Source organism: Struthio camelus, chromosome 19, assembly GCF_040807025.1.
Source record: "Struthio camelus isolate bStrCam1 chromosome 19, bStrCam1.hap1, whole genome shotgun sequence".
In the NCBI taxonomy this organism is placed as follows: domain Eukaryota; kingdom Metazoa; phylum Chordata; class Aves; order Struthioniformes; family Struthionidae; genus Struthio; species Struthio camelus.
Genome location: NC_090960.1, coordinates 15,470,017 through 15,539,017, shown reverse-complemented (window position 1 = coordinate 15,539,017; position 69,001 = coordinate 15,470,017). Strand labels below are relative to the sequence as shown.

At 53.9% G+C, this 69,001-nt stretch overlaps 2 non-coding genes across 2 annotated transcripts; both read right to left on the bottom strand.

Moving 5' to 3' along the window:
• Nucleotides 1–28,197: 28,197 nt before the first annotated feature.
• TRNAS-GCU (transfer RNA serine (anticodon GCU)) lies at nucleotides 28,198–28,279 on the bottom strand. Its single transcript has one exon. It is a non-coding gene; the product is annotated as a tRNA-Ser (tRNA).
• Nucleotides 28,280–33,453: 5,174 nt separating this feature from the next.
• On the bottom strand, nucleotides 33,454–33,535 carry TRNAS-GCU (transfer RNA serine (anticodon GCU)). Its single transcript has one exon. It is a non-coding gene; the product is annotated as a tRNA-Ser (tRNA).
• Nucleotides 33,536–69,001: the final 35,466 nt, after the last annotated feature.

Sequence of the window (69,001 nt, the reverse complement as noted above, 5' to 3'; positions counted from 1 at the left end):
CATGTCAGGGCCAAAAGGTTTGACGCCATGGTGCTCCCCGTGTGGCCCTGCACATGTTAGGCAGGCATTGGAGGAGAGTTGCTGCTCCAGTCAGAAAGTGTGAGGAGGGCTGTCCTAGGCTGTAGGAGGTGAGGGAAAGGAAGACGGGAGTGCTTGTGGGAGAGCCGTGTGGATGTCAGGGCCAAAAGGGTGGAGGCAATGGTGCTCCCCGTGTGTGCCTGTGCATGCTAGGCACGCGTTGGAGGAGATTGGCTGCTCTAATGGGAAAGTGTGAGGAGGGCAGTGGTAAGTTGTAGGAGGTGAGGGAAAGGAGGACGTGAGTGCTTGTGGGAGAGCCGTGTGGATGTCAGGGCCAAAAGGGTGGAGGCAATGGTGCTCCCCGTGTGGGCCTGTGCATGTTAGGCAGGCTTTGGAGGAGAGTGGCTGCTCTAATGGGAAAGTGTGAGGAGGGCAGTGGTAAGTTGTAGGAGGTGAGGGAAAGGAAGACGTGAGTGCTTGTGGGAGAACCGTGTGCATGTCAGGGCTAATAGGGTGGAGGCAATGGTGCTCCCCGTGCGGGCCTGTACATGTTAGGCAGGCTTTGGAGGAGAGTGGCTGCTCCAGTCTGAAAGTGTGAGGAGGGCAGTGGTAAGTTTGAGGAGGGTAGGGAAAGGAGGGCAGGAGTGCTTGTAGGAGTGCCGTAGGCATGTCAGGGCCAAAAGGGTGGAGGCAATGGTGCTCCCCGTGTGGGCCTCTGCATGCTAGACAGGCGTTGGAGGAGAGTGGCTGCTCCAGGCAGAAAGTGTGAGGAGGGCTGTCGTAGGTTGTAGGAGGGGAGGGAAAGGAAGATTGGAGTACTTGTGGGAGAGCCGTAGGCATGTCGGGGCTAAAAGGGTGGAGGCAATGGTGCTCCCCGTGTGGGCCTGCATATTTTAGGCAGGCGTTGGAGGAGAGTGGCTGCTCCAGTCTGAAAGTGTGAGGAGGGCAGTCGTAAGTTGGAGGAGGGTAGGTAAAGGAGGGCGGGAGTGCTTGTGGGAGTGCCGTAGGCATGTGAGGGCCAAAAGGGTGGAGGCAATGGTGCTCCCCGTGTGGGCCTGCGCATGCTAGGCACGCGACGGAGGAGATTGGCTGCTCCAGTCAGAAAGTGTGAGGAGGGCAGTGGTAAGTTGTAGGAGGTGAGGAAAAGGAAGACGGGAGTGCTTGTGGGAGAGCCGTGTGGATGTCAGGGCCATAAGGGTGGAGGCCATGGTTCTACCCGTGTGGGCCTGCACATGTTAGGCAGGCTTTGGAGGAGAGTGGCTGCTCCAGTCAGGAAGTGTGAGGAGGGCAGTCGTAAGTTTGAGGAGGGTAGGGAAAGGAAGACGTGAGTGCTTGTGGGAGAGCCGTAGGCATGTCAGGGCTAATAGGGTGGAGGCAATGGTGCTCCCCGGGTGGGCCTGTACATGTCAGGCAGGCGTTGGAGGAGAGTGGCTGCTCCAGTCCGAAAGTGTGAGGAGGGCAGTGGTAAGTTGGAGTAGGGTAGGGAAAGGAAGACGGGAGTGCTTGTGGGAGAGCCGTAGGCGTGTCAGGGCTAAAAGGGTGGAGGCAATGGTGCTCCCCGTGTGGGCCTGGGCATGCTAGGCACGCGATGGAGGAGATTAGCTGCTGTAATGGGAAATTTTGAGGAGGGCTGTCCTAGGTTGTAGGAGGTGAGGGAAAGGAGGATGGGAGTGCTTGTGGGAGAGCCGTGTGGATGTCAGGGCCAAAAGGGTGGAGGCAATGGTGCTCCCCGTGTGCGCCTGCACATGTTAGGCAGGCGTTGGAGGAGAGTGGCTGCTCAAGTCCGCAAGTGTGAGGAGGGCTGTCCTAGGTTGTAGGAGGTGAGGGGAAGGAGGATTGGAGTGCTAGTAGGAGTGCCGTAGGCATGTCAGGGCCAAAAGGTTTGACGCCATGGTGCTCCCCGTGTGGCCCTGCACATGTTAGGCAGGCATTGGAGGAGAGTGGCGGCTCCAGTCCGAAAGTGTGAGGAGGGCTGTCCTAGGCTGTAGGAGGTGAGGGAAAGGAAGACGGGAGTGCTTGTGGGAGAGCCGTGTGGATGTCAGGGCCAAAAGGGTGGAGGCAATGGTGCTCCTGGTGTGGGCCTGTGCATGCTAGGCATGCGTTGGAGGAGATTGGCTGCTCTAATGGGAAAGTGTGAGGAGGGCAGTGGTAAGTTGTAGGAGGTGAGGGAAAGGAGGACGGGAGTGCTTGTGGGAGAGCCGTGTGGATGTCAGGGCCAAAAGGGTGGAGGCAATGGTGCTCCCCGTGTGGGCCTGTACATGCTAGGCAGGCTTTGGAGGAGAGTGGCTGCTCTAATGGGAAAGTGTGAGGAGGGCAGTGGTAAGTTGTAGGAGGGTAGGTAAAGGAGGGCGGGAGTGCTTGTGGGAGTGCCGTAGGCATGTCAGGGCCAAAAAGGTGGAGGCAATGGTGCTCCCCGTGTGGGCCTGTACATGTTAGGCAGGCTTTGGAGGAGAGTGGCTGCTCCAGGCAGAAAGTGTGAGGAGGGCAGTGGTAAGTTGTAGGAGGTGAGGGAAAGGAGGATGGGAGTGCTTGTGGGAGTGCCGTAGGCATGTGAGGGCCAAAAAGGGTGGAGGCAATGGTGCTCCCCGTGTGGGCCTGTGCATGCTCGGCATGCGATGGAGGAGAGTGGCTGCTCCAGTCCGAAAGTGTGAGGAGGGCTGTCCTAGGTTGTGGGAGGTGAGGGGAAGGAGGATGGGAGTGCTTGTGGGAGAGCCGTAGGCATGTGAGGGCCAAAAGGGTGGAGGCAATGGTGCTCCCCGTGTGGGCCTGCACATGTTAGGCAGGCATTGGAGTAGAGTGGCTGCTCCAGTCCGAAAGTGTGAGGAGGGCAGTGGTAAGTTGGAGGAGGGGAGGGAAAGGAGGAGCTGAGTGTTTGTTGGAGAGCCGTGTGGATGTCAGGACCGAAAGGGTGGAGGCCATGGTGCTCCCCTTGTGGGCCTGCACATGTTAGGCAGGCGTTGGAGGAGAGTGGCTGCTCTAATGGGAAAGTGTGAGGAGGGCTGTCGTAGGTTGGAGTAGGGTAGGGAAAGGAGGGTTGAAGTGCTTGTGGGAGAGCCGTAGGCATGTCAGGGCCAAAAGAGTGGACGCCCTGGTGCTCCCCGTGTGGACCTGTTGTTGGTAGGCGGGGGTTGGAGGAGAGTGGCTGCTCCAGGCAGAAAGTGTGAGGTGGGTAGTCATAAGTTGGAGAAAGGGAGGAAAACGAGCTAGGCATATGTTGTGAGTGTGGCAAGACATGTGAAGGTGCCACGATTTGAGGCATTGCGCGGCCTGGTGGCTGTTTTGAGGGGTGCAGAAGGGGTTGGAGGAGGGTGGCACTGGTGGTGGGCAAATGTGAGGAGGGCAGTGGTAATTTGGAGCAGGTGAGGGAAAGGAAGAGGGGAGTGCTTGTGGGAGAGCCGTAGGCATGTCAGGGCTAATAGGGTGGAGGCAATGGTGCTCCCCGTGTGGGCCTGGGCATGCTAGGCACGCGATGGAGGAGATTAGCTGCTCTAATGGGAAATTGTGAGGAGGGCTGTCCTCGGTTGTAGGAGGTGAGGGAAAGGAGGATTGGAGTGCTTGTGGGAGAGCCGTGTGGATGTCAGGGCCAAAAGGGTGGAGGCAATGGTGCTCCCCGTGTGGGCCTGCACATGTTCGGCAGGCGTTGGAGGAGAGTGGCTGCTCAAGTCCGCAAGTGTGAGGAGGGCTGTCCTAGGTTGTAGGAGGTGAGGGGAAGGAGGATTGGAGTGCTAGTAGGAGTGCCGTAGGCATGTCAGGGCCAAAAGGTTTGACGCCATGGTGCTCCCCGTGTGGCCCTGCACATGTTAGGCAGGCATTGGAGGAGAGTTGCTGCTCCAGTCAGAAAGTGTGAGGAGGGCTGTCCTAGGCTGTAGGAGGTGAGGGAAAGGAAGACGGGAGTGCTTGTGGGAGAGCCGTGTGGATGTCAGGGCCAAAAGGGTGGAGGCAATGGTGCTCCCCGTGTGGGCCTGTGCATGCTAGGCACGCGTTGGAGGAGATTGGCTGCTCTAATGGGAAAGTGTGAGGAGGGCAGTGGTAAGTTGTAGGGGGTGAGGGAAAGGAGGACGTGAGTGCTTGTGGGAGAGCCGTGTGGATGTCAGGGCCAAAAGGGTGGAGGCAATGGTGCTCCCCGTGTGGGCCTGTACATGCTAGGCAGGCTTTGGAGGAGAGTGGCTGCTCTAATGGGAAAGTGTGAGGAGGGCAGTTGTAAGTTGGAGGAGGGGAGGGAAAGGAGGGCGGGAGTGCTTGTGGGAGTGCCGTAGGCATGTCAGGGCCAAAAAGGTGGAGGCAATGGTGCTCCCCGTGTGGGCCTGCACATGTTAGGCAGGCTTTGGAGGATAGTAGCTGCTCTAATGGGAAAGTGTGAGGAGGGCAGTGGTAAGTTGTAGGAGGTGAGGGAAAGGAGGACGTGAGTGCTTGTGGGAGATCTGTAGGCATGTGAGGGCCAAAAGGGTGGAGGCAATGGTGCTCCCCGTGTGGGCCTGTACATGTTAGGCAGGCGTTGGAGGAGAGTGGCTGCTCCAGTCCGAAAGTGTGAGGAGGGCAGTGGTAAGTTGGAGGAGGGTAGGTAAAGGAGGGCGGGAGTGCTTGTGGGAGTGCCGTAGGCATGTGAGGGCCAAAAGGGTGGAGGCAATGGTGCTCCCCGTGTGGGCCTGTGCATGCTCGGCATGCGATGGAGGAGATTGGCTGCTCCAGTCCGAAAGTGTGAGGAGGGCTGTCCTAGGTTGTGGGAGGTGAGGGTAAGGAGGATGGGAGTGCTTGTGGGAGAGCCGTGTGGATGTCAGGGCCAAGAGGGTGGAGGCAATGGTGCTCCCCGTGTGGGCCTGCACATGTTAGGCAGGCATTGGAGTAGAGTGGCTGCTCCAGTCCGAAAGTGTGAGGAGGGCAGTGGTAAGTTGGAGGAGGGTAGGGAAAGGAGGACCTGAGTGTTTGTTGGAGAGCTGTGTGGATGTCAGGACCGAAAGGGTGGAGGCAATGGTGCTCCCCTTGTGGGCCTGCACATGTTAGGCAGGCGTTGGAGGAGAGTGGCTGCTCTAATGGGAAAGTGTGAGGAGGGCTGTCGTAGGTTGGAGTAGGGTAGGGAAAGGAGGGTTGAAGTGCTTGTGGGAGAGCCGTAGGCATGTCAGGGCTAAAAGGTTTGACGCCATGGTGCTTCCCGTGTGGACCTGTTGTTGGTAGGCGGGGGTTGGAGGAGAGTGGCTGCTCCAGGCAGAAAGTGTGAGGTGGGTAGTCATAAGTTGGAGGAAGGGAGGAAAACGAGCTAGGCATATGTTGTGAGTGTGGCAAGACATGTGAAGGTGCCACGATTTGAGGCATTGCGCGGCCTGGTGGCTGTTTTGAGGGGTGCAGAAGGGGTTGGAGGAGGGTGGCACTGGTGGTGGGCAAATGTGAGGAGGGCAGTGGTAATTTGGAGCAGGTGAGGGAAAGGAAGAGGGGAGTGCTTGTGGGAGAGCCGTAGGCATGTCAGGGCTAATAGGGTGGAGGCAATGGTGCTCCCCGTGTGGGCCTGGGCATGCTAGGCACGCGATGGAGGAGATTAGCTGCTCTAATGGGAAATTGTGAGGAGGGCTGTCCTCGGTTGTAGGAGGTGAGGGAAAGGAGGATTGGAGTGCTTGTGGGAGAGCCGTGTGGATGTCAGGGCCAAAAGGGTGGAGGCAATGGTGCTCCCCGTGTGGGCCTGCACATGTTCGGCAGGCGTTGGAGGAGAGTGGCTGCTCAAGTCCGCAAGTGTGAGGAGGGCTGTCCTAGGTTGTAGGAGGTGAGGGGAAGGAGGATTGGAGTGCTAGTAGGAGTGCCGTAGGCATGTCAGGGCCAAAAGGTTTGACGCCATGGTGCTCCCCTTGTGGCCCTGCACATGTTAGGCAGGCATTGGAGGAGAGTTGCTGCTCCAGTCAGAAAGTGTGAGGAGGGCTGTCCTAGGCTGTAGGAAGTGAGGGAAAGGAAGACGGGAGTGCTTGTGGGAGAGCCGTGTGGATGTCAGGGCCAAAAGGGTGGAGGCAATGGTGCTCCCCGTGCGGGCCTGTACATGTTAGGCAGGCTTTGGAGGAGAGTGGCTGCTCCAGTCCGAAAGTGTGAGGAGGGCAGTGGTAAGTTTGAGGAGGGTAGGGAATGGAGGGCAGGAGTGCTTGTAGGAGTGCCGTAGGCATGTCAGGGCCAAAAGGGTGGAGGCAATGGTGCTCCCCGTGTGGGCCTGTGCATGCTAGGCAGGCCTTGGAGGAGAGTGGCTGCTCTAATGGAAAAGTGTGAGGAGGGCAGTGGTAAGTTGGAGGAGGGGAGGGAAAGGAGGGCGGGAGTGCTTGTGGGAGTGCCGTAGGCATGTCAGGGCCAAAAAGGTGGAGGCAATGGTGCTCCCCGTGTGGGCCTGCACATGTTAGGCAGGCTTTGGAGGATAGTAGCTGCTCTAATGGGAAAGTGTGAGGAGGGCAGTGGTAAGTTGGAGGAGGGGAGGGAAAGGAGGACGTGAGTGCTTGTGGGAGATCTGTAGGCATGTGAGTGCCAAAAGGGTGGAGGCAATGGTGCTCCCCGTGTGGGCCTGGGCATGCTCGGCATGCGATGGAGGAGATTGGCTGCTCCAGTCCGAAAGTGTGAGGAGGGCAGTCGTAAGTTTGAGGAGGGTAGGGAAAGGAAGACGTGAGTGCTTGTGGGAGAGCCGTGTGCATGTCAGGGCTAATAGGGTGGAGGCAATGGTGCTCCCCGGGTGGGCCTGCACATGTCAGGCAGGCGTTGGAGGAGAGTGGCTGCTCCAGTCCGAAAGTGTGAGGAGGGCAGTGGTAAGTTGGAGGAGGGGAGGGAAAGGAGGAGCTGAGTGTTTGTTGGAGAGCCGTGTGGATGTCAGGACCGAAAGGGTGGAGGCCATGGTGCTCCCCTTGTGGGCCTGCACATGTTAGGCAGGCGTTGGAGGAGAGTGGCTGCTCTAATGGGAAAGTGTGAGGAGGGCTGTCGTAGGTTGGAGTAGGGTAGGGAAAGGAGGGTTGAAGTGCTTGTGGGAGAGCCGTAGGCATGTCAGGGCTAAAAGGTTTGACGCCATGGTGCTTCCCGTGTGGACCTGTTGTTGGTAGGCGGGGGTTGGAGGAGAGTGGCTGCTCCAGGCAGAAAGTGTGAGGTGGGTAGTCATAAGTTGGAGGAAGCGAGGAAAACGAGCTAGGCACATGTTGTGAGTGTGGGCAAGGGATGTGAAGGTGCCACGATTTGAGGCATTGCGTGGCCTGGTGGCTGTTTTGAGGGGTGCAGAAGGGGTTGGAGGAGGGTGGCACTGGTGGTGGGCAAATATGAGGAGGGCAGTGGTAATTTGGAGCAGGTGAGGGAAAGGAAGACGGGAGTGCTTGTGGGAGTGCCGTAGGCATGTCAGGGCCAAAAAGGTGGAGGCAATGATACTCCCCGTGTGGGCCTGTACATGTTAGGCATGCGTTGGAGGAGAGTGGCTGCTCCAGTCCGAAAGTGTGAGGAGGGCAGTGGTAAGTTGGAGTAGGGTAGGGAAAGGAGGGCGTGAGTGCTTGTGGGAGAGCCGTGTGGATGTCAGGGCCAAAAGGGTTGACGCCATGGTGCTCCCCGTGTGGGCCTGCACATGTCAGGCAGGCGTTGGAGGAGAGTGGCTGCTCCAGGCAGAAAGTGTGAGGAGGGCTGTCGTAGGTTGTAGGAGGTGAGGGGAAGGAGGGTGTGAGCGCTTGTGGGAGAGCCGTGTGGATGTCAGGGCCAAAAGGGTGGACGCCATGGTGCTCCCCGTGTGGGCCTGCACATGCTAGGCAGGTGTTGGAGGAGAGTGGCTGCTCCAGGCAGAAAGTGTGAGGAGGGCTGTCCTAGGTTGTAGGAAGTGAGGGAAAGGAAGACGTGAGTGCTTGAGGGAGAGCCGTAGGCATGTCAGGGCCAAAAGGGTGGACGCCATGGTGCTCCCCGTGTTGGCCTGCACATGCTAGGCAGGCTTTGGAGGAGAGTGGCTGCTCAAGTCCGAAAGTGTGAGGAGGGCAGTCGTAAGTTGTAGGAGGTGAGGGAAAGGAAGACGGGAGTGCTTGTAGGAGTGCCGTAGGCATGTCAGGGCTAATAGGGTGGAGGCAATGGTGCTCCCCGTGTGGCCCTGCACATGCTAGGAAGGCATTGGAGGAGAGCGGCTGCTCCCGGCAGAAAGTGTGAGGAGGGCTGTTGTAGGTTGTAGGAGGTGAGGGGAAGGGGAATGGGAGTGCTTGTGGGAGAGCCGTAGGCATGTCAGAGCCAAAAGGGTGGAGGCAATGGTGCTCCCCGTGTGGGCCTGGGCATGCTAGGCACGCGATGGAGGAGATTGGCTGCTCTAATGGGAAAGTGTGAGGAGGGCAGTCCTAGGTTGTAGGAGGTGAGGGGAAGGAGGGCGGGAGTGGTTGTGGGAGAGCCGTAGGAATGTGAGGGCCAAAAGGGTGGAGGGAATGGTGCTCCCCGTGTGGGCCTGCACATGTTAGGCAGGCTTTGGAGGAGAGTGGCTGCTCCAGTCAGGAAGTGTGAGGAGGGCAGTCGTAAGTTGGAGTAGGGTAGGGAAAGGAGGGCGTTAGTGCTTGTAGGAGTGCCGTGTGGATGTCAGGGCTAAAAGGTTTGACGCCATGGTGCTCCCCGTGTGGCCCTGCACATGTTAGGCAGGCATTGGAGGAGAGTGGCTGCTCCAGTCTGAAAGTGTGAGGAGGGCTGTCCTAGGCTGTAGGAGGTGAGGGAAAGGAAGACGGGAGTGCTTGTGGGAGAGCCGTGTGGATGTCAGGGCCAAAAAGGGTGGAGGCAATGGTGCTCCCCGTGTGGGCCTGCACATGTTAGGCAGGCGTTGGAGGAGAGTGGCTGCTCCAGTCCGAAAGTGTGAGGAGTGCTGTCGTAAGTTGGAGTAGGGTAGGGAAGGGAGGGTGGTAGTGGTTGTGGCAGAGCCGTAGGCATGTGAGGGCCAAAAGGGTGGAGGCAATGGTGCTCCCCGTGTGGGTCTGGGAATGCTAGGCATGCGTTGGAGGAGATTGGCTGCTCTAATGGGAAAGTGTGAGGAGGGCAGTGGTAAGTTGTAGGAGGTGAGGGAAAGGAGGACGTGAGTGCTTGTGGGAGAGCCGTAGGCATGTCAGAGCCAAAAGGGTGGAGGCAATGGTGCTCCCCGTGTGGGCCTGTACATGCTAGGCAGGCTTTGGAGGAGAGTGGCTGCTCTAACGGGAAAGTGTGAGGAGGGCAGTGGTAAGTTGGAGGAGGGTAGGTAAAGGAGGGCGGGAGTGCTTGTGGGAGTGCCGTAGGCATGTCAGGGCCAAAAAGGTGGAGGCAATGGTGCTCCCCGTGTGGGCCTGTACATGCTAGGCAGGCTTTGGAGGAGAGTGGCTGCTCTAATGGGAAAGTGTGAGGAGGGCAGTGGTAAGTTGTAGGAGGTGAGGGAAAGGAGGGCGTGAGTGCTTGTGGGAGATCTGTAGGCATGTGAGGGCCAAAAGGGTGGAGGCAATGGTGCTCCCCGTGCGGGCCTGTACATGTTAGGCAGGCGTTGGAGGAGAGTGGCTGCTCCAGTCCGAAAGTGTGAGGAGGGCAGTCGTAGGTTGGAGGAGGGTAGGTAAAGGAGGGCAGGAGTGCTTGTGGGAGATCTGTAGGCATGTCAGGGCCAAAAGGGTGGAGGCAATGGTGCTCCCCGTGTGGGCCTGTGCATGCTAGGCACGCGATGGAGGAGATTGGCTGCTCCAGTCAGAAAGTGTGAGGAGGGCTGTCGTAGGTTGTAGGAGGTGAGGAAAAGGAAGACGGGAGTGCTTGTGGGAGAGCCGTAGGCATGTCAGGGCCAAAAGGGTGGAGGCAATGGTGCTCCCCGTGTGGGCCTGCACATGTTAGGCAGGCTTTGGAGGAGAGTGGCTGCTCTAATGGGAAATTGTGAGGAGGGCTGTGCTATGTTGTAGGAGGTGAGGGAAAGGAGGGCGTGAGTGCTTATGGGAGAGCCGTAGGCATTTCAGGGCCAAAAGGGTGGAGGCAATGGTGCTCCCCATGTGGGCCTGCACATGTTAGGCAGTCTTTGGAGGAGATTGGCTGCTCTAATCGGAAAGTGTGAGGAGGGCAGTCCTAGGTTGTAGGAGGTGAGGGGAAGGAGGGCGGGAGTGCTTGTGGGAGAGCCGTAGGCATTTCAGGGCCAAAAGGGTGGAGGCAATGGTGCTCCCCGTGTGGGCCTGTACATGTTAGGCATGCGTTGGAGGAGAGTGGCTGCTCCAGTCCGAAAGTGTGAGGAGGGCAGTCGTAAGTTGGAGAAGGGTAGGGAATGGAGGGCGTGAGTGCTTGTGGGAGAGCCGTAGGCATGTCAGGGCCAAAAGGGTTGATGCCATGCTGCTCCCCGTGTGGGCCTGTACATGTTAGGCAGGCGTTGGAGGAGAGTGGCTGCTCCAGTCCGAAAGTGTGAGGAGGGCAGTCGTAAGTTGGAGAAGGGTAGGGAATGGAGGGCGTGAGTGCTTGTGGGAGAGCCGTAGGCATGTCAGGGCCAAAAGGGTTGATGCCATGCTGCTCCCCGTGTGGGCCTGTACATGTTAGGCAGGCGTTGGAGGAGAGTGGCTGCTCCAGGCAGAAAGTGTGAGGAGGGCAGTGGTAAGTTGTAGGAGGTGAGGGAAAGGAAGACCGTAGTGCTTGTGGGAGAGCCGTGTGGATGTCAGGGCCAAAAGGGTGGAGGCAATGGTGCTCCCCGTACAGGCCTGTACATGCAAGGCAGGCTTTGGAGGAGAGTGGCTGCTCCAGTCCGAAAGTGTGAGGAGGGCAGTGGTGAGTTGTAGGAGGTGAGGGAAAGGAGGGCGGGAGTGGTTGTGGGAGAGCCGTAGGCATGTGAGGGCCAAAAGGGTGGAGGCAATGGTGCTCCTCGTGTGGGCCTGTGCATGTTCGGCAGGTGTTGGAGGAGAGTGTCTGCTCCGGTCAGATACTGTGAGGAGGGCAGTGGTAAGTGTGAGGAGGTTAGGGAAAGGAGGAGGGGTGTGGTTGTGGGGGAGCCTTGTGCATGGCAGAGTCAAAAGGGTGTGCCTAATGGTGCTCCCCGTGTGGGCCTGTGCATGGTCGGCAAGGTCATGGGAGAGTGGCTGCTCTAGTGGGAAAGTGTGAGGAGGGCAGGCGTAGCTTTTAGGAGTTGAGGGAAAGGAGGATGGGAGTGGCTCTGGGAGAGCCGTGTGGATGTCAGGGCCAAAAGGGTGGATGCAATGGTGCTCTGCTTGTGGGCCTGTGCATGGTCTGCAGGTGTTGGAGGAGAGTGGCTGCTCTAGTGCGAAAGAATGAGGAGGGCAGTCGTAGATTGGAGGAGGGGAGGAAAGCGAGCTAGGCAGTGGTTGTGAGTGTGGCCTAAGCATGTGAAGGTGCCAGGGTTTTAGGCATTGCGCCACCTGGTGTCAATTTTGAGTGGTGCAGAAGGGTTTGGAGGAGGGTGGCAATGGTGGTGGGCAAGTGTGAGGAGGGCAGTGGTAGGTTGGAGTAGGTGATGGAAAGGAGGATGGGCGTGGTTGTGGGAGAGTCGTAGGCATGTCAGGGCCTACAGGGAACCCGCAATGGAGCTCCCCGTGTGGGCCTGTGCATGGTCGGTAGGTGTTGGAGGAGAGTTTCTGCTCTGGTCAGAAACTGTGAGGAGGGCAGTGGTAAGTGTGAGGAGGTTTGGGAAAGGAGGAGGGGAGTGGTTGTGGGGGAGCCGTGTGCATGGCAGGTTCAAAAGGGTGTGCGTAATGGTGCTCCCCGTGTGGGCCTGTGCATGGTCGGCAGGTTTCGGAGGAGAGTGGCTGCTCTAGTGGGAAAGTGTGAGGAGGGCAGGCATAAGTGGGAGGAGGTGAGGGAAAGGAGGAGGGGAGTACTTGTGGGATATCCGCAGGTGTGGCCGGGCCAAAAGGGTTGATGCAATGGAGCTCTGCGTGTGCGCCTGTGCATGGTCGGCAGTGTTGGAGGAGAGTGGCTGCTGGAGTGGGCAAGTGTGAGGAGGGCAGTGGTAGGTTGGAGGAGGGGAGGAAAGCGAGCTAGGCACTTGTGAGTGTGGCCTAAGCATGTGAGGGTCCTATGGGTTGAGGCATTGCGCCGCCTGCTGGCCATGTGGGATGTTTAGGTAGGGGTTGGAGGAGGGTGGCAATGCTGGTGGGGAAGTGTGAAGAGGGCAGGCATACGTGGGAGGAGGGTAGGGAGAGGAGGACGGGAGTGCTTGTGGGAGAGCTGTACGTGTGACAGGGCCAAAAGGGTGGGCGCCTTGCTGCTACTTGTGTGGGCCTGTGCATGGTAGGCATGTGTTGGAGGAGAGTGGCTGCTCGAGAGCGGAAGTGTAAGGCAGTCGGAAGTTGGAGCAAAGCAAGCTAGGCACTTTTTGTGAGTGTGGCCTAAGCCTGTGAGAGTGCCATGGGTTGAGGCATTGCGCCGCCTGGTGGCCTTTTTCGAGTGGTGAGGAAGTGGTTGGAGGAGGGTGGCAATGCTGGTGGGGAAGCCTGAGGTGAGCAGTCAGAGGAGGTGGCAGGCGTAAGTTGGAGGAGGGAAGGGAGAGAAGGACGGGATGCTTGTGGGAGAGCCGTGTGCATGTCAGGGCCAAAAGTGTGGGCGCCTTGCTGCTCTTTGTGTGGGCCTGAGCATGGTAGGCAGGTGTTGGAGGAGAGTGGCTGCTATAGCCAGAAAGTGTGGAGAAGGCAGTCTTAAGTTGGAGGAGGGGAGGAAAAGGAGCTCAGCAGTTGCGGTGAGTACAGCCTAAGCATGTGAAGGTACCATGTGTTGAGGAATGGTGCCACCCGGGGGTCGTTCTGAGTGGTGCGGAAGAGGTTGGTTGAGAGTGGCAAGGCTGGTGGGCAATTGTGAGGAGGGCAGGCCTAAGTGGGAGGAGGTGAGGGAAAGGAGGATGGGAGTGCTTGTGGGAGAGCTGTAGGTGTGGCAGGGCCAAAAATGTGGGCGCCTTGCTGCTACTTGTTTTTTCCTGTGCATGTTCGGCAGGAGTTGGAGGAGAGTGGCTGCTGGAGTGGGCAAGTGTGAGGAGGGCAGTGGTAGGTTGGAGGAGGGGAGGAAAATGAGCTATGCACTTGTTGTGAGTGTGGCCTAAGTATGTGAGGGTCCCATGGGTTGAGGCATTGCGCCGCTTGGTGGCCTTTTTGAGTGGTGAGGAAGGGGTTGGAGGAGGGTGGCAATGCTGGTGGGGAAGCGTGAGGTGAGCAGGCAGAGGATGTGGCAGGCGTAAGTTTGAGGAGGGAAGGGAGAGAAGGACGGGAGTGCTTGTGGGAGAGCCGTGTGGATGTCAGGGCCAAAAGGGTGGATGCAATGGTGCTCTGCTTGTGGGCCTGTGCATGGTCTGCAGGTGTTGGAGGAGAGTGGCTGCTCTAGTGCGAAAGAATGAGGATGGCAGTCGTAGATTGGAGGAGGGGAGGAAAGCGAGCTAGGCAGTGGTTGTGAGTGTGGCCTAAGCATGTGAAGGTGCCAGGGTTTTAGGCATTGCGCCACCTGGTGTCAATTTTGAGTGGTGCAGAAGGGTTTGGAGGAGGGTGGCAATGGTGGTGGGCAAGTGTGAGGAGGGCAGTGGTAGGTTGGAGTAGGTGATGGAAAGGAGGATGGGCGTGGTTGTGGGAGAGTCGTAGGCATGTCAGGGCCTACAGGGAACCCGCAATGGAGCTCCCCGTGTGGGCCTGTGCATGGTCGGCAGGTGTTGGAGGAGAGTGTCTGCTCTAGTGGGAAAGTGTGAGGAGAGCAGTGGTAAGTGTGAGGAGGTTAGGGAAAGGAGGACGGGAGTGCTTGTGGGAGTGGCATACGCATGGCAAGGTAAAAAGGGTGGGTGCATTGGTGCCCGTTGTGGTGGTTGTTCTTGGTAGGCAGGTGTTGGAGGAAGGTGGTTGTTCTCTTCTGAAAGTATGAGAATGGCAGTCGTAAGTTCGAGGAGGGGGGGAAAGTGTGCTAGGCACTTGTTGTGAGTGTGACCTAAGCATGTTATGGTGCCAGGGGTTGAGGCATTGCGCCGCCTGGTGGCCGTTTTGAGTAGTGCAGAAGGGCTTGGTGGAGGCCATCTATGCTGGTGGGAATGTGTGAGTCGGGCTGTGGTAAGTTGGAGGAGGGTAGGGAAAGGAGGAGGGCAGTGCTTGTGGGAGAGCTGTAGGCATGGCAAGGCCCAAAGGGTGGGTGCACTGGTGCTCTTAGTGGTGCCTTTTCTTGGTAGGCAGGTGTTGGAGGAGAGTGGCTGCTCTAGTGGGAAAGTGTGAGGAGGGCTGTGGTAAGATGGAGGAGGGGAGGGAAAGGAGGACGGAAGTGCTTGTGGGAGAGCCATATGCATGCCAGGGTGAAAAAGGTTGGGTGCATTGGTGGTTGTTTTGGTGGTTGTTCTTGGTAGGGAGGTGTTGGAGGAATGTGGTTGTTCTATTGAGAAAGTGTGAGGAGGGCAGTGGTAAGTTGGAGGAGGGGAGGAAAAGGAGGAGGGAAGTGCTTGTGGGAGAGGCATACAGATGTGACTGCATAAAAGGGTGGTTGCATTCGTCCTCATTGTAGTGCCTGTCCTTGGTAGGCAGGTGTTGGAGGATAGTGGCTGTTCTAGTGGGAAAGTGTGAGGAAGGCTTTTGTAAGTTTGAGGAGGTGGGGAATAGCAGCATGGAAGTGCTTGTGGGAGAGCTGTATGCATGCGAGGGCCAAAAGCGTGGATGCATTGCTGCTCGCTATGGTGCTTGGTATTGGTAGGGAAGGGGTTGAAGAAGGGTGGCTGTTCCAGTCAAAAAATGTTTTTAGGGCTGTGGTAAGTAGGTGGAGGGGAGGAAAAAGAAGAGGGAAGTGCTTGTTCGAGAGCTGTATGCATGGCAAGGCCCAAAGGGTGGGTGCATTGGTGCTTGTTGTGGTTCCTGTTCTTGGTAGGCAGGTGTCTGAGGAAAGTGGCTGCTCTAGTGGGAAAGTGAATAGGGCTGGTGTCAGTAGGAGGAGGGGAGGAAGGAGAGCTAGGCACTTGTTGTGAGTGTGGCCTAATCATGTGAAGGTGGAATGGGTTCAGCCATTGCGCCTCCTTGTGGCTGTTTTGAGTGTTTAGGAGGGGGTTGGAGGAGGGTGGCTATGCTGGTTGGAAAGTGTGAGGAGGGCTGTGGTAAATTGGAGGAGGGGAGGGAAAGGAACCAGGGAAGTTGGTGTGGGAGAGCCTCGTGCATGCCAAGGCGAAAAGGGTTGGTGGCTTGGTGCTCCTTGTGGTGCCTGTTATTGTTAAGAAGGTGTTGGAGGATGGTGGCTGCTCATGTTGGAAAATATTAGCCAGGCTGTCGTAAGTTGGAGTAGGGGATGAAGGCGAGCTCACTTGTTGTCAGTGTGCCTTACACTGGTTATGATCCAATTGGTTTAGCCATTGTGCCTCTTTGTGTCTGTTCTGTATGTTAGGCAGGTTTTTTCGGAGGGTGGCTGTGCTAGACAGAAACTGTGAGGAGGGTTGGTTTAAGTTGGAGGAGAGTAGGAAGGGGAGCAGGGAAATGTTTGTGGGAGAGCCGAATGCATTCTAAGGTCAAATAGGCAGGTCCATTGCTGCTCCTCGTGGTGCCTGTTCTTGGTATGCAGGTGTGGGAGGAGAGTGGCTGCTCTAGTGGCAAAGTGTGAGGAGGGCTGACTTAAGCTTGAGGAGGGGAGAAAAGGGAGTAGGGAAGTGCTTTTGGGGGAGCTGTATGCCTACTAAGTCCAAATGGGTTATTTTATTGCTGCTCCTTGTGGTGTCTCTTCGTGGTAGGCAGGTGTCGGAGGAGAGTGGGCTTCCTATTGGAAAAGTGTGATTAGGGCTGTCATAAGTTTGAGGAGGGAAGGAAGGCAAGCTAGGCATTTGTTGTGAGTGTGCCCTAAGCATGTGACGGTGCAATGGGTTGAGCCATTGCGCCTCCCTGTGGCCATTTTGAGTGGTTAGGGAGGAGTTGGAGGAGGGTAGCTGTTCTAGTGGGAAAGTGTGAGGAGGGTTGGCATAAGTTGGAGGAGGGGAGGAAGGGAATCAGGGAAGTGTTTGTGGGACAGCCGAATGCATGGGTCCATTCCTGCTCCTTGTGGTGCCTGTTATTGGTAGGTAGGTGTTGGAGGAAGAGTGACTGTTCTACTAGGAAACTGTGAGGATGACTGACTTAAGTTTGAGGAGGAGAGGAAGGGGAGCAGGGCAGGGCTTGTGGGGCAATGGTAGGCATGGCGAGGGCAGATTAGTGAGGCAAGAGGTGCTGCCGATGAGGTCTTGTGTGTGGGGAGGGAGGCTTTTGAGGAGGGTGGGCGTGCTAGTGGGAAGGTGTGAGGAGGGCCGCTGGAAGTTTTGGGTGTGGAGGAAGGAAAGGAAGGCCCTTGTTGTGGGACCTGTTTTTGGGATAAGGTGGCCAGGCTGGGAGGGAAGAGGTTGTGGTGGTCAGTCGTGCTTTCTCAAAAAAGAGTTTTGAGAGATCCACTCCGCTAGGCTTCATCTGTGACTATGGGCAGTGTAGGGGAGGAAGGTGAGCTAGGAACTTATTGTGAGTGTGCCCTAAGCATTTGTCGGTGCAATTGGTGGAGTCATTGCACCTCCTTGTAGCTGTTTTGTATGATAGGCAGGTGTTTGAGGAGGGTGGCTGTTCTAGTCAGAAACTGTGAGGAGGGCAGTGGTAAGTTGGAGAAGGGGAGGAAGGGGAGCAGGGAAGTGCTTGTGGGGCAGCTGTAGGCATGCTAAGGCCAAATGGGGTGTTCCATTGTTGCTCCTTGTGGTGCCTGTTGTTGGTAGGTAGGTGTTGGAGGAGGGTGGCTGTTCTAGTGGGAAAGTGTGAGGAGGACTGGCATAACTTTAAGGAGGGGAGGAAGGCGATCAGGGAAGTGCTTGTGGGAGAGCTGTATGCATACTAAGGCCAAATGGGTTGTTCCCTTGCTGCTGCTTGTGGTGTCTGTTATTGATAGGCAGGTAATGGAAGAGGATGGGCATGCTAGTGGGAAAGTGTGATTTAGGACTGACGTAAGTTGGAGGAGGGGAGGAAGTGGATCAGGGAAGTGCTTGTGGGAGAGCTGTATGCATGGCAAGGCCAAATAGGTTGTTCCACTGCTGCTCCTTGTGGTGCCTGTTACTGGTAAGAAGGTGTTGGAGGAGGGTGGCTGTTCTAGTCCAAAGCTGTGAGGAGGGCTGGCATAAGTAGGAGGAGGGGAGGAAGGCGAACTAGGCACTTGTTGTGAGTGTGGCGTAAGCATGTGAAGGTGCAATGGGTTGGGCCATTGTGCCTCCTTATGGCCGTTTTGAATGGTTAAAAGGGGTTGGAGGAGGGTGGCGGGAAAGTGTGAGGAGGGCTTGCATAAGTAGGAGGAGGGGAAGAAGAAAGGCAGGGAAGTGCTTGTGGGACAGCTGCATGCATTGTAAGGCCAAATGGTTGGGTGCCTTGGTGCTCCTTGTGGTTCTTGTTATTGGTAGGCAGGGGTTGGAGTAGGGTGGCTGTGCTTGTAGTGAACAGGGAGTAGAGGTGGTGTGCGTTTCAGCAGTGCTGTCAAGGGAGCAAGGCAGTTATGTAGCAGCTGTCTGCGATACGCCAAGGCAGGATTGGTCAGGCCAGAGGTGCTGTTTGGTAGAGGCAGTTTTTGGGGGAGCTGTTGGAGCAGTTTGGCCTTGCAGGGAGTGAGGTAGGTGTAGGTGTGATGTAAGTGTCATGCGGGAAGGAAGGACAATTGTGGTGGGGCTGCACAGGGCATGGCAAGGGCAGGTTTGTGCTGCATGTGTTTGTTGGTTGTTAGAGAAGTGGTTGTAGGCTGTTGGGCCTGCTAGGCGTCATGTGGGAGTAGTGGTGTTGTAGGTTTGTGGCCAGGGAGGAAGTGGAGATGGGTGGTTCTTGTGGTGTTGGTGGAAGGAAGGCAGGGGGCATTGGAGGAGGCCAGCATTTGTGGCCTTGTAGTGGTGCTTGGTAGAGAAAGAGTTGGAGTAAGGTGTGCATGAAGGTAGGAAGGTGGGAGTAGGGGCGTTGTGAGTGTGGGGAGGGGAGGAAGGGAGGAGAGCAGTGGTTGTGGAAGTGGGGGAGGCGTAGGAAGGGAAATGGGTGAGGGGAGAAGTGTTGGCTGTGTTTGTGGGTTGTGCGAGGAAGTGTTTGTGGAGGTTGGTGGTGGGAGTAAGGTGGGAACATTGGAGGTGTAAGTTTAGGGAGGGGAGGAAGGGGATGAGGGGAGTTGTTGTGGTGCTTATGGAAGTATGGCAAGGGGAGGTGGGTGAGGCAAGAGGTGAACAAGGCACTTTTTGTGGGCATGTGCGTCATAGTGCACGGTGCCCAGGAATCCCTTATACCCTCGTAGCCCTCTCTCCCCAGGGAGGGGAAGGCTGCCTGGGGAAGGCTTCTCTGTCTTTTCCTGCTGGGCCTCCTTTGCTGCTCCTGCCATGCTTTGCCATGTGCCAGTTGCAGGGTGTATGCTCCAGGTGCAGTGCTTGCAGGCTCCCCGTTTGAACTCATTGACGTGTCCCCGGGAGGAGCTCTGGCTGCAGGAGCCAGTGCAGAGCTGGCATAGGAGGGCCCTGAAGTTTTATCCTCCCCAGGGGCCTGCTGCAGAGGCATGCTGCTCCCAGCCTGGAGAACCTGCTCCCCATCTCCTTCTGCCAGCACATCAGGACCTCTGCCGGGGTCGGGCCGAGAACAAGAGCAATCTTCCCTGGTGCTGGTGCTTGGTCCTTGCCTACATGGCCTGGACTTGCCATTCTGAGCTAGAAGCTCGACCGTCATTGTGAGCAGTCGCCTCAGCCTTGCTCAGCCCCTGCAACCTCCTAGTTGACGCTTTGTAGCCCCTCAAGTGCTGAACTCTGCTCTGGTCAGCACGCTCTCACCTTGCGGACGTGCTTTGGCTCCCTGTCTGGTACTCCTGAAAGTCGTTATCAGCTCATACTGTGTGGATGAAGTGAAAAGGCTGCTTGCAGAGCGGGCACTCAGCTTTGCTTGCTGACCACTGCCAGACAGGGCCAAACCAGAATCTGTGCAAGCAATAGGCGATGTAGGTGGTGTTGTCAAGTGGGCCCAGGCAGATAGGGCACATGAGGTCTCAGGAGGCATTCGGTGGCATTTCCTGGTGCAGCCGGGTTGTGCTGGCACCAAGGGAAATATCCTGCAGCTTGTGCCAGCTTGTGCTGGCTTGTGCTGACAGATGGGGGCTTGGGCTTTCCTGTTCCTCCCAAGCATGTCATTTGAGGCAGGCCTGGAAGTATATGCCAGGAGGCTTCCTCATGACACTGCCATGCCTTTGGCTGTAGATAACCAATCAGCCTCTTCCTGCAATCACTTCCTGGGCAGGAGCACTCAGGGAAAAGCTCTCAGCAGTGCGTATGGGAGCCCGTCATTGCTGTGATCTCCTTGGTGGGTGCTTGCCCCCTTGGAGAGGGGCAGGCTGCTCAGAGGATTTGAAGGTGAGTGGGACAGCTCCCGTGGCTGCAGAGCTGAAGGCAGTGAAACATGCCTTGGACAAGGGCCCTGCCTCTTCCCAGGCCCTTTCCCAGCTGCAAGATAGGAATTGAAGGACCAAGGATGTCCTGGAGAACAGCCTTCCCAACAGTACTGGAAGCCTGTGACAGGGCTCCACATGGAGAGAGGAAAAGAGGCCCTGGGACCAGAGACCTCTGGCTTCATGGCCTGCCCTTCAGTCCTCTTTCAGGCTCAGGGGACTGATGGCCTGACTAGCTGCAAACCCCTGGAGTGGCAGAGTCACAGCTGCATTGGCCAGGTGTTCCCTCCCAAAGCTGGCTGAATGAGGACACATGGGGCACACATTCAGCCCTGTGTGCCAGCCAGCTCACGCAGGCCGCCCCACAGCCAAGGTGTCTGTTGTCCTCGTAAGGTTTTGCAGCCAGGATACTTGGGAGCAGCCAGGCCCCAGACCCCCGACCAGAGGGCCGAGCAGGGCAGTAGATAGGAGCACTTTGTGACTCACTTCACTCCCAGGACTCACTTCAAAGGACTTGGGGCTCTTGGCCTATTCACTTGTTATTATTGCCTCAAGGATTTTACTCCCTTGAAGTGGGATAGGCATATTGTCCCTGGGAGCTCACTGCCAATGTCCAAAAGGGCTGAAGAAGGCCCATTCTGACTCACTGTAGCAACAATTTATTCTTTCTTACAGCCTGGAAAGGATCACATCCCTGATCCCGGTCTCCGAAGAAAGGAACAACATAAGTGCCACTCCTAGTCCCCCCACATCCTCACCCATGTGCTGCTCTCTCTCCATGTGTAGCTTGACCAGGTTCTGCAGATGAGCTTCGTTGTGTAGATATTCTAGTCAAAATGACAAAACAGGCCTATTCAAAATAGTGAGAAAAATCCAGGCTCCGCATGTGGTCTCCCTGTCAGACGGTGGACAAGAGCCAATACTATAGCCCACATTGGCAGAGTGCTCCATGCACAAGGGGTAGGACTGTCTTTCGTGGTGGTGTGGCCAGGCCCTTCCTGATATGGGGCTCACCCCTTTGCAGCATCAGACTGGAGGGGTGTGGCTGGCACTAGGGCTCTCTAGTGCTGGGTGATCCCAACTTGGCCAGGAGCAATTCATGCTTGGCACATGGGAGTGTTTGAGTGAATACAGGAAGAAGAGGTTTCCTGCCAGTTCCTCCCAAAGCCTCTCTGTGCCCACAGAGCTGGGCATCCTGCTGAGCATAGCAGGGCCATTCTGTTCGGTGGCCATGCTGGGACCCCACAGCATGACCAGCATCAACTGTTGCCAGGTTGGGAGGGCAAATACATCTACCCTGAGCAGGACCTGCACGTCCAGAATGACTGCCCCCTCTCCGAGGCTTATCCCATCCCCACAGTGCTGCTGGGGATGCACGAGCACCTTCCCATCACTCTTCTGGTGATGCTCCATGACAATCTGCCCTTCCTGGCTTTGCAGGCAGCGCACAGACAAGCTGCCATGATGGCCAGGGAGAAACCACAGAGACTCCCGAAAAAAGCAGAGTCACAGAAAACCTTTTGCACCAGAGACAACAGAGCTGGTGAGGGCTTGGGACAGGGCAGCAAGTGTGCTGGCAGCTCTGTCCTGCTCCTGGCCCAGAAAATGGCACCAGGGCCCCTTTCCTGGTGTGTGTGAACAAGGGGTGTACAAGCCAGGCACAACGGGTCCCACCACACTGCCAGCCTCATGGGGCTCTGACCTAGTGTCTGCCCTGACATCTAGAAGCCTGTGTCAGGATGCTGGAGGCACAAAAGGCTCTCTGGTGCCCACAGCACCTTGACAGCTGGCCCCCACCAGTGGGATGGGACAGGCAAGAATGGAGCAATGCTTATTCGAGTTCCCCAGGAAGGATCCTGTGCACTGATCCTGGTCAGGGTCTGGGAGGTCTTTCAGGAAGGAGCCTTTGAGCATCCCTAGCCAAAATCTGGGCTGAGTCCCTTCAAGACCTTGATAACCAAGAGCAGAGGGTGGCTCAAGATGCAGCAGGTACCGTTGGATGACTGCAGTTCTGCAGGAAACAGGCTGGGAGCTGAGAAAGGGGCTCCCTTAAGCACAATATACCCAACCCCATCTTTGCTCCTAGATGTGACTGATCCCAAGGAAGGGTCTCGCATGGAGGAATAGGCCAAGGGGGATCCTAACGGCACTGCGACACCTTTGGCTGTAGTGCCCAAGCAGCCCCTCCTGCAAATACTGCTGGGTGCCAAGCACCAGCAGCAACCACTGGCAGTGCCCATGGGTGAATTGCTGCCATGCTGGCAGCAGGCTAGTGGGACATAGGCTCATCTCTCCCTGTGTGCCGAAAGCAGGGAGACTGGGATATGGGGAGCTGGGCCAGATCTGACAGCCAGGGGTGGTGGTGGCAGTGCCGGCGACAGCTTCCTGCCACCTGCCAGGCTGCTCCCCACCTTGGGCAAGACACTGCTTTCAGTGGAAAGCTCCAGGGAAAAACCTCCAGACTTGGTCTTGAGTCAATGGAAGAGACAGATGCTCTAGTTTCACTCCCAGCAGAGATGTGGAGTGCCTTTCATCCATCCTCACTTCTCTCCCTTAGGAAAGGGATTGAGGATGGATAGGAGCCTGCTCAGCAGTGGGGCAATGTTGCTGCTTGCCACCCCCTTCCCCAGGGCTAGGGCTGGCTTCATCCCTTGCCCTGCAAATGCCTCCTTTCCTTTTTGAGGCTCTGGAGAGGGCCAGGAGGGCCACGTCAGACACCCAAACAGAACAGGACACAGCGAGCAGCGGCATTGGTGCCCAGGTATCACCTAAGCACACAACTGAGGCCGCAAACTTTGGCAGGAAGGGCTTTCTCAGGGCTCTGCCGCTGGGCACAGGTCCTGGGCTCCTGGGGGAGCACAGTGTCAGGTTCAGCTCCTGCCCCAGAAAATCCTAATCATAGCAACCATGATATGGGCAGAGAAGGAGATCATATTTCATTCTCTCACGGCCCCCTCAACCAGTGCTATACTTCCCCCTCTTCCCCACTGCCTCACCTAGACCGTATCTTCGCATCAGGCTTGGGGCAGGTGTGCAATGCATGCACCCCTTCCCCAAAGGACAAGCTGCCGTGGAGTGGGTCCCCCTTTGGGATTCGACTCTGGGAGGAAAGGGGTCCTGCAAGCCAGAGGCTGGAGTGCCCTGCAGCTCTCAAGAGCTGTGGGAAATGCCTATATTGGAAATAAACCTTTCACTTTGTAATAAATCCAAGTTAGTTTCTTCTTTGGAGAACCTCCGTTCCTCTCCCCAGGATCCTCTTGTGCCTCCACATTGGAAGAGCGTGTTCGGGGCTTGGAGTTTCTATCCCTTTCTGGGGATCAGATGGCCACAGCCATTGTCCCAAACCCTTTCCATGTCTGTTTCTCAACTCTGGACCTCCCCTGGGTTCAGAGCAGTGGGTTTTTAGAGGTCTGTGTACACCTGCATCTGTCACCCCCTGGGTTAGAAGCTTGCTGAGGGGTTGTGAGTTGGCTTGCCTGGGGATTGACATGTTTTTCCCTTGCTTTCCAGAGATTGTTGTTATTTGGGATGCTGTGTCTGATTACATCCTGGCACAGCTGATGCTGAACCCTCACTGTGGAGGGTTTCAGGCGTCCTGAGAGCCCTGGGCCCCTGGGAGCAATCCTTTCCTGTTTGTAGCCCAGGGGCAGGGAGGGCACAGAGCAGTGTCCTGACACTCTGACAGTCATGCCTTTTCCCACCTTTGATACACGTCCTTGTGGACCTTTTTGTCTGTCCTGTGTGCAGGGTGTCCTGGTAGCAGGGCTTGGGACCTTCAGTATGGTCTGAGAGCAATTTTGCTTCAATGAAGACAAGGTGCTGACAGTTCAAAGACCTGTTTTCCAGCTGGGCATGGATGTGGTCTGGCTGCAGGGGCTCAGGCACCCCCAATGTGGCCCCCTTCTCTCATTCTGGTGAGAAGGCAGCAGCCATCCTCTGTTTTCCCTTGCCGTGGATGGAGGGTGAGTGCTCCCTGCTCTTTGGAAGTATTTGGGAGAAGTAGAGAATTCCCTCCAAAGGTTGAAGGAGAGCTTCAGCTCCCCCAAACCAAACCACCCTTCAAAGAGCTGTTTCTGAGAAGGACCTTCTATAGTACTTTGCTATAAATGTTGCATGACATTGAGCTCTCTCTCTTTGAGCTGCTCTATGCCACTCACATTTCTTGATGGGTCTGCAATGGAAATTTGGCCTTTGGTGGCAGTGATATTGTTCATCTTTCTTACAAAAGATATCGAGATCTAGCCACGGAACTGCTGGCAGTTGCTGTCGGCACCTCCTTCCTGTGGTGCATGGTGGAGGGCTGTGTAGAAGAGAACCATCCACTTCTCTTTCTACCTGAGGAATGAGGAGCCCATGGTCTTGACCTTCAAGAATGCTGGTGTTCTGACTCACCAAAAATGTGGCTTTATGCATGAGGTTTTATGCCCACTGCACGTAAAGACTGGAGAGAAATGCAGGCCTGACTGTGGCCCTTCACAGTGTAAGTAGCTCAGGTTTCCTGGGCTACTTCGATTTCTTTGGGAATCCTATTGAAGGGTGAGTTACCTGGTCTCTCTTGGCCCACCTGAACATGGCAGACTAATCAAAGTTTTCCCTGCTGCTGTCCCCACTGACTTCTCCATTAGCAAAGACAGCATCTCCTGAGTTTCTTGATTTTTGCCCCTACAGAAAGCCTTCCTGTACTAGCGCCTAGTCTCAGTTCTTTTCTGTGTAGCTTTTCCACACCAGAACTAGGGGCTACTGTCCATGGAAGATGATTTAGAAGAGGGATTTGGAAAGGCAGGTTCCTCTTTTAGCAGGAGAAAAGTCTGCTGCCTTTGGGAGCAGCAAGAGACCCCCCCTCCTGGGGGGAGACGCTAACACACCAGAAGACTGTGCTGCCATTCAGAGGGACCTGGACAGGCTGGAGAGGTGGGCGGAGAGGAACCTCCTGAAGTTCAACAAAGGCAAGTGCGGGATCCTGCACCTAGGGAGAAATAATCCCAGGCACCAGGACAGGCTGGGGGTTGACCTGCTGGAAAGTAACTCTGCTGAGAAGGACCTGGGAGTGCTGGTAGACAACAAGTTAAGCATGAGGCAGCAGTGTGCCCTTGTGGCCAAGAAGACCAACAGTCTTCTGGGGTGCATTAGGCAGAGTGTTGCCAGCAGGTCGATGGAGGTGATCCTGCCCCTCTCCTCAGCCCCGGTGAGGCCTCACCTGGAGTCCTGTGTCCAGTTCTGGGCTCCCCAGGACAAGAGAGACATGGCGCTACTGGAGAGTCCAGAGGAGGGCTACCAAGATGATTAGAGGGCTAGAGCACCTCTCCTCTGAAGAAAGGCTGCAAGAGCTGGGCCTGTTGAGCCTGGAGAAGAGAAGATTGAGAGGGGATCTCATCAACGTGTACAAGTATCTGAAGGGGGAGTGTCAAGAGGATGAGGCCAGCCTCTTCTCCGTGGTGCCCAGCGACAGGACAAGAGGCAATGGGCACAAATTGAACCACAGGAAGTTCCATCTGAACCTGAGAAAAAACTTCTTCACTGTGAGGGTGACAGAGCATTGGAACAGGTTGCCCAGAGAGGTAGTGGAGTCTCCTTCGCTGGAGATATTCAAAACCCGTCTGGATGTGATCCTGGGCAATATGCTCCAGAGGTCCCTGCTTGAGCAGGGAGGTTGGACTAGATGATCTCCAGAGGTCCCTTCCAACCAAAATGATTCTGTGATTCTGTGATTCTGTGAAGCTCAGGAGAAGTTCCGTCTGAATCTAAGGAAAAGCTTTTTTACTGTGAGGGTGACTGAGCCCTGGAATGGGTTGCCCAGAGAGGTTGTGGAGTCTCTATCCTTGGGCATAATTCAAAAGCCGTTCGGACACGGTCCTGAGTAGCGTGCTCTAGGTGACTCTGCTTGAGCAGGGGTGCCGGACTAAATGATCTCCAGAGGTCTCTTCCAACCTCCACCGTTGTGACATTCTGTGAAGAGAGGGTAAGCACAGAGGTGTAAGTTTTGCTGGGCTGGAATAGCGTGCCAGGGCCAATGTAGGGGCCAAAGGGAACTTCTCTGTGTGCGCTTAGTGTTTGTGGTAGGTGAGCGGCCTGGCCAGAATCACATTTCTTGTGCAGTCTGCAAGTAGGAACGGTGCCAGCTTTTGAAGAGCAAGGAAGCGCAAATGAGCAGTTGTTGTGGGGCCGGAACAGGCATGCCAAGGCAACAGTAGGAGCTCAAGGGAACTTGGCTTTGCGCCCTTGTTTGGGGTCGTGCCCCTTAGCCAGAACTGTGTTTGTTCTGAGAGTCAGTTGGTGGGGGTGGTGTCATTTGGGGAGAGAGAGGCAAGCATGGAGATATGGGTGTGGTGGGGCTGGAATAGGACTGCCAGCGCCGTTGCAGGGGCCCAAGAGAACTTGGCTGTGAGCCCTTGTTAGTGGGGAAGGCAGGTGTCTGGGCCACAGCGGTGTTGTGTCCCAGGAAAACTTGTCTGCGAGCGCTTGTTAGTGAGGGTGGTAGGTAACGGCCCTTGCCAGAACAACGTTTGTACTGTGAACTGCCTGTAGTCAGTTTGGGAAGAGCAAGGAAGCACAGAAATTGTATTTTTGTGGCGCTGCTATAGGCATTTCAGGGTCAGTGTGGACACCCAAGAGAACTTGGCTGCGAGCGCGTGTTTGCGGCTGTGGTGGGTGAGCTGTTTGGCACAAAATACGTTCCTGTTGCAAACCTCTCGGGGCTTTTCCGAACCCTGCCAGGTTATTTCCTGGACTACTTATGACTTGCTAAACGCAATGGGAACGATTCAGAGAGGAGCCAAGCACTTGGAAGAAGTGGTCTGAGCCAGCCTCCCGAATCTTCTCATCTTGGGTAGGTCTCTCTCTCTCTCTCTCTCTCTTACTACTCCTTTGCCTTCTTCTCAGAATAAATGGAATTCAATTTAGGTTCCGGTCAGAGCAGAAACAATTTATTACTATAGCTATAGGGGAGAGCCGAGAGCAGCGGCTGCCCTAATGAGGCTGTTAAAGAGTTAATATACCTTTGGATTATACAACTTGTCCTTCACAGGACAACAGGTGTGCGTGCGTGTGTGCGTGTGTGTGTGTGTGTGTGTGTGTGCGTGCGTGTGTGTGTGTGGATCAGCAGCAAAAAGGGAGTGAATCACTTCAGGAGAGGAGGTTCCAGCAAAACAGATAGTAGAATTTTTTACAGTCAATACATGGCTTCGATAGCTAGGAACACGGACGTCAGCAAGGTCATTGCAGATGTTATTTGTTTTTGTTTTTGTTTTTGTTTTTCCTAGGTGTATTTGCTAGATAGGCCTGCAAAGGCCTGTGAGGCGTCAACTATTTCAATTCCACCGGCATTAACCGCTTTACTTCCATACTCCCCACTTTGCGACTTCCAACCTCACGTCATGTTAAAGGTCTAGAGTACGGTAAAGGGGCTACAGACAACCTGCTCACAACTCCCGGGAAGCCCGGGCCGATCACTGCGTAGGCCGTGCTGTCCCATCACCCTTTCTTGCCTCTAGCCTTCATAATAGTTCGTAGCCATTAGTTCAAGTACTTCTTCCTTTTCTTTGTCTCTAGCCGTTAATATATTTAGCGTCATTATTTGGGCCTACGCTTGAGTTACACCCGGTTCTGTTTTTTTACGCATCAATCTGCTACAACATAACATTAACTGAAGCAATACATTCACAGTTACCAAGGTCAATAATCCTAATAAAATGTACTTTTACACCATCTTGGACCGTTTCCCTAACCGTCTGCTTCAGTCTGGGAGCCAACCCTACCAATCAAAAGGGTTTTTTCAGCTACTTTAGGCAAGACTGCTGTGGCGTCTTTAATTTTGTTGGCCTCTCGTATGATTTGACCACCTCAGTCAATACAGGTACAACAGGTGGTGTTGATGAAGGCACACGCGCCTCCTTGAGAAAGTGCTAGTACGTCCAGGGCAGTTCTACTTCCAGCCACAATGTTTGCCAGTGAAGAAATTTCAGTCTGCGTATGCTGTACAGGACTTAATGTTCATCCAGACCTTGTTCTAGCGTGGCTGAGATACTGATGATGGCCTTTCCTAACTCAGTTATTCCAAGAGAGGGCAGTACAGCATTGGGCAAGTTGAAGAAACCAGCTTTTTTGTTATGCAGAAGGATTATTGCTGCTCCTTTTTATAGTTTTATGGGTGAAGCCTCCTTGATTATGCACCGGTGACTGGTGTATGTATAGAAATACTTGGGATAATATAATGCAGGTAGTTTTTAAAAATATTGTTAAATAATTTACTTTGCCCAAGATGTTGGCTGATTTATGCCAAGAGTTCAGCTCTAGAGCACCTGTGTGCAGGGATCGTAGTTTCTCTCTCTCTGTCTCGCTGAAAGCACGTGGGAGACCAGGGGACAATGCTGCTCTCTCTGGCTACTGCCTGGAAACCCCTGGCTCCTCTGGCTCCGATTGCCTGAGCCCTCCCCTCCCGGCTTCACTGCCCGGGCGCACCTGGGCCTGTCCCAGGCACAGGGAGCTCTTGAGCAGGGACATGGCCAGGGACATGCCTCGTGAAAGGCTTTGTGTTTGATGGGGCTGTGCAAACCCTGGAGGTGGGGAGAGAGTAGGGGAGGGGGACACTCCCTTCCTGGGGAGGTGTCACCTGCCCTGCTTGGTAGACAAGAGCCTGACAAATGGGCGCTTGTCAGAAACAGCATGGGAAGAGCGGCCCCTGCTCCAGAAGGCTCCTTCTGGGCTGGTCCTGAAAGGCTTTGTGTTTGATGGGGCTGTGCAAACCCTGGAGGTGGGGAGAGAGTAGGGGAGGGGGACACTCCCTTCCTGGGGAGGTGTCACCTGCCCTGCTTGGTAGACAAGAGCCTGACAAATGGGCGCTTGTCAGAAACAGCATGGGAAGAGCGGCCCCTGCTCCAGAAGGCTCCTTCTGGGCTGGTCCCTGGGCTCCGACGAGGATGGGATTTGAACCCATGCGTGCAGAGCACAATGGATTAGCAGTCCATCGCCTTCACCACTCGGCCACCTCGTCAGCCTGCTGTGGCCGTGGCGCAGCTGTGGCCGTGGCTGCGGCAGCAGCTGCTGCTGCCGCCACTGCCAGCACCGCCACTGCCAGCACCGCCACAGAGACTTGTGAACAAGGAGGACTGGCAGGTTCAGGACTGTCTGTTGGGCAGGAGTCCCTGCCAGGAGGGAGGATAGGACTGAAAAGCGCAGTGCTCTGCTGAACTCCTCCCCCAGGCCAGTAGGGTCGGGTCAAACAGGTGAACAAGGAGGATGAGGGACAGACTGGTCCCTGCTGGGGAGCCAGGGACCTGCCTCACGGAGGCAGGGTGCAATAATGTGTGGGTGGGGCAGGCTTCTACCTCTCCGGCCACCTCCCTCCCTCACCCTCTGGACCTTCTCCCAGTACCTGTCTTCCCCACAGCAGTGGGCCTCTTCCTCTCCGCACCCCGCTGTTCTTTGGCAGTCCGAGGGTAGCTGCCAGCAGCGTTGCAGGTCCAGGGATGCCTCGGAGCTCATGGAGGCCCGCACGCGTGAGCAGCTTCGCTGCACGCAATGGGATGCACACAATGTGGGAGGAGAGACCCACAATGTGGGTTGGCTGAGGGGCTCTGAGCTCATAATGCCATCCTGCAAGCACATCCCTTGCATCACAAGTGCCTGGGGCTGGGTTAAAAAAAAAGGGGGAGGGGTGGGGAGGGGTGGGACCGTGCCCCTGCCTGGCAGTCTGGTTGGATCTGAATGCAGCAGGATCCTTGTGTGTGGGAGGGCAGAGAGGGGCTGTGTGCAGTGGAAAGGGCTCAAGGGGTAGGATCTGCGTGTGTGTGACCGACCAACAACCCCTACGATGGGAGAAGGCTCAGAAGGCAAGGCGCCCCGTAAATCCCAAGGACAGTGTAGGATGCAGCTCGCGACCCACAGCTGTTGCACAGAGAACTAACGTTATCTCAAGACAAAGGGGACCAAAGGGTGGCCTTCGTCCCAGATAAGCAGCCATATCCGTTACCTGGACCTGGCGTAAGTGGGTTTTTTTCTTTTTTTTTTCAGAGCTGACCAAAAGGAAGTGAATGCCTCCCTGAGATTAGCCAGACCAGCATGTGGAAAGTGTATATGTGGCTCAGCCCAAGAGAGAGTATGAAGCCTCAACAGCTAACAGAGAAATTTTGAAGAGAGCAACGGGCTTGAGCTGGCATCAACCCACGCATTCCTTCCCGGCGACTGGGGACGCCCAGCGTTGTGACGGCGAGCGTATTTGAGACCGGTAATGGCAATCACGTTGGTGCTGTGATTGATCTGTCTAGCTAGATTTTGTTAGGCGTGTACACTTGAATTGTGATTTCAGTATATTGCTGAATCACTCTGCTAAATCAAAAACCCTGTGTAACATCAAATTCCCCCCACCCCCCAAACAAACTGTTATATTAGACATTGCACTCTCCGTACGCGTGGAATATCTAGAAGAACCTGGTCAGGGAGTACTGGACTCTGACAAGGTGTTTGGTTAGAGGTGTTGGGGATTTGTAAGGGGGACCAGCAGCGGTTGTCTGAAACAGATACCAGAGGTCTCAAGGGGGAGGTTTGTTTCCATCAGGGTGTGCTTGTTTGGGGTGGGGGTGGGTGTGGGTGTGGGATTTATAAGGGGGACGAGAGGTCGCCTAAATGGGACCCCATCAGATCACAGGAAAAGTAGAATTTCAGGTGCACCTAGGGAGGAGTAACCCCCTTCACCAGTACATGCTGGGGGCTGACTTGCTGGAAAGCAGCCCTGCAGGGAAGGAACTGGGAGTCCTAGTGGACAAGCTGACCGTGAGCCAGCCGCGTGCCCTTGTGGCAAAGGCGGCCAGTGGTATCCTGGGCTGCATTAGGAAGAGTGCTGCCAGGAGATCGATGCGAGTGATCCTTCCCTTCTGCTCACCACTTGTGACACCACGTCTGGAGTCCTGCATCCAGTTCTGGGCTCTGCAGTACAAGAGAGATAAGGAGCTACTGGAGCGAGTCCGGCAAAGGGCCAATAAGATGATTAAGGGACTAGAGCATCTCTCCTCTGAGAAGGGGGGGCTGAGAGAGCTGGGACTGTTTAGCCTGGAGAAGTCTGAGGGGGGACCTTAGCAATCTGTATAAGTGTCTGAAGGGAGGGTGTAAAGAAGACCGAGGCGGACTCTTCAGTGGTACCCGGGGATGGGACGAGAGGCAATGGTCTCAAACTGAAAGACAAGAAGTTCCGTCTGAATCTAAGGAAAAGCTTTTTTACTGTGAGGGTGACTGAGCCCTGGAATGGGTTGCCCAGAGAGGTTGTGGAGTCTCCATCCTTGGGCATAATTCAAAAGCCGTTCGGACACGGTCCTGAGTAGCGTGCTCTAGGTGACTCTGCTTGAGCAGGGGTGCCGGACTAAATGATCTCCAGAGGTCTCTTCCAACCTCCACCGTTGTGACATTCTGTGAAGAGAGGGTAAGCACAGAGGTGTAAGTTTTGCTGGGCTGGAATAGCGTGCCAGGGCCAATGTAGGGGCCAAAGGGAACTTCTCTGTGTGCGCTTAGTGTTTGTGGTAGGTGAGCGGCCTGGCCAGAATCACATTTCTTGTGCAGTCTGCAAGTAGGAACGGTGCCAGCTTTTGAAGAGCAAGGAAGCGCAAATGAGCAGTTGTTGTGGGGCCGGAACAGGCATGCCAAGGCAACAGTAGGAGCTCAAGGGAACTTGGCTTTGCGCCCTTGTTTGGGGTCGTGCCCCTTAGCCAGAACTGTGTTTGTTCTGAGAGTCAGTTGGTGGGGGTGGTGTCATTTGGGGAGAGAGAGGCAAGCATGGAGATATGGGTGTGGTGGGGCTGGAATAGGACTGCCAGCGCCGTTGCAGGGGCCCAAGAGAACTTGGCTGTGAGCCCTTGTTAGTGGGGAAGGCAGGTGTCTGGGCCACAGCGGTGTTGTGTCCCAGGAAAACTTGTCTGCGAGCGCTTGTTAGTGAGGGTGGTAGGTAACGGCCCTTGCCAGAACAACGTTTGTACTGTGAACTGCCTGTAGTCAGTTTGGGAAGAGCAAGGAAGCACAGAAATTGTATTTTTGTGGCGCTGCTATAGGCATTTCAGGGTCAGTGTGGACACCCAAGAGAACTTGGCTGCGAGCGCGTGTTTGCGGCTGTGGTGGGTGAGCTGTTTGGCACAAAATACGTTCCTGTTGCAAACCTCTCGGGGCTTTTCCGAACCCTGCCAGGTTATTTCCTGGACTACTTATGACTTGCTAAACGCAATGGGAACGATTCAGAGAGGAGCCAAGCACTTGGAAGAAGTGGTCTGAGCCAGCCTCCCGAATCTTCTCATCTTGGGTAGGTCTCTCTCTCTCTCTCTCTCTCTTACTACTCCTTTGCCTTCTTCTCAGAATAAATGGAATTCAATTTAGGTTCCGGTCAGAGCAGAAACAATTTATTACTATAGCTATAGGGGAGAGCCGAGAGCAGCGGCTGCCCTAATGAGGCTGTTAAAGAGTTAATATACCTTTGGATTATACAACTTGTCCTTCACAGGACAACAGGTGTGCGTGCGTGTGTGCGTGTGTGTGTGTGTGTGTGTGCGTGCGTGTGTGTGTGTGGATCAGCAGCAAAAAGGGAGTGAATCACTTCAGGAGAGGAGGTTCCAGCAAAACAGATAGTAGAATTTTTTACAGTCAATACATGGCTTCGATAGCTAGGAACACGGACGTCAGCAAGGTCATTGCAGATGTTATTTGTTTTTGTTTTTGTTTTTGTTTTTCCTAGGTGTATTTGCTAGATAGGCCTGCAAAGGCCTGTGAGGCGTCAACTATTTCAATTCCACCGGCATTAACCGCTTTACTTCCATACTCCCCACTTTGCGACTTCCAACCTCACGTCATGTTAAAGGTCTAGAGTACGGTAAAGGGGCTACAGACAACCTGCTCACAACTCCCGGGAAGCCCGGGCCGATCACTGCGTAGGCCGTGCTGTCCCATCACCCTTTCTTGCCTCTAGCCTTCATAATAGTTCGTAGCCATTAGTTCAAGTACTTCTTCCTTTTCTTTGTCTCTAGCCGTTAATATATTTAGCGTCATTATTTGGGCCTACGCTTGAGTTACACCCGGTTGTGTTTTTTTACGCATCAATCTGCTACAACATAACATTAACTGAAGCAATACATTCACAGTTACCAAGGTCAATAATCCTAATAAAATGTACTTTTACACCATCTTGGACCGTTTCCCTAACCGTCTGCTTCAGTCTGGGAGCCAACCCTACCAATCAAAAGGGTTTTTTCAGCTACTTTAGGCAAGACTGCTGTGGCGTCTTTAATTTTGTTGGCCTCTCGTATGATTTGACCACCTCAGTCAATACAGGTACAACAGGTGGTGTTGATGAAGGCACACGCGCCTCCTTGAGAAAGTGCTAGTACGTCCAGGGCAGTTCTACTTCCAGCCACAATGTTTGCCAGTGAAGAAATTTCAGTCTGCGTATGCTGTACAGGACTTAATGTTCATCCAGACCTTGTTCTAGCGTGGCTGAGATACTGATGATGGCCTTTCCTAACTCAGTTATTCCAAGAGAGGGCAGTACAGCATTGGGCAAGTTGAAGAAACCAGCTTTTTTGTTATGCAGAAGGATTATTGCTGCTCCTTTTTATAGTTTTATGGGTGAAGCCTCCTTGATTATGCACCGGTGACTGGTGTATGTATAGAAATACTTGGGATAATATAATGCAGGTAGTTTTTAAAAATATTGTTAAATAATTTACTTTGCCCAAGATGTTGGCTGATTTATGCCAAGAGTTCAGCTCTAGAGCACCTGTGTGCAGGGATCGTAGTTTCTCTCTCTCTGTCTCGCTGAAAGCACGTGGGAGACCAGGGGACAATGCTGCTCTCTCTGGCTACTGCCTGGAAACCCCTGGCTCCTCTGGCTCCGATTGCCTGAGCCCTCCCCTCCCGGCTTCACTGCCCGGGCGCACCTGGGCCTGTCCCAGGCACAGGGAGCTCTTGAGCAGGGACATGGCCAGGGACATGCCTCGTGAAAGGCTTTGTGTTTGATGGGGCTGTGCAAACCCTGGAGGTGGGGAGAGAGTAGGGGAGGGGGACACTCCCTTCCTGGGGAGGTGTCACCTGCCCTGCTTGGTAGACAAGAGCCTGACAAATGGGCGCTTGTCAGAAACAGCATGGGAAGAGCGGCCCCTGCTCCAGAAGGCTCCTTCTGGGCTGGTCCCTGGGCTCCGACGAGGATGGGATTTGAACCCATGCGTGCAGAGCACAATGGATTAGCAGTCCATCGCCTTCACCACTCGGCCACCTCGTCAGCCTGCTGTGGCCGTGGCGCAGCTGTGGCCGTGGCTGCGGCAGCAGCTGCTGCTGCCGCCACTGCCAGCACCGCCACTGCCAGCACCGCCACAGAGACTTGTGAACAAGGAGGACTGGCAGGTTCAGGACTGTCTGTTGGGCAGGAGTCCCTGCCAGGAGGGAGGATAGGACTGAAAAGCGCAGTGCTCTGCTGAACTCCTCCCCCAGGCCAGTAGGGTCGGGTCAAACAGGTGAACAAGGAGGATGAGGGACAGACTGGTCCCTGCTGGGGAGCCAGGGACCTGCCTCACGGAGGCAGGGTGCAATAATGTGTGGGTGGGGCAGGCTTCTACCTCTCCGGCCACCTCCCTCCCTCACCCTCTGGACCTTCTCCCAGTACCTGTCTTCCCCACAGCAGTGGGCCTCTTCCTCTCCGCACCCCGCTGTTCTTTGGCAGTCCGAGGGTAGCTGCCAGCAGCGTTGCAGGTCCAGGGATGCCTCGGAGCTCATGGAGGCCCGCACGCGTGAGCAGCTTCGCTGCACGCAATGGGATGCACACAATGTGGGAGGAGAGACCCACAATGTGGGTTGGCTGAGGGGCTCTGAGCTCATAATGCCATCCTGCAAGCACATCCCTTGCATCACAAGTGCCTGGGGCTGGGTTAAAAAAAAGGGGGGAGGGGTGGGGAGGGGTGGGACCGTGCCCCTGCCTGGCAGTCTGGTTGGATCTGAATGCAGCAGGATCCTTGTGTGTGGGAGGGCAGAGAGGGGCTGTGTGCAGTGGAAAGGGCTCAAGGGGTAGGATCTGCGTGTGTGTGACCGACCAACAACCCCTACGATGGGAGAAGGCTCAGAAGGCAAGGCGCCCCGTAAATCCCAAGGACAGTGTAGGATGCAGCTCGCGACCCACAGCTGTTGCACAGAGAACTAACGTTATCTCAAGACAAAGGGGACCAAAGGGTGGCCTTCGTCCCAGATAAGCAGCCATATCCGTTACCTGGACCTGGCGTAAGTGGGTTTTTTTCTTTTTTTTTTCAGAGCTGACCAAAAGGAAGTGAATGCCTCCCTGAGATTAGCCAGACCAGCATGTGGAAAGTGTATATGTGGCTCAGCCCAAGAGAGAGTATGAAGCCTCAACAGCTAACAGAGAAATTTTGAAGAGAGCAACGGGCTTGAGCTGGCATCAACCCACGCATTCCTTCCCGGCGACTGGGGACGCCCAGCGTTGTGACGGCGAGCGTATTTGAGACCGGTAATGGCAATCACGTTGGTGCTGTGATTGATCTGTCTAGCTAGATTTTGTTAGGCGTGTACACTTGAATTGTGATTTCAGTATATTGCTGAATCACTCTGCTAAATCAAAAACCCTGTGTAACATCAAATTCCCCCCACCCCCCAAACAAACTGTTATATTAGACATTGCACTCTCCGTACGCGTGGAATATCTAGAAGAACCTGGTCAGGGAGTACTGGACTCTGACAAGGTGTTTGGTTAGAGGTGTTGGGGATTTGTAAGGGGGACCAGCAGCGGTTGTCTGAAACAGATACCAGAGGTCTCAAGGGGGAGGTTTGTTTCCATCAGGGTGTGCTTGTTTGGGGTGGGGGTGGGTGTGGGTGTGGGATTTATAAGGGGGACGAGAGGTCGCCTAAATGGGACCCCATCAGATCACAGGAAAAGTAGAATTTCAGGTGCACCTAGGGAGGAGTAACCCCCTTCACCAGTACATGCTGGGGGCTGACTTGCTGGAAAGCAGCCCTGCAGGGAAGGAACTGGGAGTCCTAGTGGACAAGCTGACCGTGAGCCAGCCGCGTGCCCTTGTGGCAAAGGCGGCCAGTGGTATCCTGGGCTGCATTAGGAAGAGTGCTGCCAGGAGATCGATGCGAGTGATCCTTCCCTTCTGCTCACCACTTGTGACACCACGTCTGGAGTCCTGCATCCAGTTCTGGGCTCTGCAGTACAAGAGAGATAAGGAGCTACTGGAGCGAGTCCGGCAAAGGGCCAATAAGATGATTAAGGGACTAGAGCATCTCTCCTCTGAGAAGGGGGGGCTGAGAGAGCTGGGACTGTTTAGCCTGGAGAAGTCTGAGGGGGGACCTTAGCAATCTGTATAAGTGTCTGAAGGGAGGGTGTAAAGAAGACCGAGGCGGACTCTTCAGTGGTACCCGGGGATGGGACGAGAGGCAATGGTCTCAAACTGAAAGACAAGAAGTTCCGTCTGAATCTAAGGAAAAGCTTTTTTACTGTGAGGGTGACTGAGCCCTGGAATGGGTTGCCCAGAGAGGTTGTGGAGTCTCCATCCTTGGGCATAATTCAAAAGCCGTTCGGACACGGTCCTGAGTAGCGTGCTCTAGGTGACTCTGCTTGAGCAGGGGTGCCGGACTAAATGATCTCCAGAGGTCTCTTCCAACCTCCACCGTTGTGACATTCTGTGAAGAGAGGGTAAGCACAGAGGTGTAAGTTTTGCTGGGCTGGAATAGCGTGCCAGGGCCAATGTAGGGGCCAAAGGGAACTTCTCTGTGTGCGCTTAGTGTTTGTGGTAGGTGAGCGGCCTGGCCAGAATCACATTTCTTGTGCAGTCTGCAAGTAGGAACGGTGCCAGCTTTTGAAGAGCAAGGAAGCGCAAATGAGCAGTTGTTGTGGGGCCGGAACAGGCATGCCAAGGCAACAGTAGGAGCTCAAGGGAACTTGGCTTTGCGCCCTTGTTTGGGGTCGTGCCCCTTAGCCAGAACTGTGTTTGTTCTGAGAGTCAGTTGGTGGGGGTGGTGTCATTTGGGGAGAGAGAGGCAAGCATGGAGATATGGGTGTGGTGGGGCTGGAATAGGACTGCCAGCGCCGTTGCAGGGGCCCAAGAGAACTTGGCTGTGAGCCCTTGTTAGTGGGGAAGGCAGGTGTCTGGGCCACAGCGGTGTTGTGTCCCAGGAAAACTTGTCTGCGAGCGCTTGTTAGTGAGGGTGGTAGGTAACGGCCCTTGCCAGAACAACGTTTGTACTGTGAACTGCCTGTAGTCAGTTTGGGAAGAGCAAGGAAGCACAGAAATTGTATTTTTGTGGCGCTGCTATAGGCATTTCAGGGTCAGTGTGGACACCCAAGAGAACTTGGCTGCGAGCGCGTGTTTGCGGCTGTGGTGGGTGAGCTGTTTGGCACAAAATACGTTCCTGTTGCAAACCTCTCGGGGCTTTTCCGAACCCTGCCAGGTTATTTCCTGGACTACTTATGACTTGCTAAACGCAATGGGAACGATTCAGAGAGGAGCCAAGCACTTGGAAGAAGTGGTCTGAGCCAGCCTCCCGAATCTTCTCATCTTGGGTAGGTCTCTCTCTCTCTCTCTCTCTCTTACTACTCCTTTGCCTTCTTCTCAGAATAAATGGAATTCAATTTAGGTTCCGGTCAGAGCAGAAACAATTTATTACTATAGCTATAGGGGAGAGCCGAGAGCAGCGGCTGCCCTAATGAGGCTGTTAAAGAGTTAATATACCTTTGGATTATACAACTTGTCCTTCACAGGACAACAGGTGTGCGTGCGTGTGTGCGTGTGTGTGTGTGTGTGTGTGCGTGCGTGTGTGTGTGTGGATCAGCAGCAAAAAGGGAGTGAATCACTTCAGGAGAGGAGGTTCCAGCAAAACAGATAGTAGAATTTTTTACAGTCAATACATGGCTTCGATAGCTAGGAACACGGACGTCAGCAAGGTCATTGCAGATGTTATTTGTTTTTGTTTTTGTTTTTGTTTTTCCTAGGTGTATTTGCTAGATAGGCCTGCAAAGGCCTGTGAGGCGTCAACTATTTCAATTCCACCGGCATTAACCGCTTTACTTCCATACTCCCCACTTTGCGACTTCCAACCTCACGTCATGTTAAAGGTCTAGAGTACGGTAAAGGGGCTACAGACAACCTGCTCACAACTCCCGGGAAGCCCGGGCCGATCACTGCGTAGGCCGTGCTGTCCCATCACCCTTTCTTGCCTCTAGCCTTCATAATAGTTCGTAGCCATTAGTTCAAGTACTTCTTCCTTTTCTTTGTCTCTAGCCGTTAATATATTTAGCGTCATTATTTGGGCCTACGCTTGAGTTACACCCGGTTCTGTTTTTTTACGCATCAATCTGCTACAACATAACATTAACTGAAGCAATACATTCACAGTTACCAAGGTCAATAATCCTAATAAAATGTACTTTTACACCATCTTGGACCGTTTCCCTAACCGTCTGCTTCAGTCTGGGAGCCAACCCTACCAATCAAAAGGGTTTTTTCAGCTACTTTAGGCAAGACTGCTGTGGCGTCTTTAATTTTGTTGGCCTCTCGTATGATTTGACCACCTCAGTCAATACAGGTACAACAGGTGGTGTTGATGAAGGCACACGCGCCTCCTTGAGAAAGTGCTAGTACGTCCAGGGCAGTTCTACTTCCAGCCACAATGTTTGCCAGTGAAGAAATTTCAGTCTGCGTATGCTGTACAGGACTTAATGTTCATCCAGACCTTGTTCTAGCGTGGCTGAGATACTGATGATGGCCTTTCCTAACTCAGTTATTCCAAGAGAGGGCAGTACAGCATTGGGCAAGTTGAAGAAACCAGCTTTTTTGTTATGCAGAAGGATTATTGCTGCTCCTTTTTATAGTTTTATGGGTGAAGCCTCCTTGATTATGCACCGGTGACTGGTGTATGTATAGAAATACTTGGGATAATATAATGCAGGTAGTTTTTAAAAATATTGTTAAATAATTTACTTTGCCCAAGATGTTGGCTGATTTATGCCAAGAGTTCAGCTCTAGAGCACCTGTGTGCAGGGATCGTAGTTTCTCTCTCTCTGTCTCGCTGAAAGCACGTGGGAGACCAGGGGACAATGCTGCTCTCTCTGGCTACTGCCTGGAAACCCCTGGCTCCTCTGGCTCCGATTGCCTGAGCCCTCCCCTCCCGGCTTCACTGCCCGGGCGCACCTGGGCCTGTCCCAGGCACAGGGAGCTCTTGAGCAGGGACATGGCCAGGGACATGCCTCGTGAAAGGCTTTGTGTTTGATGGGGCTGTGCAAACCCTGGAGGTGGGGAGAGAGTAGGGGAGGGGGACACTCCCTTCCTGGGGAGGTGTCACCTGCCCTGCTTGGTAGACAAGAGCCTGACAAATGGGCGCTTGTCAGAAACAGCATGGGAAGAGCGGCCCCTGCTCCAGAAGGCTCCTTCTGGGCTGGTCCCTGGGCTCCGACGAGGATGGGATTTGAACCCATGCGTGCAGAGCACAATGGATTAGCAGTCCATCGCCTTCACCACTCGGCCACCTCGTCAGCCTGCTGTGGCCGTGGCGCAGCTGTGGCCGTGGCTGCGGCAGCAGCTGCTGCTGCCGCCACTGCCAGCACCGCCACTGCCAGCACCGCCACAGAGACTTGTGAACAAGGAGGACTGGCAGGTTCAGGACTGTCTGTTGGGCAGGAGTCCCTGCCAGGAGGGAGGATAGGACTGAAAAGCGCAGTGCTCTGCTGAACTCCTCCCCCAGGCCAGTAGGGTCGGGTCAAACAGGTGAACAAGGAGGATGAGGGACAGACTGGTCCCTGCTGGGGAGCCAGGGACCTGCCTCACGGAGGCAGGGTGCAATAATGTGTGGGTGGGGCAGGCTTCTACCTCTCCGGCCACCTCCCTCCCTCACCCTCTGGACCTTCTCCCAGTACCTGTCTTCCCCACAGCAGTGGGCCTCTTCCTCTCCGCACCCCGCTGTTCTTTGGCAGTCCGAGGGTAGCTGCCAGCAGCGTTGCAGGTCCAGGGATGCCTCGGAGCTCATGGAGGCCCGCACGCGTGAGCAGCTTCGCTGCACGCAATGGGATGCACACAATGTGGGAGGAGAGACCCACAATGTGGGTTGGCTGAGGGGCTCTGAGCTCATAATGCCATCCTGCAAGCACATCCCTTGCATCACAAGTGCCTGGGGCTGGGTTAAAAAAAAGGGGGGAGGGGTGGGGAGGGGTGGGACCGTGCCCCTGCCTGGCAGTCTGGTTGGATCTGAATGCAGCAGGATCCTTGTGTGTGGGAGGGCAGAGAGGGGCTGTGTGCAGTGGAAAGGGCTCAAGGGGTAGGATCTGCGTGTGTGTGACCGACCAACAACCCCTACGATGGGAGAAGGCTCAGAAGGCAAGGCGCCCCGTAAATCCCAAGGACAGTGTAGGATGCAGCTCGCGACCCACAGCTGTTGCACAGAGAACTAACGTTATCTCAAGACAAAGGGGACCAAAGGGTGGCCTTCGTCCCAGATAAGCAGCCATATCCGTTACCTGGACCTGGCGTAAGTGGGTTTTTTTCTTTTTTTTTTCAGAGCTGACCAAAAGGAAGTGAATGCCTCCCTGAGATTAGCCAGACCAGCATGTGGAAAGTGTATATGTGGCTCAGCCCAAGAGAGAGTATGAAGCCTCAACAGCTAACAGAGAAATTTTGAAGAGAGCAACGGGCTTGAGCTGGCATCAACCCACGCATTCCTTCCCGGCGACTGGGGACGCCCAGCGTTGTGACGGCGAGCGTATTTGAGACCGGTAATGGCAATCACGTTGGTGCTGTGATTGATCTGTCTAGCTAGATTTTGTTAGGCGTGTACACTTGAATTGTGATTTCAGTATATTGCTGAATCACTCTGCTAAATCAAAAACCCTGTGTAACATCAAATTCCCCCCACCCCCCAAACAAACTGTTATATTAGACATTGCACTCTCCGTACGCGTGGAATATCTAGAAGAACCTGGTCAGGGAGTACTGGACTCTGACAAGGTGTTTGGTTAGAGGTGTTGGGGATTTGTAAGGGGGACCAGCAGCGGTTGTCTGAAACAGATACCAGAGGTCTCAAGGGGGAGGTTTGTTTCCATCAGGGTGTGCTTGTTTGGGGTGGGGGTGGGTGTGGGTGTGGGATTTATAAGGGGGACGAGAGGTCGCCTAAATGGGACCCCATCAGATCACAGGAAAAGTAGAATTTCAGGTGCACCTAGGGAGGAGTAACCCCCTTCACCAGTACATGCTGGGGGCTGACTTGCTGGAAAGCAGCCCTGCAGGGAAGGAACTGGGAGTCCTAGTGGACAAGCTGACCGTGAGCCAGCCGCGTGCCCTTGTGGCAAAGGCGGCCAGTGGTATCCTGGGCTGCATTAGGAAGAGTGCTGCCAGGAGATCGATGCGAGTGATCCTTCCCTTCTGCTCACCACTTGTGACACCACGTCTGGAGTCCTGCATCCAGTTCTGGGCTCTGCAGTACAAGAGAGATAAGGAGCTACTGGAGCGAGTCCGGCAAAGGGCCAATAAGATGATTAAGGGACTAGAGCATCTCTCCTCTGAGAAGGGGGGGCTGAGAGAGCTGGGACTGTTTAGCCTGGAGAAGTCTGAGGGGGGACCTTAGCAATCTGTATAAGTGTCTGAAGGGAGGGTGTAAAGAAGACCGAGGCGGACTCTTCAGTGGTACCCGGGGATGGGACGAGAGGCAATGGTCTCAAACTGAAAGACAAGAAGTTCCGTCTGAATCTAAGGAAAAGCTTTTTTACTGTGAGGGTGACTGAGCCCTGGAATGGGTTGCCCAGAGAGGTTGTGGAGTCTCCATCCTTGGGCATAATTCAAAAGCCGTTCGGACACGGTCCTGAGTAGCGTGCTCTAGGTGACTCTGCTTGAGCAGGGGTGCCGGACTAAATGATCTCCAGAGGTCTCTTCCAACCTCCACCGTTGTGACATTCTGTGAAGAGAGGGTAAGCACAGAGGTGTAAGTTTTGCTGGGCTGGAATAGCGTGCCAGGGCCAATGTAGGGGCCAAAGGGAACTTCTCTGTGTGCGCTTAGTGTTTGTGGTAGGTGAGCGGCCTGGCCAGAATCACATTTCTTGTGCAGTCTGCAAGTAGGAACGGTGCCAGCTTTTGAAGAGCAAGGAAGCGCAAATGAGCAGTTGTTGTGGGGCCGGAACAGGCATGCCAAGGCAACAGTAGGAGCTCAAGGGAACTTGGCTTTGCGCCCTTGTTTGGGGTCGTGCCCCTTAGCCAGAACTGTGTTTGTTCTGAGAGTCAGTTGGTGGGGGTGGTGTCATTTGGGGAGAGAGAGGCAAGCATGGAGATATGGGTGTGGTGGGGCTGGAATAGGACTGCCAGCGCCGTTGCAGGGGCCCAAGAGAACTTGGCTGTGAGCCCTTGTTAGTGGGGAAGGCAGGTGTCTGGGCCACAGCGGTGTTGTGTCCCAGGAAAACTTGTCTGCGAGCGCTTGTTAGTGAGGGTGGTAGGTAACGGCCCTTGCCAGAACAACGTTTGTACTGTGAACTGCCTGTAGTCAGTTTGGGAAGAGCAAGGAAGCACAGAAATTGTATTTTTGTGGCGCTGCTATAGGCATTTCAGGGTCAGTGTGGACACCCAAGAGAACTTGGCTGCGAGCGCGTGTTTGCGGCTGTGGTGGGTGAGCTGTTTGGCACAAAATACGTTCCTGTTGCAAACCTCTCGGGGCTTTTCCGAACCCTGCCAGGTTATTTCCTGGACTACTTATGACTTGCTAAACGCAATGGGAACGATTCAGAGAGGAGCCAAGCACTTGGAAGAAGTGGTCTGAGCCAGCCTCCCGAATCTTCTCATCTTGGGTAGGTCTCTCTCTCTCTCTCTCTCTCTTACTACTCCTTTGCCTTCTTCTCAGAATAAATGGAATTCAATTTAGGTTCCGGTCAGAGCAGAAACAATTTATTACTATAGCTATAGGGGAGAGCCGAGAGCAGCGGCTGCCCTAATGAGGCTGTTAAAGAGTTAATATACCTTTGGATTATACAACTTGTCCTTCACAGGACAACAGGTGTGCGTGCGTGTGTGCGTGTGTGTGTGTGTGTGTGTGTGTGCGTGCGTGTGTGTGTGTGGATCAGCAGCAAAAAGGGAGTGAATCACTTCAGGAGAGGAGGTTCCAGCAAAACAGATAGTAGAATTTTTTACAGTCAATACATGGCTTCGATAGCTAGGAACACGGACGTCAGCAAGGTCATTGCAGATGTTATTTGTTTTTGTTTTTGTTTTTGTTTTTCCTAGGTGTATTTGCTAGATAGGCCTGCAAAGGCCTGTGAGGCGTCAACTATTTCAATTCCACCGGCATTAACCGCTTTACTTCCATACTCCCCACTTTGCGACTTCCAACCTCACGTCATGTTAAAGGTCTAGAGTATGGTAAAGGGGCTACAGACAACCTGCTCACAACTCCCGGGAAGCCCGGGCCGATCACTGCGTAGGCCGTGCTGTCCCATCACCCTTTCTTGCCTCTAGCCTTCATAATAGTTCGTAGCCATTAGTTCAAGTACTTCTTCCTTTTCTTTGTCTCTAGCCGTTAATATATTTAGCGTCATTATTTGGGCCTACGCTTGAGTTACACCCGGTTGTGTTTTTTTACGCATCAATCTGCTACAACATAACATTAACTGAAGCAATACATTCACAGTTACCAAGGTCAATAATCCTAATAAAATGTACTTTTACACCATCTTGGACCGTTTCCCTAACCGTCTGCTTCAGTCTGGGAGCCAACCCTACCAATCAAAAGGGTTTTTTCAGCTACTTTAGGCAAGACTGCTGTGGCGTCTTTAATTTTGTTGGCCTCTCGTATGATTTGACCACCTCAGTCAATACAGGTACAACAGGTGGTGTTGATGAAGGCACACGCGCCTCCTTGAGAAAGTGCTAGTACGTCCAGGGCAGTTCTACTTCCAGCCACAATGTTTGCCAGTGAAGAAATTTCAGTCTGCGTATGCTGTACAGGACTTAATGTTCATCCAGACCTTGTTCTAGCGTGGCTGAGATACTGATGATGGCCTTTCCTAACTCAGTTATTCCAAGAGAGGGCAGTACAGCATTGGGCAAGTTGAAGAAACCAGCTTTTTTGTTATGCAGAAGGATTATTGCTGCTCCTTTTTATAGTTTTATGGGTGAAGCCTCCTTGATTATGCACCGGTGACTGGTGTATGTATAGAAATACTTGGGATAATATAATGCAGGTAGTTTTTAAAAATATTGTTAAATAATTTACTTTGCCCAAGATGTTGGCTGATTTATGCCAAGAGTTCAGCTCTAGAGCACCTGTGTGCAGGGATCGTAGTTTCTCTCTCTCTGTCTCGCTGAAAGCACGTGGGAGACCAGGGGACAATGCTGCTCTCTCTGGCTACTGCCTGGAAACCCCTGGCTCCTCTGGCTCCGATTGCCTGAGCCCTCCCCTCCCGGCTTCACTGCCCGGGCGCACCTGGGCCTGTCCCAGGCACAGGGAGCTCTTGAGCAGGGACATGGCCAGGGACATGCCTCGTGAAAGGCTTTGTGTTTGATGGGGCTGTGCAAACCCTGGAGGTGGGGAGAGAGTAGGGGAGGGGGACACTCCCTTCCTGGGGAGGTGTCACCTGCCCTGCTTGGTAGACAAGAGCCTGACAAATGGGCGCTTGTCAGAAACAGCATGGGAAGAGCGGCCCCTGCTCCAGAAGGCTCCTTCTGGGCTGGTCCCTGGGCTCCGACGAGGATGGGATTTGAACCCATGCGTGCAGAGCACAATGGATTAGCAGTCCATCGCCTTCACCACTCGGCCACCTCGTCAGCCTGCTGTGGCCGTGGCGCAGCTGTGGCCGTGGCTGCGGCAGCAGCTGCTGCTGCCGCCACTGCCAGCACCGCCACTGCCAGCACCGCCACAGAGACTTGTGAACAAGGAGGACTGGCAGGTTCAGGACTGTCTGTTGGGCAGGAGTCCCTGCCAGGAGGGAGGATAGGACTGAAAAGCGCAGTGCTCTGCTGAACTCCTCCCCCAGGCCAGTAGGGTCGGGTCAAACAGGTGAACAAGGAGGATGAGGGACAGACTGGTCCCTGCTGGGGAGCCAGGGACCTGCCTCACGGAGGCAGGGTGCAATAATGTGTGGGTGGGGCAGGCTTCTACCTCTCCGGCCACCTCCCTCCCTCACCCTCTGGACCTTCTCCCAGTACCTGTCTTCCCCACAGCAGTGGGCCTCTTCCTCTCCGCACCCCGCTGTTCTTTGGCAGTCCGAGGGTAGCTGCCAGCAGCGTTGCAGGTCCAGGGATGCCTCGGAGCTCATGGAGGCCCGCACGCGTGAGCAGCTTCGCTGCACGCAATGGGATGCACACAATGTGGGAGGAGAGACCCACAATGTGGGTTGGCTGAGGGGCTCTGAGCTCATAATGCCATCCTGCAAGCACATCCCTTGCATCACAAGTGCCTGGGGCTGGGTTAAAAAAAAGGGGGGAGGGGTGGGGAGGGGTGGGACCGTGCCCCTGCCTGGCAGTCTGGTTGGATCTGAATGCAGCAGGATCCTTGTGTGTGGGAGGGCAGAGAGGGGCTGTGTGCAGTGGAAAGGGCTCAAGGGGTAGGATCTGCGTGTGTGTGACCGACCAACAACCCCTACGATGGGAGAAGGCTCAGAAGGCAAGGCGCCCCGTAAATCCCAAGGACAGTGTAGGATGCAGCTCGCGACCCACAGCTGTTGCACAGAGAACTAACGTTATCTCAAGACAAAGGGGACCAAAGGGTGGCCTTCGTCCCAGATAAGCAGCCATATCCGTTACCTGGACCTGGCGTAAGTGGGTTTTTTTCTTTTTTTTTTCAGAGCTGACCAAAAGGAAGTGAATGCCTCCCTGAGATTAGCCAGACCAGCATGTGGAAAGTGTATATGTGGCTCAGCCCAAGAGAGAGTATGAAGCCTCAACAGCTAACAGAGAAATTTTGAAGAGAGCAACGGGCTTGAGCTGGCATCAACCCACGCATTCCTTCCCGGCGACTGGGGACGCCCAGCGTTGTGACGGCGAGCGTATTTGAGACCGGTAATGGCAATCACGTTGGTGCTGTGATTGATCTGTCTAGCTAGATTTTGTTAGGCGTGTACACTTGAATTGTGATTTCAGTATATTGCTGAATCACTCTGCTAAATCAAAAACCCTGTGTAACATCAAATTCCCCCCACCCCCCAAACAAACTGTTATATTAGACATTGCACTCTCCGTACGCGTGGAATATCTAGAAGAACCTGGTCAGGGAGTACTGGACTCTGACAAGGTGTTTGGTTAGAGGTGTTGGGGATTTGTAAGGGGGACCAGCAGCGGTTGTCTGAAACAGATACCAGAGGTCTCAAGGGGGAGGTTTGTTTCCATCAGGGTGTGCTTGTTTGGGGTGGGGGTGGGTGTGGGTGTGGGATTTATAAGGGGGACGAGAGGTCGCCTAAATGGGACCCCATCAGATCACAGGAAAAGTAGAATTTCAGGTGCACCTAGGGAGGAGTAACCCCCTTCACCAGTACATGCTGGGGGCTGACTTGCTGGAAAGCAGCCCTGCAGGGAAGGAACTGGGAGTCCTAGTGGACAAGCTGACCGTGAGCCAGCCGCGTGCCCTTGTGGCAAAGGCGGCCAGTGGTATCCTGGGCTGCATTAGGAAGAGTGCTGCCAGGAGATCGATGCGAGTGATCCTTCCCTTCTGCTCACCACTTGTGACACCACGTCTGGAGTCCTGCATCCAGTTCTGGGCTCTGCAGTACAAGAGAGATAAGGAGCTACTGGAGCGAGTCCGGCAAAGGGCCAATAAGATGATTAAGGGACTAGAGCATCTCTCCTCTGAGAAGGGGGGGCTGAGAGAGCTGGGACTGTTTAGCCTGGAGAAGTCTGAGGGGGGACCTTAGCAATCTGTATAAGTGTCTGAAGGGAGGGTGTAAAGAAGACCGAGGCGGACTCTTCAGTGGTACCCGGGGATGGGACGAGAGGCAATGGTCTCAAACTGAAAGACAAGAAGTTCCGTCTGAATCTAAGGAAAAGCTTTTTTACTGTGAGGGTGACTGAGCCCTGGAATGGGTTGCCCAGAGAGGTTGTGGAGTCTCCATCCTTGGGCATAATTCAAAAGCCGTTCGGACACGGTCCTGAGTAGCGTGCTCTAGGTGACTCTGCTTGAGCAGGGGTGCCGGACTAAATGATCTCCAGAGGTCTCTTCCAACCTCCACCGTTGTGACATTCTGTGAAGAGAGGGTAAGCACAGAGGTGTAAGTTTTGCTGGGCTGGAATAGCGTGCCAGGGCCAATGTAGGGGCCAAAGGGAACTTCTCTGTGTGCGCTTAGTGTTTGTGGTAGGTGAGCGGCCTGGCCAGAATCACATTTCTTGTGCAGTCTGCAAGTAGGAACGGTGCCAGCTTTTGAAGAGCAAGGAAGCGCAAATGAGCAGTTGTTGTGGGGCCGGAACAGGCATGCCAAGGCAACAGTAGGAGCTCAAGGGAACTTGGCTTTGCGCCCTTGTTTGGGGTCGTGCCCCTTAGCCAGAACTGTGTTTGTTCTGAGAGTCAGTTGGTGGGGGTGGTGTCATTTGGGGAGAGAGAGGCAAGCATGGAGATATGGGTGTGGTGGGGCTGGAATAGGACTGCCAGCGCCGTTGCAGGGGCCCAAGAGAACTTGGCTGTGAGCCCTTGTTAGTGGGGAAGGCAGGTGTCTGGGCCACAGCGGTGTTGTGTCCCAGGAAAACTTGTCTGCGAGCGCTTGTTAGTGAGGGTGGTAGGTAACGGCCCTTGCCAGAACAACGTTTGTACTGTGAACTGCCTGTAGTCAGTTTGGGAAGAGCAAGGAAGCACAGAAATTGTATTTTTGTGGCGCTGCTATAGGCATTTCAGGGTCAGTGTGAACACCCAAGAGAACTTGGCTGCGAGCGCGTGTTTGCGGCTGTGGTGGGTGAGCTGTTTGGCACAAAATACGTTCCTGTTGCAAACCTCTCGGGGCTTTTCCGAACCCTGCCAGGTTATTTCCTGGACTACTTATGACTTGCTAAACGCAATGGGAACGATTCAGAGAGGAGCCAAGCACTTGGAAGAAGTGGTCTGAGCCAGCCTCCCGAATCTTCTCATCTTGGGTAGGTCTCTCTCTCTCTCTCTCTCTCTTACTACTCCTTTGCCTTCTTCTCAGAATAAATGGAATTCAATTTAGGTTCCGGTCAGAGCAGAAACAATTTATTACTATAGCTATAGGGGAGAGCCGAGAGCAGCGGCTGCCCTAATGAGGCTGTTAAAGAGTTAATATACCTTTGGATTATACAACTTGTCCTTCACAGGACAACAGGTGTGCGTGCGTGTGTGCGTGTGTGTGTGTGTGTGTGTGCGTGTGTGTGTGTGTGTGGATCAGCAGCAAAAAGGGAGTGAATCACTTCAGGAGAGGAGGTTCCAGCAAAACAGATAGTAGAATTTTTTACAGTCAATACATGGCTTCGATAGCTAGGAACACGGACGTCAGCAAGGTCATTGCAGATGTTATTTGTTTTTGTTTTTGTTTTTGTTTTTCCTAGGTGTATTTGCTAGATAGGCCTGCAAAGGCCTGTGAGGCGTCAACTATTTCAATTCCACCGGCATTAACCGCTTTACTTCCATACTCCCCACTTTGCGACTTCCAACCTCACGTCATGTTAAAGGTCTAGAGTACGGTAAAGGGGCTACAGACAACCTGCTCACAACTCCCGGGAAGCCCGGGCCGATCACTGCGTAGGCCGTGCTGTCCCATCACCCTTTCTTGCCTCTAGCCTTCATAATAGTTCGTAGCCATTAGTTCAAGTACTTCTTCCTTTTCTTTGTCTCTAGCCGTTAATATATTTAGCGTCATTATTTGGGCCTACGCTTGAGTTACACCCGGTTGTGTTTTTTTACGCATCAATCTGCTACAACATAACATTAACTGAAGCAATACATTCACAGTTACCAAGGTCAATAATCCTAATAAAATGTACTTTTACACCATCTTGGACCGTTTCCCTAACCGTCTGCTTCAGTCTGGGAGCCAACCCTACCAATCAAAAGGGTTTTTTCAGCTACTTTAGGCAAGACTGCTGTGGCGTCTTTAATTTTGTTGGCCTCTCGTATGATTTGACCACCTCAGTCAATACAGGTACAACAGGTGGTGTTGATGAAGGCACACGCGCCTCCTTGAGAAAGTGCTAGTACGTCCAGGGCAGTTCTACTTCCAGCCACAATGTTTGCCAGTGAAGAAATTTCAGTCTGCGTATGCTGTACAGGACTTAATGTTCATCCAGACCTTGTTCTAGCGTGGCTGAGATACTGATGATGGCCTTTCCTAACTCAGTTATTCCAAGAGAGGGCAGTACAGCATTGGGCAAGTTGAAGAAACCAGCTTTTTTGTTATGCAGAAGGATTATTGCTGCTCCTTTTTATAGTTTTATGGGTGAAGCCTCCTTGATTATGCACCGGTGACTGGTGTATGTATAGAAATACTTGGGATAATATAATGCAGGTAGTTTTTAAAAATATTGTTAAATAATTTACTTTGCCCAAGATGTTGGCTGATTTATGCCAAGAGTTCAGCTCTAGAGCACCTGTGTGCAGGGATCGTAGTTTCTCTCTCTCTGTCTCGCTGAAAGCACGTGGGAGACCAGGGGACAATGCTGCTCTCTCTGGCTACTGCCTGGAAACCCCTGGCTCCTCTGGCTCCGATTGCCTGAGCCCTCCCCTCCCGGCTTCACTGCCCGGGCGCACCTGGGCCTGTCCCAGGCACAGGGAGCTCTTGAGCAGGGACATGGCCAGGGACATGCCTCGTGAAAGGCTTTGTGTTTGATGGGGCTGTGCAAACCCTGGAGGTGGGGAGAGAGTAGGGGAGGGGGACACTCCCTTCCTGGGGAGGTGTCACCTGCCCTGCTTGGTAGACAAGAGCCTGACAAATGGGCGCTTGTCAGAAACAGCATGGGAAGAGCGGCCCCTGCTCCAGAAGGCTCCTTCTGGGCTGGTCCCTGGGCTCCGACGAGGATGGGATTTGAACCCATGCGTGCAGAGCACAATGGATTAGCAGTCCATCGCCTTCACCACTCGGCCACCTCGTCAGCCTGCTGTGGCCGTGGCGCAGCTGTGGCCGTGGCTGCGGCAGCAGCTGCTGCTGCCGCCACTGCCAGCACCGCCACTGCCAGCACCGCCACAGAGACTTGTGAACAAGGAGGACTGGCAGGTTCAGGACTGTCTGTTGGGCAGGAGTCCCTGCCAGGAGGGAGGATAGGACTGAAAAGCGCAGTGCTCTGCTGAACTCCTCCCCCAGGCCAGTAGGGTCGGGTCAAACAGGTGAACAAGGAGGATGAGGGACAGACTGGTCCCTGCTGGGGAGCCAGGGACCTGCCTCACGGAGGCAGGGTGCAATAATGTGTGGGTGGGGCAGGCTTCTACCTCTCCGGCCACCTCCCTCCCTCACCCTCTGGACCTTCTCCCAGTACCTGTCTTCCCCACAGCAGTGGGCCTCTTCCTCTCCGCACCCCGCTGTTCTTTGGCAGTCCGAGGGTAGCTGCCAGCAGCGTTGCAGGTCCAGGGATGCCTCGGAGCTCATGGAGGCCCGCACGCGTGAGCAGCTTCGCTGCACGCAATGGGATGCACACAATGTGGGAGGAGAGACCCACAATGTGGGTTGGCTGAGGGGCTCTGAGCTCATAATGCCATCCTGCAAGCACATCCCTTGCATCACAAGTGCCTGGGGCTGGGTTAAAAAAAAGGGGGGAGGGGTGGGGAGGGGTGGGACCGTGCCCCTGCCTGGCAGTCTGGTTGGATCTGAATGCAGCAGGATCCTTGTGTGTGGGAGGGCAGAGAGGGGCTGTGTGCAGTGGAAAGGGCTCAAGGGGTAGGATCTGCGTGTGTGTGACCGACCAACAACCCCTACGATGGGAGAAGGCTCAGAAGGCAAGGCGCCCCGTAAATCCCAAGGACAGTGTAGGATGCAGCTCGCGACCCACAGCTGTTGCACAGAGAACTAACGTTATCTCAAGACAAAGGGGACCAAAGGGTGGCCTTCGTCCCAGATAAGCAGCCATATCCGTTACCTGGACCTGGCGTAAGTGGGTTTTTTTCTTTTTTTTTTCAGAGCTGACCAAAAGGAAGTGAATGCCTCCCTGAGATTAGCCAGACCAGCATGTGGAAAGTGTATATGTGGCTCAGCCCAAGAGAGAGTATGAAGCCTCAACAGCTAACAGAGAAATTTTGAAGAGAGCAACGGGCTTGAGCTGGCATCAACCCACGCATTCCTTCCCGGCGACTGGGGACGCCCAGCGTTGTGACGGCGAGCGTATTTGAGACCGGTAATGGCAATCACGTTGGTGCTGTGATTGATCTGTCTAGCTAGATTTTGTTAGGCGTGTACACTTGAATTGTGATTTCAGTATATTGCTGAATCACTCTGCTAAATCAAAAACCCTGTGTAACATCAAATTCCCCCCACCCCCCAAACAAACTGTTATATTAGACATTGCACTCTCCGTACGCGTGGAATATCTAGAAGAACCTGGTCAGGGAGTACTGGACTCTGACAAGGTGTTTGGTTAGAGGTGTTGGGGATTTGTAAGGGGGACCAGCAGCGGTTGTCTGAAACAGATACCAGAGGTCTCAAGGGGGAGGTTTGTTTCCATCAGGGTGTGCTTGTTTGGGGTGGGGGTGGGTGTGGGTGTGGGATTTATAAGGGGGACGAGAGGTCGCCTAAATGGGACCCCATCAGATCACAGGAAAAGTAGAATTTCAGGTGCACCTAGGGAGGAGTAACCCCCTTCACCAGTACATGCTGGGGGCTGACTTGCTGGAAAGCAGCCCTGCAGGGAAGGAACTGGGAGTCCTAGTGGACAAGCTGACCGTGAGCCAGCCGCGTGCCCTTGTGGCAAAGGCGGCCAGTGGTATCCTGGGCTGCATTAGGAAGAGTGCTGCCAGGAGATCGATGCGAGTGATCCTTCCCTTCTGCTCACCACTTGTGACACCACGTCTGGAGTCCTGCATCCAGTTCTGGGCTCTGCAGTACAAGAGAGATAAGGAGCTACTGGAGCGAGTCCGGCAAAGGGCCAATAAGATGATTAAGGGACTAGAGCATCTCTCCTCTGAGAAGGGGGGGCTGAGAGAGCTGGGACTGTTTAGCCTGGAGAAGTCTGAGGGGGGACCTTAGCAATCTGTATAAGTGTCTGAAGGGAGGGTGTAAAGAAGACCGAGGCGGACTCTTCAGTGGTACCCGGGGATGGGACGAGAGGCAATGGTCTCAAACTGAAAGACAAGAAGTTCCGTCTGAATCTAAGGAAAAGCTTTTTTACTGTGAGGGTGACTGAGCCCTGGAATGGGTTGCCCAGAGAGGTTGTGGAGTCTCCATCCTTGGGCATAATTCAAAAGCCGTTCGGACACGGTCCTGAGTAGCGTGCTCTAGGTGACTCTGCTTGAGCAGGGGTGCCGGACTAAATGATCTCCAGAGGTCTCTTCCAACCTCCACCGTTGTGACATTCTGTGAAGAGAGGGTAAGCACAGAGGTGTAAGTTTTGCTGGGCTGGAATAGCGTGCCAGGGCCAATGTAGGGGCCAAAGGGAACTTCTCTGTGTGCGCTTAGTGTTTGTGGTAGGTGAGCGGCCTGGCCAGAATCACATTTCTTGTGCAGTCTGCAAGTAGGAACGGTGCCAGCTTTTGAAGAGCAAGGAAGCGCAAATGAGCAGTTGTTGTGGGGCCGGAACAGGCATGCCAAGGCAACAGTAGGAGCTCAAGGGAACTTGGCTTTGCGCCCTTGTTTGGGGTCGTGCCCCTTAGCCAGAACTGTGTTTGTTCTGAGAGTCAGTTGGTGGGGGTGGTGTCATTTGGGGAGAGAGAGGCAAGCATGGAGATATGGGTGTGGTGGGGCTGGAATAGGACTGCCAGCGCCGTTGCAGGGGCCCAAGAGAACTTGGCTGTGAGCCCTTGTTAGTGGGGAAGGCAGGTGTCTGGGCCACAGCGGTGTTGTGTCCCAGGAAAACTTGTCTGCGAGCGCTTGTTAGTGAGGGTGGTAGGTAACGGCCCTTGCCAGAACAACGTTTGTACTGTGAACTGCCTGTAGTCAGTTTGGGAAGAGCAAGGAAGCACAGAAATTGTATTTTTGTGGCGCTGCTATAGGCATTTCAGGGTCAGTGTGGACACCCAAGAGAACTTGGCTGCGAGCGCGTGTTTGCGGCTGTGGTGGGTGAGCTGTTTGGCACAAAATACGTTCCTGTTGCAAACCTCTCGGGGCTTTTCCGAACCCTGCCAGGTTATTTCCTGGACTACTTATGACTTGCTAAACGCAATGGGAACGATTCAGAGAGGAGCCAAGCACTTGGAAGAAGTGGTCTGAGCCAGCCTCCCGAATCTTCTCATCTTGGGTAGGTCTCTCTCTCTCTCTCTCTCTCTTACTACTCCTTTGCCTTCTTCTCAGAATAAATGGAATTCAATTTAGGTTCCGGTCAGAGCAGAAACAATTTATTACTATAGCTATAGGGGAGAGCCGAGAGCAGCGGCTGCCCTAATGAGGCTGTTAAAGAGTTAATATACCTTTGGATTATACAACTTGTCCTTCACAGGACAACAGGTGTGCGTGCGTGTGTGCGTGTGTGTGTGTGTGTGTGTGTGCGTGCGTGTGTGTGTGTGGATCAGCAGCAAAAAGGGAGTGAATCACTTCAGGAGAGGAGGTTCCAGCAAAACAGATAGTAGAATTTTTTACAGTCAATACATGGCTTCGATAGCTAGGAACACGGACGTCAGCAAGGTCATTGCAGATGTTATTTGTTTTTGTTTTTGTTTTTGTTTTTCCTAGGTGTATTTGCTAGATAGGCCTGCAAAGGCCTGTGAGGCGTCAACTATTTCAATTCCACCGGCATTAACCGCTTTACTTCCATACTCCCCACTTTGCGACTTCCAACCTCACGTCATGTTAAAGGTCTAGAGTACGGTAAAGGGGCTACAGACAACCTGCTCACAACTCCCGGGAAGCCCGGGCCGATCACTGCGTAGGCCGTGCTGTCCCATCACCCTTTCTTGCCTCTAGCCTTCATAATAGTTCGTAGCCATTAGTTCAAGTACTTCTTCCTTTTCTTTGTCTCTAGCCGTTAATATATTTAGCGTCATTATTTGGGCCTACGCTTGAGTTACACCCGGTTCTGTTTTTTTACGCATCAATCTGCTACAACATAACATTAACTGAAGCAATACATTCACAGTTACCAAGGTCAATAATCCTAATAAAATGTACTTTTACACCATCTTGGACCGTTTCCCTAACCGTCTGCTTCAGTCTGGGAGCCAACCCTACCAATCAAAAGGGTTTTTTCAGCTACTTTAGGCAAGACTGCTGTGGCGTCTTTAATTTTGTTGGCCTCTCGTATGATTTGACCACCTCAGTCAATACAGGTACAACAGGTGGTGTTGATGAAGGCACACGCGCCTCCTTGAGAAAGTGCTAGTACGTCCAGGGCAGTTCTACTTCCAGCCACAATGTTTGCCAGTGAAGAAATTTCAGTCTGCGTATGCTGTACAGGACTTAATGTTCATCCAGACCTTGTTCTAGCGTGGCTGAGATACTGATGATGGCCTTTCCTAACTCAGTTATTCCAAGAGAGGGCAGTACAGCATTGGGCAAGTTGAAGAAACCAGCTTTTTTGTTATGCAGAAGGATTATTGCTGCTCCTTTTTATAGTTTTATGGGTGAAGCCTCCTTGATTATGCACCGGTGACTGGTGTATGTATAGAAATACTTGGGATAATATAATGCAGGTAGTTTTTAAAAATATTGTTAAATAATTTACTTTGCCCAAGATGTTGGCTGATTTATGCCAAGAGTTCAGCTCTAGAGCACCTGTGTGCAGGGATCGTAGTTTCTCTCTCTCTGTCTCGCTGAAAGCACGTGGGAGACCAGGGGACAATGCTGCTCTCTCTGGCTACTGCCTGGAAACCCCTGGCTCCTCTGGCTCCGATTGCCTGAGCCCTCCCCTCCCGGCTTCACTGCCCGGGCGCACCTGGGCCTGTCCCAGGCACAGGGAGCTCTTGAGCAGGGACATGGCCAGGGACATGCCTCGTGAAAGGCTTTGTGTTTGATGGGGCTGTGCAAACCCTGGAGGTGGGGAGAGAGTAGGGGAGGGGGACACTCCCTTCCTGGGGAGGTGTCACCTGCCCTGCTTGGTAGACAAGAGCCTGACAAATGGGCGCTTGTCAGAAACAGCATGGGAAGAGCGGCCCCTGCTCCAGAAGGCTCCTTCTGGGCTGGTCCCTGGGCTCCGACGAGGATGGGATTTGAACCCATGCGTGCAGAGCACAATGGATTAGCAGTCCATCGCCTTCACCACTCGGCCACCTCGTCAGCCTGCTGTGGCCGTGGCGCAGCTGTGGCCGTGGCTGCGGCAGCAGCTGCTGCTGCCGCCACTGCCAGCACCGCCACTGCCAGCACCGCCACAGAGACTTGTGAACAAGGAGGACTGGCAGGTTCAGGACTGTCTGTTGGGCAGGAGTCCCTGCCAGGAGGGAGGATAGGACTGAAAAGCGCAGTGCTCTGCTGAACTCCTCCCCCAGGCCAGTAGGGTCGGGTCAAACAGGTGAACAAGGAGGATGAGGGACAGACTGGTCCCTGCTGGGGAGCCAGGGACCTGCCTCACGGAGGCAGGGTGCAATAATGTGTGGGTGGGGCAGGCTTCTACCTCTCCGGCCACCTCCCTCCCTCACCCTCTGGACCTTCTCCCAGTACCTGTCTTCCCCACAGCAGTGGGCCTCTTCCTCTCCGCACCCCGCTGTTCTTTGGCAGTCCGAGGGTAGCTGCCAGCAGCGTTGCAGGTCCAGGGATGCCTCGGAGCTCATGGAGGCCCGCACGCGTGAGCAGCTTCGCTGCACGCAATGGGATGCACACAATGTGGGAGGAGAGACCCACAATGTGGGTTGGCTGAGGGGCTCTGAGCTCATAATGCCATCCTGCAAGCACATCCCTTGCATCACAAGTGCCTGGGGCTGGGTTAAAAAAAAGGGGGGAGGGGTGGGGAGGGGTGGGACCGTGCCCCTGCCTGGCAGTCTGGTTGGATCTGAATGCAGCAGGATCCTTGTGTGTGGGAGGGCAGAGAGGGGCTGTGTGCAGTGGAAAGGGCTCAAGGGGTAGGATCTGCGTGTGTGTGACCGACCAACAACCCCTACGATGGGAGAAGGCTCAGAAGGCAAGGCGCCCCGTAAATCCCAAGGACAGTGTAGGATGCAGCTCGCGACCCACAGCTGTTGCACAGAGAACTAACGTTATCTCAAGACAAAGGGGACCAAAGGGTGGCCTTCGTCCCAGATAAGCAGCCATATCCGTTACCTGGACCTGGCGTAAGTGGGTTTTTTTCTTTTTTTTTTCAGAGCTGACCAAAAGGAAGTGAATGCCTCCCTGAGATTAGCCAGACCAGCATGTGGAAAGTGTATATGTGGCTCAGCCCAAGAGAGAGTATGAAGCCTCAACAGCTAACAGAGAAATTTTGAAGAGAGCAACGGGCTTGAGCTGGCATCAACCCACGCATTCCTTCCCGGCGACTGGGGACGCCCAGCGTTGTGACGGCGAGCGTATTTGAGACCGGTAATGGCAATCACGTTGGTGCTGTGATTGATCTGTCTAGCTAGATTTTGTTAGGCGTGTACACTTGAATTGTGATTTCAGTATATTGCTGAATCACTCTGCTAAATCAAAAACCCTGTGTAACATCAAATTCCCCCCACCCCCCAAACAAACTGTTATATTAGACATTGCACTCTCCGTACGCGTGGAATATCTAGAAGAACCTGGTCAGGGAGTACTGGACTCTGACAAGGTGTTTGGTTAGAGGTGTTGGGGATTTGTAAGGGGGACCAGCAGCGGTTGTCTGAAACAGATACCAGAGGTCTCAAGGGGGAGGTTTGTTTCCATCAGGGTGTGCTTGTTTGGGGTGGGGGTGGGTGTGGGTGTGGGATTTATAAGGGGGACGAGAGGTCGCCTAAATGGGACCCCATCAGATCACAGGAAAAGTAGAATTTCAGGTGCACCTAGGGAGGAGTAACCCCCTTCACCAGTACATGCTGGGGGCTGACTTGCTGGAAAGCAGCCCTGCAGGGAAGGAACTGGGAGTCCTAGTGGACAAGCTGACCGTGAGCCAGCCGCGTGCCCTTGTGGCAAAGGCGGCCAGTGGTATCCTGGGCTGCATTAGGAAGAGTGCTGCCAGGAGATCGATGCGAGTGATCCTTCCCTTCTGCTCACCACTTGTGACACCACGTCTGGAGTCCTGCATCCAGTTCTGGGCTCTGCAGTACAAGAGAGATAAGGAGCTACTGGAGCGAGTCCGGCAAAGGGCCAATAAGATGATTAAGGGACTAGAGCATCTCTCCTCTGAGAAGGGGGGGCTGAGAGAGCTGGGACTGTTTAGCCTGGAGAAGTCTGAGGGGGGACCTTAGCAATCTGTATAAGTGTCTGAAGGGAGGGTGTAAAGAAGACCGAGGCGGACTCTTCAGTGGTACCCGGGGATGGGACGAGAGGCAATGGTCTCAAACTGAAAGACAAGAAGTTCCGTCTGAATCTAAGGAAAAGCTTTTTTACTGTGAGGGTGACTGAGCCCTGGAATGGGTTGCCCAGAGAGGTTGTGGAGTCTCCATCCTTGGGCATAATTCAAAAGCCGTTCGGACACGGTCCTGAGTAGCGTGCTCTAGGTGACTCTGCTTGAGCAGGGGTGCCGGACTAAATGATCTCCAGAGGTCTCTTCCAACCTCCACCGTTGTGACATTCTGTGAAGAGAGGGTAAGCACAGAGGTGTAAGTTTTGCTGGGCTGGAATAGCGTGCCAGGGCCAATGTAGGGGCCAAAGGGAACTTCTCTGTGTGCGCTTAGTGTTTGTGGTAGGTGAGCGGCCTGGCCAGAATCACATTTCTTGTGCAGTCTGCAAGTAGGAACGGTGCCAGCTTTTGAAGAGCAAGGAAGCGCAAATGAGCAGTTGTTGTGGGGCCGGAACAGGCATGCCAAGGCAACAGTAGGAGCTCAAGGGAACTTGGCTTTGCGCCCTTGTTTGGGGTCGTGCCCCTTAGCCAGAACTGTGTTTGTTCTGAGAGTCAGTTGGTGGGGGTGGTGTCATTTGGGGAGAGAGAGGCAAGCATGGAGATATGGGTGTGGTGGGGCTGGAATAGGACTGCCAGCGCCGTTGCAGGGGCCCAAGAGAACTTGGCTGTGAGCCCTTGTTAGTGGGGAAGGCAGGTGTCTGGGCCACAGCGGTGTTGTGTCCCAGGAAAACTTGTCTGCGAGCGCTTGTTAGTGAGGGTGGTAGGTAACGGCCCTTGCCAGAACAACGTTTGTACTGTGAACTGCCTGTAGTCAGTTTGGGAAGAGCAAGGAAGCACAGAAATTGTATTTTTGTGGCGCTGCTATAGGCATTTCAGGGTCAGTGTGGACACCCAAGAGAACTTGGCTGCGAGCGCGTGTTTGCGGCTGTGGTGGGTGAGCTGTTTGGCACAAAATACGTTCCTGTTGCAAACCTCTCGGGGCTTTTCCGAACCCTGCCAGGTTATTTCCTGGACTACTTATGACTTGCTAAACGCAATGGGAACGATTCAGAGAGGAGCCAAGCACTTGGAAGAAGTGGTCTGAGCCAGCCTCCCGAATCTTCTCATCTTGGGTAGGTCTCTCTCTCTCTCTCTCTCTCTTACTACTCCTTTGCCTTCTTCTCAGAATAAATGGAATTCAATTTAGGTTCCGGTCAGAGCAGAAACAATTTATTACTATAGCTATAGGGGAGAGCCGAGAGCAGCGGCTGCCCTAATGAGGCTGTTAAAGAGTTAATATACCTTTGGATTATACAACTTGTCCTTCACAGGACAACAGGTGTGCGTGCGTGTGTGCGTGTGTGTGTGTGTGTGTGTGCGTGCGTGTGTGTGTGTGGATCAGCAGCAAAAAGGGAGTGAATCACTTCAGGAGAGGAGGTTCCAGCAAAACAGATAGTAGAATTTTTTACAGTCAATACATGGCTTCGATAGCTAGGAACACGGACGTCAGCAAGGTCATTGCAGATGTTATTTGTTTTTGTTTTTGTTTTTGTTTTTCCTAGGTGTATTTGCTAGATAGGCCTGCAAAGGCCTGTGAGGCGTCAACTATTTCAATTCCACCGGCATTAACCGCTTTACTTCCATACTCCCCACTTTGCGACTTCCAACCTCACGTCATGTTAAAGGTCTAGAGTACGGTAAAGGGGCTACAGACAACCTGCTCACAACTCCCGGGAAGCCCGGGCCGATCACTGCGTAGGCCGTGCTGTCCCATCACCCTTTCTTGCCTCTAGCCTTCATAATAGTTCGTAGCCATTAGTTCAAGTACTTCTTCCTTTTCTTTGTCTCTAGCCGTTAATATATTTAGCGTCATTATTTGGGCCTACGCTTGAGTTACACCCGGTTCTGTTTTTTTACGCATCAATCTGCTACAACATAACATTAACTGAAGCAATACATTCACAGTTACCAAGGTCAATAATCCTAATAAAATGTACTTTTACACCATCTTGGACCGTTTCCCTAACCGTCTGCTTCAGTCTGGGAGCCAACCCTACCAATCAAAAGGGTTTTTTCAGCTACTTTAGGCAAGACTGCTGTGGCGTCTTTAATTTTGTTGGCCTCTCGTATGATTTGACCACCTCAGTCAATACAGGTACAACAGGTGGTGTTGATGAAGGCACACGCGCCTCCTTGAGAAAGTGCTAGTACGTCCAGGGCAGTTCTACTTCCAGCCACAATGTTTGCCAGTGAAGAAATTTCAGTCTGCGTATGCTGTACAGGACTTAATGTTCATCCAGACCTTGTTCTAGCGTGGCTGAGATACTGATGATGGCCTTTCCTAACTCAGTTATTCCAAGAGAGGGCAGTACAGCATTGGGCAAGTTGAAGAAACCAGCTTTTTTGTTATGCAGAAGGATTATTGCTGCTCCTTTTTATAGTTTTATGGGTGAAGCCTCCTTGATTATGCACCGGTGACTGGTGTATGTATAGAAATACTTGGGATAATATAATGCAGGTAGTTTTTAAAAATATTGTTAAATAATTTACTTTGCCCAAGATGTTGGCTGATTTATGCCAAGAGTTCAGCTCTAGAGCACCTGTGTGCAGGGATCGTAGTTTCTCTCTCTCTGTCTCGCTGAAAGCACGTGGGAGACCAGGGGACAATGCTGCTCTCTCTGGCTACTGCCTGGAAACCCCTGGCTCCTCTGGCTCCGATTGCCTGAGCCCTCCCCTCCCGGCTTCACTGCCCGGGCGCACCTGGGCCTGTCCCAGGCACAGGGAGCTCTTGAGCAGGGACATGGCCAGGGACATGCCTCGTGAAAGGCTTTGTGTTTGATGGGGCTGTGCAAACCCTGGAGGTGGGGAGAGAGTAGGGGAGGGGGACACTCCCTTCCTGGGGAGGTGTCACCTGCCCTGCTTGGTAGACAAGAGCCTGACAAATGGGCGCTTGTCAGAAACAGCATGGGAAGAGCGGCCCCTGCTCCAGAAGGCTCCTTCTGGGCTGGTCCCTGGGCTCCGACGAGGATGGGATTTGAACCCATGCGTGCAGAGCACAATGGATTAGCAGTCCATCGCCTTCACCACTCGGCCACCTCGTCAGCCTGCTGTGGCCGTGGCGCAGCTGTGGCCGTGGCTGCGGCAGCAGCTGCTGCTGCCGCCACTGCCAGCACCGCCACTGCCAGCACCGCCACAGAGACTTGTGAACAAGGAGGACTGGCAGGTTCAGGACTGTCTGTTGGGCAGGAGTCCCTGCCAGGAGGGAGGATAGGACTGAAAAGCGCAGTGCTCTGCTGAACTCCTCCCCCAGGCCAGTAGGGTCGGGTCAAACAGGTGAACAAGGAGGATGAGGGACAGACTGGTCCCTGCTGGGGAGCCAGGGACCTGCCTCACGGAGGCAGGGTGCAATAATGTGTGGGTGGGGCAGGCTTCTACCTCTCCGGCCACCTCCCTCCCTCACCCTCTGGACCTTCTCCCAGTACCTGTCTTCCCCACAGCAGTGGGCCTCTTCCTCTCCGCACCCCGCTGTTCTTTGGCAGTCCGAGGGTAGCTGCCAGCAGCGTTGCAGGTCCAGGGATGCCTCGGAGCTCATGGAGGCCCGCACGCGTGAGCAGCTTCGCTGCACGCAATGGGATGCACACAATGTGGGAGGAGAAACCCACAATGTGGGTTGGCTGAGGGGCTCTGAGCTCATAATGCCATCCTGCAAGCACATCCCTTGCATCACAAGTGCCTGGGGCTGGGTTAAAAAAAAGGGGGGAGGGGTGGGGAGGGGTGGGACCGTGCCCCTGCCTGGCAGTCTGGTTGGATCTGAATGCAGCAGGATCCTTGTGTGTGGGAGGGCAGAGAGGGGCTGTGTGCAGTGGAAAGGGCTCAAGGGGTAGGATCTGCGTGTGTGTGACCGACCAACAACCCCTACGATGGGAGAAGGCTCAGAAGGCAAGGCGCCCCGTAAATCCCAAGGACAGTGTAGGATGCAGCTCGCGACCCACAGCTGTTGCACAGAGAACTAACGTTATCTCAAGACAAAGGGGACCAAAGGGTGGCCTTCGTCCCAGATAAGCAGCCATATCCGTTACCTGGACCTGGCGTAAGTGGGTTTTTTTCTTTTTTTTTTCAGAGCTGACCAAAAGGAAGTGAATGCCTCCCTGAGATTAGCCAGACCAGCATGTGGAAAGTGTATATGTGGCTCAGCCCAAGAGAGAGTATGAAGCCTCAACAGCTAACAGAGAAATTTTGAAGAGAGCAACGGGCTTGAGCTGGCATCAACCCACGCATTCCTTCCCGGCGACTGGGGACGCCCAGCGTTGTGACGGCGAGCGTATTTGAGACCGGTAATGGCAATCACGTTGGTGCTGTGATTGATCTGTCTAGCTAGATTTTGTTAGGCGTGTACACTTGAATTGTGATTTCAGTATATTGCTGAATCACTCTGCTAAATCAAAAACCCTGTGTAACATCAAATTCCCCCCACCCCCCAAACAAACTGTTATATTAGACATTGCACTCTCCGTACGCGTGGAATATCTAGAAGAACCTGGTCAGGGAGTACTGGACTCTGACAAGGTGTTTGGTTAGAGGTGTTGGGGATTTGTAAGGGGGACCAGCAGCGGTTGTCTGAAACAGATACCAGAGGTCTCAAGGGGGAGGTTTGTTTCCATCAGGGTGTGCTTGTTTGGGGTGGGGGTGGGTGTGGGTGTGGGATTTATAAGGGGGACGAGAGGTCGCCTAAATGGGACCCCATCAGATCACAGGAAAAGTAGAATTTCAGGTGCACCTAGGGAGGAGTAACCCCCTTCACCAGTACATGCTGGGGGCTGACTTGCTGGAAAGCAGCCCTGCAGGGAAGGAACTGGGAGTCCTAGTGGACAAGCTGACCGTGAGCCAGCCGCGTGCCCTTGTGGCAAAGGCGGCCAGTGGTATCCTGGGCTGCATTAGGAAGAGTGCTGCCAGGAGATCGATGCGAGTGATCCTTCCCTTCTGCTCACCACTTGTGACACCACGTCTGGAGTCCTGCATCCAGTTCTGGGCTCTGCAGTACAAGAGAGATAAGGAGCTACTGGCGCGAGTCCGGCAAAGGGCCAATAAGATGATTAAGGGACTAGAGCATCTCTCCTCTGAGAAGGGGGGGCTGAGAGAGCTGGGACTGTTTAGCCTGGAGAAGTCTGAGGGGGGACCTTAGCAATCTGTATAAGTGTCTGAAGGGAGGGTGTAAAGAAGACCGAGGCGGACTCTTCAGTGGTACCCGGGGATGGGACGAGAGGCAATGGTCTCAAACTGAAAGACAAGAAGTTCCGTCTGAATCTAAGGAAAAGCTTTTTTACTGTGAGGGTGACTGAGCCCTGGAATGGGTTGCCCAGAGAGGTTGTGGAGTCTCCATCCTTGGGCATAATTCAAAAGCCGTTCGGACACGGTCCTGAGTAGCGTGCTCTAGGTGACTCTGCTTGAGCAGGGGTGCCGGACTAAATGATCTCCAGAGGTCTCTTCCAACCTCCACCGTTGTGACATTCTGTGAAGAGAGGGTAAGCACAGAGGTGTAAGTTTTGCTGGGCTGGAATAGCGTGCCAGGGCCAATGTAGGGGCCAAAGGGAACTTCTCTGTGTGCGCTTAGTGTTTGTGGTAGGTGAGCGGCCTGGCCAGAATCACATTTCTTGTGCAGTCTGCAAGTAGGAACGGTGCCAGCTTTTGAAGAGCAAGGAAGCGCAAATGAGCAGTTGTTGTGGGGCCGGAACAGGCATGCCAAGGCAACAGTAGGAGCTCAAGGGAACTTGGCTTTGCGCCCTTGTTTGGGGTCGTGCCCCTTAGCCAGAACTGTGTTTGTTCTGAGAGTCAGTTGGTGGGGGTGGTGTCATTTGGGGAGAGAGAGGCAAGCATGGAGATATGGGTGTGGTGGGGCTGGAATAGGACTGCCAGCGCCGTTGCAGGGGCCCAAGAGAACTTGGCTGTGAGCCCTTGTTAGTGGGGAAGGCAGGTGTCTGGGCCACAGCGGTGTTGTGTCCCAGGAAAACTTGTCTGCGAGCGCTTGTTAGTGAGGGTGGTAGGTAACGGCCCTTGCCAGAACAACGTTTGTACTGTGAACTGCCTGTAGTCAGTTTGGGAAGAGCAAGGAAGCACAGAAATTGTATTTTTGTGGCGCTGCTATAGGCATTTCAGGGTCAGTGTGGACACCCAAGAGAACTTGGCTGCGAGCGCGTGTTTGCGGCTGTGGTGGGTGAGCTGTTTGGCACAAAATACGTTCCTGTTGCAAACCTCTCGGGGCTTTTCCGAACCCTGCCAGGTTATTTCCTGGACTACTTATGACTTGCTAAACGCAATGGGAACGATTCAGAGAGGAGCCAAGCACTTGGAAGAAGTGGTCTGAGCCAGCCTCCCGAATCTTCTCATCTTGGGTAGGTCTCTCTCTCTCTCTCTCTCTCTTACTACTCCTTTGCCTTCTTCTCAGAATAAATGGAATTCAATTTAGGTTCCGGTCAGAGCAGAAACAATTTATTACTATAGCTATAGGGGAGAGCCGAGAGCAGCGGCTGCCCTAATGAGGCTGTTAAAGAGTTAATATACCTTTGGATTATACAACTTGTCCTTCACAGGACAACAGGTGTGCGTGCGTGTGTGCGTGTGTGTGTGTGTGTGTGTGTGCGTGCGTGTGTGTGTGTGGATCAGCAGCAAAAAGGGAGTGAATCACTTCAGGAGAGGAGGTTCCAGCAAAACAGATAGTAGAATTTTTTACAGTCAATACATGGCTTCGATAGCTAGGAACACGGACGTCAGCAAGGTCATTGCAGATGTTATTTGTTTTTGTTTTTGTTTTTGTTTTTCCTAGGTGTATTTGCTAGATAGGCCTGCAAAGGCCTGTGAGGCGTCAACTATTTCAATTCCACCGGCATTAACCGCTTTACTTCCATACTCCCCACTTTGCGACTTCCAACCTCACGTCATGTTAAAGGTCTAGAGTACGGTAAAGGGGCTACAGACAACCTGCTCACAACTCCCGGGAAGCCCGGGCCGATCACTGCGTAGGCCGTGCTGTCCCATCACCCTTTCTTGCCTCTAGCCTTCATAATAGTTCGTAGCCATTAGTTCAAGTACTTCTTCCTTTTCTTTGTCTCTAGCCGTTAATATATTTAGCGTCATTATTTGGGCCTACGCTTGAGTTACACCCGGTTCTGTTTTTTTACGCATCAATCTGCTACAACATAACATTAACTGAAGCAATACATTCACAGTTACCAAGGTCAATAATCCTAATAAAATGTACTTTTACACCATCTTGGACCGTTTCCCTAACCGTCTGCTTCAGTCTGGGAGCCAACCCTACCAATCAAAAGGGTTTTTTCAGCTACTTTAGGCAAGACTGCTGTGGCGTCTTTAATTTTGTTGGCCTCTCGTATGATTTGACCACCTCAGTCAATACAGGTACAACAGGTGGTGTTGATGAAGGCACACGCGCCTCCTTGAGAAAGTGCTAGTACGTCCAGGGCAGTTCTACTTCCAGCCACAATGTTTGCCAGTGAAGAAATTTCAGTCTGCGTATGCTGTACAGGACTTAATGTTCATCCAGACCTTGTTCTAGCGTGGCTGAGATACTGATGATGGCCTTTCCTAACTCAGTTATTCCAAGAGAGGGCAGTACAGCATTGGGCAAGTTGAAGAAACCAGCTTTTTTGTTATGCAGAAGGATTATTGCTGCTCCTTTTTATAGTTTTATGGGTGAAGCCTCCTTGATTATGCACCGGTGACTGGTGTATGTATAGAAATACTTGGGATAATATAATGCAGGTAGTTTTTAAAAATATTGTTAAATAATTTACTTTGCCCAAGATGTTGGCTGATTTATGCCAAGAGTTCAGCTCTAGAGCACCTGTGTGCAGGGATCGTAGTTTCTCTCTCTCTGTCTCGCTGAAAGCACGTGGGAGACCAGGGGACAATGCTGCTCTCTCTGGCTACTGCCTGGAAACCCCTGGCTCCTCTGGCTCCGATTGCCTGAGCCCTCCCCTCCCGGCTTCACTGCCCGGGCGCACCTGGGCCTGTCCCAGGCACAGGGAGCTCTTGAGCAGGGACATGGCCAGGGACATGCCTCGTGAAAGGCTTTGTGTTTGATGGGGCTGTGCAAACCCTGGAGGTGGGGAGAGAGTAGGGGAGGGGGACACTCCCTTCCTGGGGAGGTGTCACCTGCCCTGCTTGGTAGACAAGAGCCTGACAAATGGGCGCTTGTCAGAAACAGCATGGGAAGAGCGGCCCCTGCTCCAGAAGGCTCCTTCTGGGCTGGTCCCTGGGCTCCGACGAGGATGGGATTTGAACCCATGCGTGCAGAGCACAATGGATTAGCAGTCCATCGCCTTCACCACTCGGCCACCTCGTCAGCCTGCTGTGGCCGTGGCGCAGCTGTGGCCGTGGCTGCGGCAGCAGCTGCTGCTGCCGCCACTGCCAGCACCGCCACTGCCAGCACCGCCACAGAGACTTGTGAACAAGGAGGACTGGCAGGTTCAGGACTGTCTGTTGGGCAGGAGTCCCTGCCAGGAGGGAGGATAGGACTGAAAAGCGCAGTGCTCTGCTGAACTCCTCCCCCAGGCCAGTAGGGTCGGGTCAAACAGGTGAACAAGGAGGATGAGGGACAGACTGGTCCCTGCTGGGGAGCCAGGGACCTGCCTCACGGAGGCAGGGTGCAATAATGTGTGGGTGGGGCAGGCTTCTACCTCTCCGGCCACCTCCCTCCCTCACCCTCTGGACCTTCTCCCAGTACCTGTCTTCCCCACAGCAGTGGGCCTCTTCCTCTCCGCACCCCGCTGTTCTTTGGCAGTCCGAGGGTAGCTGCCAGCAGCGTTGCAGGTCCAGGGATGCCTCGGAGCTCATGGAGGCCCGCACGCGTGAGCAGCTTCGCTGCACGCAATGGGATGCACACAATGTGGGAGGAGAGACCCACAATGTGGGTTGGCTGAGGGGCTCTGAGCTCATAATGCCATCCTGCAAGCACATCCCTTGCATCACAAGTGCCTGGGGCTGGGTTAAAAAAAAGGGGGGAGGGGTGGGGAGGGGTGGGACCGTGCCCCTGCCTGGCAGTCTGGTTGGATCTGAATGCAGCAGGATCCTTGTGTGTGGGAGGGCAGAGAGGGGCTGTGTGCAGTGGAAAGGGCTCAAGGGGTAGGATCTGCGTGTGTGTGACCGACCAACAACCCCTACGATGGGAGAAGGCTCAGAAGGCAAGGCGCCCCGTAAATCCCAAGGACAGTGTAGGATGCAGCTCGCGACCCACAGCTGTTGCACAGAGAACTAACGTTATCTCAAGACAAAGGGGACCAAAGGGTGGCCTTCGTCCCAGATAAGCAGCCATATCCGTTACCTGGACCTGGCGTAAGTGGGTTTTTTTCTTTTTTTTTTCAGAGCTGACCAAAAGGAAGTGAATGCCTCCCTGAGATTAGCCAGACCAGCATGTGGAAAGTGTATATGTGGCTCAGCCCAAGAGAGAGTATGAAGCCTCAACAGCTAACAGAGAAATTTTGAAGAGAGCAACGGGCTTGAGCTGGCATCAACCCACGCATTCCTTCCCGGCGACTGGGGACGCCCAGCGTTGTGACGGCGAGCGTATTTGAGACCGGTAATGGCAATCACGTTGGTGCTGTGATTGATCTGTCTAGCTAGATTTTGTTAGGCGTGTACACTTGAATTGTGATTTCAGTATATTGCTGAATCACTCTGCTAAATCAAAAACCCTGTGTAACATCAAATTCCCCCCACCCCCCAAACAAACTGTTATATTAGACATTGCACTCTCCGTACGCGTGGAATATCTAGAAGAACCTGGTCAGGGAGTACTGGACTCTGACAAGGTGTTTGGTTAGAGGTGTTGGGGATTTGTAAGGGGGACCAGCAGCGGTTGTCTGAAACAGATACCAGAGGTCTCAAGGGGGAGGTTTGTTTCCATCAGGGTGTGCTTGTTTGGGGTGGGGGTGGGTGTGGGTGTGGGATTTATAAGGGGGACGAGAGGTCGCCTAAATGGGACCCCATCAGATCACAGGAAAAGTAGAATTTCAGGTGCACCTAGGGAGGAGTAACCCCCTTCACCAGTACATGCTGGGGGCTGACTTGCTGGAAAGCAGCCCTGCAGGGAAGGAACTGGGAGTCCTAGTGGACAAGCTGACCGTGAGCCAGCCGCGTGCCCTTGTGGCAAAGGCGGCCAGTGGTATCCTGGGCTGCATTAGGAAGAGTGCTGCCAGGAGATCGATGCGAGTGATCCTTCCCTTCTGCTCACCACTTGTGACACCACGTCTGGAGTCCTGCATCCAGTTCTGGGCTCTGCAGTACAAGAGAGATAAGGAGCTACTGGCGCGAGTCCGGCAAAGGGCCAATAAGATGATTAAGGGACTAGAGCATCTCTCCTCTGAGAAGGGGGGGCTGAGAGAGCTGGGACTGTTTAGCCTGGAGAAGTCTGAGGGGGGACCTTAGCAATCTGTATAAGTGTCTGAAGGGAGGGTGTAAAGAAGACCGAGGCGGACTCTTCAGTGGTACCCGGGGATGGGACGAGAGGCAATGGTCTCAAACTGAAAGACAAGAAGTTCCGTCTGAATCTAAGGAAAAGCTTTTTTACTGTGAGGGTGACTGAGCCCTGGAATGGGTTGCCCAGAGAGGTTGTGGAGTCTCCATCCTTGGGCATAATTCAAAAGCCGTTCGGACACGGTCCTGAGTAGCGTGCTCTAGGTGACTCTGCTTGAGCAGGGGTGCCGGACTAAATGATCTCCAGAGGTCTCTTCCAACCTCCACCGTTGTGACATTCTGTGAAGAGAGGGTAAGCACAGAGGTGTAAGTTTTGCTGGGCTGGAATAGCGTGCCAGGGCCAATGTAGGGGCCAAAGGGAACTTCTCTGTGTGCGCTTAGTGTTTGTGGTAGGTGAGCGGCCTGGCCAGAATCACATTTCTTGTGCAGTCTGCAAGTAGGAACGGTGCCAGCTTTTGAAGAGCAAGGAAGCGCAAATGAGCAGTTGTTGTGGGGCCGGAACAGGCATGCCAAGGCAACAGTAGGAGCTCAAGGGAACTTGGCTTTGCGCCCTTGTTTGGGGTCGTGCCCCTTAGCCAGAACTGTGTTTGTTCTGAGAGTCAGTTGGTGGGGGTGGTGTCATTTGGGGAGAGAGAGGCAAGCATGGAGATATGGGTGTGGTGGGGCTGGAATAGGACTGCCAGCGCCGTTGCAGGGGCCCAAGAGAACTTGGCTGTGAGCCCTTGTTAGTGGGGAAGGCAGGTGTCTGGGCCACAGCGGTGTTGTGTCCCAGGAAAACTTGTCTGCGAGCGCTTGTTAGTGAGGGTGGTAGGTAACGGCCCTTGCCAGAACAACGTTTGTACTGTGAACTGCCTGTAGTCAGTTTGGGAAGAGCAAGGAAGCACAGAAATTGTATTTTTGTGGCGCTGCTATAGGCATTTCAGGGTCAGTGTGGACACCCAAGAGAACTTGGCTGCGAGCGCGTGTTTGCGGCTGTGGTGGGTGAGCTGTTTGGCACAAAATACGTTCCTGTTGCAAACCTCTCGGGGCTTTTCCGAACCCTGCCAGGTTATTTCCTGGACTACTTATGACTTGCTAAACGCAATGGGAACGATTCAGAGAGGAGCCAAGCACTTGGAAGAAGTGGTCTGAGCCAGCCTCCCGAATCTTCTCATCTTGGGTAGGTCTCTCTCTCTCTCTCTCTCTCTTACTACTCCTTTGCCTTCTTCTCAGAATAAATGGAATTCAATTTAGGTTCCGGTCAGAGCAGAAACAATTTATTACTATAGCTATAGGGGAGAGCCGAGAGCAGCGGCTGCCCTAATGAGGCTGTTAAAGAGTTAATATACCTTTGGATTATACAACTTGTCCTTCACAGGACAACAGGTGTGCGTGCGTGTGTGCGTGTGTGTGTGTGTGTGTGTGTGTGTGCGTGTGTGTGTGTGGATCAGCAGCAAAAAGGGAGTGAATCACTTCAGGAGAGGAGGTTCCAGCAAAACAGATAGTAGAATTTTTTACAGTCAATACATGGCTTCGATAGCTAGGAACACGGACGTCAGCAAGGTCATTGCAGATGTTATTTGTTTTTGTTTTTGTTTTTGTTTTTCCTAGGTGTATTTGCTAGATAGGCCTGCAAAGGCCTGTGAGGCGTCAACTATTTCAATTCCACCGGCATTAACCGCTTTACTTCCATACTCCCCACTTTGCGACTTCCAACCTCACGTCATGTTAAAGGTCTAGAGTACGGTAAAGGGGCTACAGACAACCTGCTCACAACTCCCGGGAAGCCCGGGCCGATCACTGCGTAGGCCGTG